Source organism: Spinacia oleracea, chromosome 5 (genome assembly GCF_020520425.1).
Source record: "Spinacia oleracea cultivar Varoflay chromosome 5, BTI_SOV_V1, whole genome shotgun sequence".
In the NCBI taxonomy this organism is placed as follows: Eukaryota; Viridiplantae; Streptophyta; class Magnoliopsida; order Caryophyllales; family Amaranthaceae; genus Spinacia; species Spinacia oleracea.
In genome coordinates, this window is record NC_079491.1 from 64156104 (window position 1) to 64228192 (window position 72089).

The 72089-nt window shown below is 35.3% G+C and overlaps 1 protein-coding gene and 2 long non-coding RNA genes across 14 annotated transcripts; all 3 read right to left on the reverse strand.

The window, feature by feature from the left end:
• Nucleotides 1-4084: 4084 nt before the first annotated feature.
• Nucleotides 4085-7893, reverse strand: LOC110785790 (uncharacterized). 6 transcript variants are annotated; one of them, XR_008921719.1, is made up of 6 exons: nt 7182-7893; nt 6914-7005; nt 6691-6789; nt 6319-6405; nt 4780-6196; nt 4085-4335 (listed from the first exon to the last, which is right to left on the reverse strand). It is a non-coding gene; the product is annotated as an uncharacterized lncRNA (long non-coding RNA). The 6 variants fall into 6 exon arrangements; XR_008921723.1 differs by having other exon boundaries at nt 4085-6196; nt 7182-7245; nt 7435-7885; XR_008921722.1 differs by having other exon boundaries at nt 4085-6196; nt 7182-7245; nt 7411-7885.
• Nucleotides 7894-12779: 4886 nt separating this feature from the next.
• On the reverse strand, nt 12780-29232 carry LOC130461191 (uncharacterized). Of its 4 annotated transcripts, none has more exons than XR_008921590.1 (4): nt 28903-29220; nt 19864-20318; nt 19400-19642; nt 18259-18614 (listed from the first exon to the last, which is right to left on the reverse strand). It is a non-coding gene; the product is annotated as an uncharacterized lncRNA (long non-coding RNA). The 4 variants fall into 4 exon arrangements; XR_008921589.1 differs by having other exon boundaries at nt 19400-19632; nt 28903-29216; XR_008921588.1 differs by lacking the exon at nt 18259-18614 and adding an exon at nt 12780-13263 and having other exon boundaries at nt 19400-20318; nt 28903-29232.
• A 2171-nt stretch (nt 29233-31403) lies between these two features.
• On the reverse strand, nt 31404-40053 carry LOC110785792 (agamous-like MADS-box protein MADS1). 4 transcript variants are annotated; one of them, XM_021990307.2, is made up of 9 exons: nt 39836-40053; nt 39615-39667; nt 39019-39268; nt 32716-32803; nt 32503-32564; nt 32312-32423; nt 32193-32234; nt 31923-31964; nt 31404-31842 (listed from the first exon to the last, which is right to left on the reverse strand). In XM_021990307.2, the coding sequence occupies exons 3-9, from the start codon at nt 39252-39254 to the stop codon at nt 31669-31671; spliced, it is 756 nt and encodes a 251-aa protein (XP_021845999.1). In that variant the 5' UTR covers nt 39255-39268; nt 39615-39667; nt 39836-40053; the 3' UTR covers nt 31404-31668. The 4 variants fall into 4 exon arrangements, with proteins under 4 accessions (XP_021845999.1, XP_056685167.1, XP_021846001.1 ...); XM_056829189.1 differs by having other exon boundaries at nt 39538-39667; nt 39836-40052; XM_021990309.2 differs by having other exon boundaries at nt 32716-32797; nt 39538-39667; nt 39836-40051.
• Between the last annotated feature and the right edge of the window lie 32036 nt (nt 40054-72089).

Sequence of the window (72089 nt, forward strand, 5' to 3'; positions counted from 1 at the left end):
CCTTTTAACATGGAAATGTCTAATCTTTAAGAATCAAACCTCTAAATTTCAAAATTCAAGATCTGTATTCAAGTTCAAATTTTCATTTCAAGTTCTAGTTGGATATTCAAATCAATGATGCTTCAAGATGAGCAACTCATCTAAAGTTAAAATTTTCTAGAGAATTGAATCCGTGTCGGGAACACTTATTATTAAGAAGTTTCTTGGCGTTCGGATCTCAAATACAATAGTACAATTTCAATACCGCAATTTCAATATCGTAATTTCAATATCGCACTCTTTACTCGGCTTTCCAAGGCGATGTGGTTTTGTACGCATTTCAATAATTCCTTTTCTATTTGTGACGATTCTTTATGTGTTTATTGATTTCATCACCCAACATGCTAAATACAAAAATATACAAAAGGTTACATAACGCTTAACAAAGATAATTTTTGGACAAACCAACACTAGGTTCCTTGAACTAACTTTAAAGCAAAGTGACCACGTACAAGTAGAAATTTCAATGTTTCTAAATGCATGACTCAAACAGCCTAGTGCCATGATTAGGATTTTGCAAAACAATCCTTGTCATGTGTTTGAATGTGTTTATAAAGCCTACCCAAATAAGCGGTTTGTTCCCGTACCCGAATCTCACACATTCCATTTCATGATTCAACGCCTTGTCCAAAAAGAGTCAACTTTGGTCCTTCCAGACGGGACCCTTAAAATGTTTGGTGGCGACTCAGTTGAAGTTCAATATTTGAAAGCCGTAGGGGTATTTTGCGCACTTTCTTATATTTTGAGCTTTGATTTTCTATGTTCAAATTCAATTAAATCATTTGTGTGAACCTAGGATTTGGCTCCCCTTTTGGGGTGGGATTGAAAAGCTCCATTCAAACCTAGTTGATCACACACTTGACAAATTGGACGAGTGAAAGACTTTGGTGAGTCTTAAACAAGATTCTTCAAGCTACCATATCTTACATACAAAATTCAATGTACAAGCTATACAAAATACAAAAATTACCACTGCAAGAGAAAATGCAATTCAACATAAAAAACAAACCATACAATCTAGCGACTCCACTGGGGAGTCCTAAACTTCAAATTCGAACGACGAGCATTTTTTAAGCAATTTGCCACTGCTACGCTCAAGCGCTGGGAGCCAGCAGTAGCGTTGGGCGCTGCTGTCTGCGTCTGGCACTGCTGCCTGCTCTTAGCGCAATGGCTTCCAGTGGTCGGTTGCCCATTCTGCCCAAAGTTCGAATGGGAGCTTAACTTAAATATTGAACTTCGAAAGAGCGCTCCCAAACTTCGAGAACGAATGGCGAAAGGTAGGCTTTTGAAATACAAAATTCAAATACAATTGTGATTCTAGGCATCTCATGCATGTTTTCGAAAAAACTATTTGTGAAAAATGAATTTCTATTTTCGCCCACGAATTGAATGTGTTCTACATTAGGGCTAGCCCCCGGGAGTAAAGGAGTGGTCACTCTCCATACGGTTCCTGACCAAAGTGTTTGACCATTTCTGAGCCACCAAACCTTGGCATTTTCTTGATGTTCCTGATATCTTGCATGGAGGTCGTCTGCCAACAAACACATCCCTTAGGTCGAGGTGAAACTTGTTCTCGGATCCGCCTCTTAGTCAAGAACCTTTTGCTTCCTAAGCCGACCACTTGCATCATAAAAAATTTAGACCGACCTTAGGTTGATAACTTTGCATATCGCATTCATATTCATGCTAGTGTGACAAAGTGCTATTTTTTCATTGTGTGGGCGTCTTGCACACGTGAATGGCTAACCCCGAGTTCTAGCTTGGCCAAAACCATTATCCTCCAACTAGGAAACCTAACCCCTAGGAGCATCATTCAAACCTCATGCATCTAAAATTGCCAATTTAGGGTCTTCTAGGAGTGCCACTCCATTTGATTCAAAACCCCTTAACACGCCTCACACAGAAATGCCAAATTCAAAAACCCAATCCAACGGCGTTATAATGTCGGATTTCCGAGTCAAATTTCCAAATCCATGTTTCAAAAATCCAACATCGTTATAACGCCGGATTTCAGAGTTAAATTTCCAAATCCAAGTTTAAAAAATTCAACAGCGTTATAATGCCGAATTTCCAAGTCAAATTTCCAAAACCAAGTGTCAAAAACCCAAACGTCGTCACCAGATTTTCAAGTCAATCTTTTAAATCCAAGTTCTATGTTCAAAATCCTAAGTTCAAATATCCAAATCCATGATGGTGTAATGCCGGATTTTCAAGTCCCAAATTCCTTCAAAAATCAAGTTCTAATCCCAACTTCAAATGCCTGAAACCCATTGTGATGTAATGCCAGGTTTTCAAGTTCAAAAAATTCCAAAGCCTTCGAATTCCAAATCCTTAGTCTCATCTTCTACACAAACTTCCCTTTTCGAATTCCAAGTTCAAAGTTGAAATCAAACTCAAGTTTCAAATTCAATTTCAAGTTATAAAGATCCTTTCCCCCCATTCTATCAAATACTAATTCAAAAACAATTCCAATGAGTTGAAAATATATCCCTTGAAATAATAGAAATTCAATTTCCGAGCAGGTTGAAAATCCCTTGAAATAATAAAAGTCAAATTCCAATTGCAATGGGTTGAAATACCCCTAAAATATTTCAAATTTTATCTTGGGTTGAAATCCCCATAAAATATTTCAAGTTCTATTGCCGGGTTGAAATTCCCCTACAAATATTCCAAATTCTAATGGGTTGAAATTCCCCCAAAATATTTCATGTTCTACCTTGGGTTGAAATCCCCCTAAAATATCTCAAGTCTATTGACGGGTTGAGATTCCCCTAAAATATTCCAAATTCCAAGAGGTTGAAATTCCCCAAAAATATTTAAAGTCTAATGTCAGGTTGAAATTCCCCTGAAATATTTCAAATTCTTATTCAAAGGAAGGTAGCCTCCACAAAAGAATGAAGCTCTTTTACAAATATTTCCAACGGGTTGTAAACCCTAATACAAGTACAGATTCAAATACAAATTCCAATAGGTTGAAATTCCTCTGAAATACTTCCAATGGGTTGCAAATCCCAATACAAGTACAATATCCAAAATCTCGAATCTTTGGAGTGGCACTTAGAGTCAATCTAGGTCACATTCATCTGCATGCATATCATATCATTTGTCGGGAAGTCTATGTTCTAAATTCAAAGTCATATGTCTCATAGGTGCTCGAACTCATTCCCTCAGAATAAAATTCAAGATGACCTCACTAGCAGCGGCTATTGCTGAGCTCTATGACCATGTTGATGAAGCTGAAGCTCGCATAAGGGCTCTTAAAGACAATCAAGAAACTCTTTTCAATGTTGCAGGCCCTGTTAAGGTTGTGGAAATCTCTCAAGATTACTGCTCCAAATGGCAAGATGTTCAAAATTACTATGGGCAAAGGACCTATGGTGAGCGAGTTTGAGTGCGAGGATGAATCAGAATTTGAGTCTAGTGATGAGTCAAAGGGTCTAGGGTTAGATTCTTGCATCAATCAAGTGCCCTTAGAGGCCGAATTTCAAGTCAAAGTTGTCGATGTAATGATTGATAATTTCAATAATACTTCAATTTCATCCTACTGTTCAAATCCAAATTCAAAACACATTCCTAATACGTGTACACACCCTATGTTGCGTACGCACTCAGTGATACGAGTAGATACTAGTCAGACCCAGGAGAGGCGCATAGGACTGCTGCCAAGAACATTCTGAAGTACCTGATAACACTACTACATTTCAGACCTAATGCAACGCCCAAATCCGTTGCAATAGGGCCAAAATACCGTTGCATTAGACCTAATGGAACGGCTGGCTACCGTTGCATCCGCTGGAGTCGCATCAGGTCTAATGCAACGGCTTTTAGCCCTATTGCAACGGCCTCTTATAATTTACTAGTACCGTTGCATTAGTGTTTAATCTAATGCTACGGTCTATCCTGCAACATTAATCAATGGATATTGCAACGCCTTTACTCTATTGCAACGGTATATTAGACTGTTCACTAGTGAAGCTTCAATCAGCTAATGCAACGGCATATACACATTTAAATAAATCATATAATAAATGCAAATAGAAATTCATTGATATGAAATCAATAATAAAATATATTTGTTCCCCATAGGGTATATATGTATAATACAAAATACTCAAAATAAAATACTCAAATCAACAAGTCTTTGTAACAGGATATAATATTCTCAAAATAAAAAGTTTTAACATTGTTTAAACTATCAAAAGCTAGCAGCTATAAGCTAAAATGATGCTGCCACGAAGTCCATATATATCACTTGATAATTGACTATATTTCTTCTCCACTTAGCTCACCTTGCACCTGCAAGTAAAAATTTTGAGATTAATCACAAGTTAAAAGTTAGTATACTAGCTAAAATGTCAGATAAAATAACGAAAAAAGCATTAGGGTGAGTTTTGTTCTCCCCAAATCTATTATTTGTTCAATGGAAGAATGTTGGTTACATGTAAATAAACCAAAAAATAGAGCATGTAACACATGTTGATCGTGTAGTGGACAAAATCAAACTTCATCACAACTCTAATTAATCAAGTGACAAGCAATGATCAAAGAAGTAAGCAAGTTGACAAAAATGGAAAAGAGTGACAGATGAAAATAAAACAATGGCAAACCTTTGCTATTTTCATTCAAACTTAATTCTTGTTTACTTCAACTATCTTGCTTTCACTGAATTAGCTAATTGTTTCCCCATGGTTTGGAGTTAATTACACTAATCCCTTGTTTAATTAAAAGAAAAATTAGAACCTGGGTGCACTGCCGCATCTTGATTGTCTTGTGCCATGCCCCGTTTCATGATTGTCCTGCCGTTAAATGTGTCATGCCCTGTTTTATTTCATACTTTTCCTGGCACCTTCAGTTCTGAACTTTAAATATGTGATGTTTGGCACTTTCAGTTCTGAACTGCAAATCAGTTCTACTCTCAAGGTTTCCACTCTCAAATGAATAAAGAGCCATTGTGAAACATGAACTTTCCCAAAACATGAACTTCAAGATATTAGTTTGTATCTTTTGCAATTTAGCTTGGTCTGTTGTAAAAAGGTAAGTGAAATATAGTGTTAGAGGCCCATATAAGCTTGCAACTGCAGCAAGGGTGTAGGTTTAACTTCTTTGTTTGTTGGTTGCCAACAAAAAATCTTCAAAGCCTTTAAACAATACTTAAAACTCTCATGCCTACACATCCTACAGAAAACAAAAATACTCTAACAAACCTCAGATGACTCAAGTGTGAAACTAGATGGTTATCATGACTAGATATGCGGCTTGTTTTAAATGATTAATCAAGAGCACCACCTCCAAGAACAATTTCTTGATCAAGAGCAATAAAAAAATAAGGACTTTAATCGAAATTAACTTAACATAAAATCTTGAAGAAAATTATTTACACAATAACTCCAAACGTAAGTACTCTGAATTTAATACAAAATTTGAGCATCTAAAGGACATTCATCGAAATTAATTTAACATAAAATCTTGAGGGAACATATAAATGAATATTCTAATATCAATCAACAACAAATATATCCCTATAGCAGAAAAGATATATCACACTGCATACAATGCCAAAGTATCCTAACCCAAGGAATCACTTATACAGTGATTTGTTTCACCCGGAAAGTCGGCGACCCTTAAGCTAGAAATTATAAGATACCCCTTAATCAATATAATAGCAGTGCTAGACCAAAGAAAGTATGTCCAAATCTTAAATTCTATTAGCATGTGGTGATTGAGGAAATGAAAAAATCAAGGCGACCACTCCAACCCATGAACTACAAGTCAGCAAAAACACCAATCAATATTTCCAAAAAACCAGCTTTATAGTAAGAGAAATATTCAAAGATTTGTTGTTCTCTAACAGATTGAGTTTTGATGCATACGGTATGGGCAACTATTAGTTCTCCTATCTGAAAGACTTCTAGTTTCATCATAGTTTACAACAAAAATTAGCATTGTCATAATTCTCCCATCTGCGAAAGTTTATAGAACATAGATCTGATTTTTGGGAGATTGATTGACTTATTTGGGTAGAAGGGGGTTGAGAGAAGTTGAGCAGAAGTAAACCTGGAATTCTGGAGGAGTATTAACACTTTTGTTTGATAGAGAATCGACCTATATCCCGAGGTCATGAATAGATCAGTATTTCTCATTTTTATTCAGCAAGATTCTGAAAAGTTCAGCACTCAGGAAGTCAATAGACCGGCCAGTAGACTATTGAGACAATCATAAAGTTACATATCGAGAACAAATGACACACATAACAAATGCAATCTGGGATGTGAGATATACCTTATGAAGTAGGCGAACTCGTTCATATTCTAAATGAAGTGGCCTCAAAATATTCTAGAAGCAATAACATCTATTGTAGTTCAGGGCCTGAAATAACCAATCACCTATATGAGTTCATGTAACTTGAAAGTATGGGTGGATCCTTGTATACACATTTGCAATAAAAAAGATCATTCCAATTTTTAAGAAACTGTTCAATATTCTAGAAGCAAAAACAATTGAAACCTATGTAGCTAATGTAACTATGTAAGCATATGATTGCTAAGGCAAACAAATAAAAGTATAGTGTAGCTCTCAAAGACAATGGCTGCGAAAGCTTATAACTTCAAAGATAAAATAATGATAAATTCCAGAGTAATATAAACACCAAACCTGTGTAATTTTGTAGATGATCTGCATCGAAGGCATATCTTTCATGCTCTAGAGCTCTCTTTAACCCCAAAGCAAGATGATCATATTTTAACTCCTCGTCTACCATAAAATGACGATGATATAATAAGATAGTTTGAAAAGTCCTTGAACATCAGAAAGTAACATAAAATGTATCTTATGTAAGCTAAAAAGAAATCGCATCAAGAGTGAAGAGATAACACACCATCATGACCCCAATGCATCCAAAGATACTCCCGTCCTCATAGAGTCAAGGAGAGTCTATGTGATGGCCTTACATCCAATTGAACCATGAACCTATAAGAAATAACCATACATTATTTCATAAAGTCAAATTCTCCTTATCTAAATTTCTTGAGCTACCAATTTACCCAAATGAAAACCTAAACCCCAAATAACATAAATATAAACCCATAATATGAAGAAATTGAAAAAAAAAAAAAGTGTGACGGATAAAAGAGAATAGATCAGACCTCCGTGAAGATAGAAACCATATGGTGGAAGATGCAAATTCCAATAATAATGGAAGAACAAGATCTGCGAGTGAGAAAAAAAAATTGAAACATATGGGAGGAGAGAGGAATAATTACAAACGAAAGGGGAACCGAATGAGAAGGTGAGCACTGAACGATAATTGGCAAGCACTGAACCTAGAAATTGTCAAATAAAATCAACATAACACAAAGACAGGAGAAAGAGTACAGGTTGAGGAAACTCAAGCAGAACCTTGATATTGCAACAATCAACAAACCCCGTGTGAATTATCAAACAAACATCATATATTAAATCAAAACCTAAAAACAACAATTAAAAACTACCCAGATGAAAAAAACCAACAAGATTAAGTTCATGACTGATACAGGAACACAGGAGAACCATCCCCAAAAGCTAGCTCAAGGGGAGGAGAGCCCATGATCCTATATAAACCCCACATCAGCCACCCATATGACCAATGTGGGACTTAAGTCCCATACCTTACAATGGACCGTAACATACCACCCCTCTTCGCAGCCACATGCCCTCATGTGGCAGGCTTTGCGCTAGGCAAAGAGAGAAGGTTCCTAGCCCCGGACGAGCACCGGCGTCACCTCCATCGGTCACATGTGGTGCTAGGAGCGGTGGTCGGCTCTGATAGCATTGATACAGGACCACAGGAGAACCATCCCCAAAAGCTAGCTCAAGGGGAGGAGAGCCCATGATCCTATATAAACCCCACATCAGCCACCCATATGACCGATGTGGGACTTAAGTCCCATACCTTACAATGGACCGTAACAATGACACTCATTACAATGCAATTTTGGCAAATTGGACATGAAATTGAACCAAAATAGCAAACCCTGAGTAGATCTAAAGTTCATAAGGTTACCGTTTGTGTGATGTCCCGTCTCCTTCCTTCACCGCCTTGTTTCCTATATGTCGCCTTCGATTGGAGAGTGGAGAGCTGAGAGTTGAGAGCTGAGAGTGACCTAATAGAATTGGGGTTGTGGTGAAATTGGGGTTTTTTGTTCTTTTTTAATTCTAATGTTCTAGAAGGAACTAATTTAATGTATATCGCGGTGTTTTAAAATTTTGGGGGAAAATAAGGAGGGAAATTATAGAATTCTTTGCGCAAACAGTTTCAATGTGTATTATTTTAGTGGCCATTGCAGAGACCGTCGCATTAGCTACATCATATCTAATGCAACGGTTTTAGGGTAGCCGTTGCATTAGATACGGCCAGTTAAAAGCCGTTGCATTAGCCCTATCTATTGCAATGGTAATGAGGTAGGTGTTGCATTAGCCCCTATTCTACCGTTGCATTAGTTCAAAAATGTAGTAGTGAAAGGCACAAAGATGATTTCTTGGTCTATGGTGGAGATGATGAATTAATTGTTAATAGCTATACGGACGCAAGTTTCCAAACCGACAAAGATGATTTCAGATCACAGTCTAGGTTTGTCTTCTGCCTCAACGGAGGTGCAGTAAGCTGGAAAAGTGCTAAACATAGCACCATTGCAGATTCTACAACTGAAGCGGAGTAATTGCTGCACATGAAGCAGCAAAGGAAACTATTTGCCTAAGGAATTTCATAGGTTAACTTGGTGTAGTCCCCTCCATTAAAGGATCGAGCTCTATATTGTGATAATAACGGAGCTATTGCACAGGCAAAGAGGCCTAGACACCACCAGAGAGTCAAACATGTACTTCGTAGATTTCACCTTCTACGAGAGTTCGTGGAAAGAAAAGAAGTCGAGATAAGGAAGATTGAAACTGGCGAAAACATCTCAGATCCATTAACTAAACCTCTGCCGCAAGCGAAGCACAACTCACGTTGCAGCTATGGGAATCAAGCATGTTGGACATTGCTTTGATATCCTTAATGAATTTTTTAAAGTTTTAGAGTTTAATACTTTGTAAAACATTTTGGTTAACCATTCATAGAAATGAATAAAAATTCATTTTTCATTTAATTTTGTTGTTTATTAAATGATGAGTCCTTTCAATTTGACAATATATTCAAGATAGATTGTCAAGACCAGTCCAGTGACTAAGAAATGTCTATCAAGTGAACTTGAATGTCGAAAGTTGAAAATGGTACCTGGTCGGAAGTTTTCTATAAAGGTGGACGCATAGAAAACGCTAGACGACTAGAATGCAACAAGAGTAGTAGTTTTGTTTCTTGAACTATGTGGACATGGCAATGTCGCAATCATTTGCATAGATACTTACTTGATAAGATTAGTATCGGACAGACCTATTAAACTTTACTGTAAGAGATGGAAATCAGTCATAAGTAAATTTCATTACATTATTAGACACTAATCCTCAGTACCTGAGTGATTTGAGATTACTTGTTTAAGAACTGGTTACTTTGACGTTGTCAAGCGTCGCACCGTAAAATGAGACTATAACGGCAACGCTCAGGTAATCACCTATCAAACGAAGTCTAACCTCAAAATCACAAGATTGGGACTGTCCTCCCATAAATCGGGATGAGATGCCGAAAGTTGTACAAGGCCACTAGGAGAGCTAGAAACTGTAAAATGCATGGTCGTGCTCAGATGAATCATAGGCTATGATTATTTGTTTATTTGATCAGCTGAACTCTAACACCGATAAATACCTATGGACATAATAAGGATGATTGCTCTTACCTTATGTTCATGAGCAGGCATCGAGCGACAAAGGAATTAGGAACTGCACACTTGTCCCTAAGGACAAGTGGGAGACCGAAGGAAATAATGTACATGGTCCAAGTTTACATTTATGCATTTAATGCTAAGTCTAATAAATGTGGTTCAGTATTTATTAAACAAGTTAAAATTCAGTGAGATCAAGTGAACTGAATGCCTAGCTAGAGGCCGCTTCAATTCAAGTGGAATTAATAATATTAATCCACAACTTACTCTTGATGGAACCCGTAGGATCACACAAATAGTAAGTGAACGGATCAAGTATTTAAGTGAATATCTTATTCACTAAATTACTCTATTTATGATCATTCGGAAATGACGAATCTCGGTTCCAGAGGGAGCTGAAATCGACAAAAAGAAAAGTAAAGAATATTCCGGAAATGAAGATGTTGCCGGAAAAGAAAATATGGTTCATGACGGAAATATAAATATTATCCAAGTCGTAGATGTTGCCGAAAACGGAAACATGGTTCGTATCCAAAATATTATCGGAAAAAGAAATATTGTCGGAATCGGAAATATTGCTGAAAACGGAAATATTACCAGAATCGAAAATATTGTCGAAATAGGAAATTATTACCGGAATCGGAAATACTAACGGGAATTTAAATATTGTTCGGAACAAAAATAAATTCCGGAATCAAAAAATGAATCGGAAGCACGACGAGCGACAAGCTGGCAAGGGAGCCAACCCATCACTCGACGAGCAAGGGTCGTACGCACAGCTCTAGGCACAATGTCCAGCTCCAACGCCAGCATTGGACCGTGCGCCCAGCTGGTGCTGGCATTGTGCGATGGGCTAGTAACAAGCAATGGGGCAGCATTGACCGGCAAGGCACAAGCAGCACAGTAGAGGCTCGCTTGGGCCTGGCCAGGCGCGCGCCAGCGTGGGACTTCGTGGCTGCATTGGTGGTGTACATCTTGTGCACCAAGACTTTTACGATTACTTAGGTTTCAAGTAATTTGGACCTTAAGTATATTTTTCCTACTTTCTAGAATTAGATAGTTAGGATTAGATTCAAACACTAGGTTTTTAATTAATCCTATGATTCTAATTAATTATAATCCTTATAAGATTAGTAATTGGTTTCCTAGTAGAACTCTAATTTTCTATTTCCTACTCTATAAATATGTGATTAGCATTCACAATTTACACAACTCATAACATATACTTTACATAGGTTGTGTTCAAGGGAGAACATAATTCATATCCTAACCCGAGTGCATAAAACCTTAGTGAATATTCTAGTTGGTTGAATCTAAGGTGGATTCGAACGTGTTGTCGACTATCTACGGTGGGGAGACACTTGGAGCTCTAAAGACTAGTTCTTTTTTGGTTCGGGAGCAGCCAGGGCATTGTATGTACCCTAAATTATTCTAATTGACAATGTGGCAATTAATTTGGATTCCAAGATTTATGGTTTTTCCGCATGAATTATATTTTTTATATTGTTCATAACCTAGCAGCTAATGCTGATATTGTCACTCAAGCATCACAAACAAGCATTGCAAGCTGTTCACTACAACCACAAGGCATCCCTAACCATTATATGTTTGAGTAAACCTAGGGTAGTTAGTTTAGGCATGTTCATTTAACAGAACCTTGCTTATTTAAGGTAGCTTTTGTTGGTGAAAACCTGGGATGTAATATTTTAAGTCAGACTTTTCTGTTACTTGTGTGAATTATGCTAAAACCTTGCTTATTATGCAAGGTTAATTTATGCAAACACTTTTAGACTTTTACTTTGTTGTTGTAGTTGACTTTACGGGTTGCAGTTGGTTATGATCTGAACTTGTTTTGTTGTGATATGTACTTGTTTTGTTGTGATCTGTATTAGTTCTGTTGTGATCTATAATAGTTCTCCTGAGATCTGTAATATTTCTTCTATGATCTGTACTTGTTTCTGTTATGATCTGCACTTTTTCTGATGTGATCAGCTCTTTATCTGCTATGATAAGCTCTTGTTCGGCTGTCATCAGCTCTATTTGATCTGCATTGTCTGATTTGGTGGTGTAAAGCAGTTACAATGGTGGAATTGGTAATGGCATGTAATTTGTAGCCTTATGCATATATGGCAGATAATCTATTGACTTGACTTTTGCAAAGATTTTACCATTGTTGACTCTTGTGTCATATCGGTCATATCGTGTAGGCCTAGGGTATATACTATGGGTTGCAACTGATTGTGCAGAGTCTTAGGGGTCCGGTTAATGTTGGGGACAAGCCGGAGTATGTGTCAAATCGTGTATAAATTGTGTAACTTGTGTCATATTGTGTATAAATTTTGTCATATTCTGCTGAATTGGTGTTCCTTATCTGCTCTCTCTGCACTTCTTCTTAGACTTTGCACTGTTGTGTTTACTTCTTTACTTGTTCTGCTTAGATCTTCTCATGCTGAATTTTCGTGCAGTAAAGTGATCTGGTCTACACTTGTTCTGCATAATTGATCACCTTACTACAGATCAATTTCAACAGAAGATGAATGTAATAATAGAAATTTTGAGTGCACATTGAATGTAAGACATACGAATAGTCCATATCTGCATATTTCTAACCTCCAACAAGACAAAATAGACAGCTGTATAAGATGTTGCTATCTTTGCAGCAACACAAGAATTCAGATCATTGGCTTTGATATCCAAGTCAAGGCCATCATACAGTCCTACAATGTATGCAAGTGCAGATAGTCATAAAGATACTGAAGCTTGAGTGCAGAGGAGATAATCTGCTAACATTTGCTGATATATTTGCCACGGTTGACTTTTTATTGTTGGTCAAAGTTGACCATAATTGACTCAAAATCAAAACCATACTAAAGCAAGTAAATTAACACAACCACAAATAAATAAACAACAAACTTCATTTCATTTCATCCATGGTAATACAATTTACAAAATGCAAAAAATTTGTCCACACAACTCGGGTTTATGTAACCACTACGAACACTAAACCAATAGTACCTGAGTTACAACCTACTACCCTAGGTTAAGCCAAAATCTAACATCATCATCATCAACACCAACTAACATCATAATAAACAACAACACCTAACATCTACATCATCACTATCACGACTACTTCTCCATCATCAACAGCAAGGCAAAAACAACACATACATTGAAAAGAACCCAAAATCAACAACCAATCCCACCACTGAAACTATGCAACATCAACAAAACATATTTTCTTCTACACCCTCCTAACTGTGTTGTTTGATTCACCAACATTCCTCTTCAACATTGAAACTTTATGAGACAGGTGTCCCTTGTCAGCCATCAAACCAAGAATCACTTCAGTTTTCCATGGTGTTGCGTCTTCTTCATCTACCCGTCAAAAGTAGATGCAAATCACATGTTAATTGCCTTCTTGTAACTTACCCTGTACACAAACATCCAACAAAACACATTACACTCCCTTGTAAATCTTGTCTAAAGCTCCACATTTTAAAGGAAACAAATTAATCCACGACTCATAATTTGCAGATCAAATCACTAGTAGAAAAAAGGTTATTTGCAGCGCGCGTTAAAGGGGCTTTTGGCAGCATTTTTGTGCGCTGCAATTGTGAGTGCGGAAAATAATGTTCTTTTATTCGCAACGAACAAAAACGCTACAAAAAATCATTATTTTGCAGCGCGCCAAGATAGCGCGGGCTACGAAATGTCCCTTATTTGCAACCTTTTGATGTATGCATGCGTTGTAAATAGAAGTTTCACAAGTTAAAATTTTGACACTACTTATAGGGTTTCTGAACAGAGTACAAATAGTCCATTTATTTTTCAAAGAAAAATTAAATTACAGCAGTTACAATGAATTTGTATTAGCATCCCTAATATTATCATCTAGAACCTGTATTATACATATTTACATTATCCTCAAACAAAATTAATATCAACCGCTTACACTACAAAACATCTTTTTATTCTCAACATATCATCGCAATAATTTCTATAAAAAAAATCTCGATGTTTAAAATTCATGAAGCCGACATTGATAGCGGACCAAATGCACCTGCACCTCCACTCTTCGTTGAGAGATAGAATACATCCTCTACTAAGTAACCAGAAGATGATGTGTTTGCTTGGACATAAGCAACTCCATAGGGGCAGTTGATCGATTTCCTTAGGATCGTAGCTTCCATTAGAGGAAAAATCCTTATAGGTTGCTCATCAAAGGTTGCCCTTATTAAACAAGTACAACCTTTAAGAACAAAAAAAAATTAAAAAAAAATAAAATCTGAACTTTTCCCTCCAAACAAACGCAACCTTTGACCTAGGAACTAAAAATAAAACCAACACTGCCTCTCCTCCCTGCAGCCAACATACGTCTCTCACCCTGCAAACCATCTCCCTGCTCCCTCTCTCTCTCTTCGCCGCAGCCACCGCAGGCCGCAGCCACCAGCGATCCGAGCAGTCGAGCAGTCGAGTTCGAGGAAGAGAAAGCGAGTCACCGATGATTCGCGAGCAGTCGAGTTCTTGCTCGCAGACGAATCTTTACGAGGTACGAAATTGTTCTGTAATTTTACCATTTTCGGTATATTAAGGTTTTAATATTCCATTTATGATGTCGGGATTGACTGATTGATTGAGAAATGGAAGGCAAAACTGGATTGGAAACCCAAATTGTATATTGATTTTAGAGTTTAATTTTTGTTGAGGACCAAATATGCAATTTTATTTTGAAACTTATTTCCGAGAATGGGGTTTATGGTCTTTTTTATTGTCGCTTGTGCAAATTGTGAAATTTTTCACCAAACCTGATTGCTTTTGTAATTAATGCTTATATTTATGATTACTCCTTCTCGATTGAGAACTAAAATTTGATCATACCCAGATACCCTAAGATTTTTCTACTCAGGTGATATACGAGTAGTATTAATCTCAACTCTTTGAGTTGAAATGCTTCTTTTTGCATTATTTGCAATGCTTGTGAACTGTAGTTATAGACATATGTTCTTTCTCTAATCTATAATATGTATGTTTGTGTATTTGTAGGGCCTTGCTTACAACGCGAAAAGAAATGTAGTTAATGTTGCAGATACTGAAAATGATGCTTTGAGGTTTGTTGGAACACCCTTTAAAAACTATTCTTGGTTGCTTTCCTCTTCCAGTGTTGTAGCTAAGTGGCCTGATCATAACCATTCTTGTCCATTTTTTGACATCAGATTGAATTATTTGAGTACAAAACTGCTTGTTGTTTGTGAAATTGGCCTTGCACGGGATTTATAATTGCTTTTTCACGTATTATAATAATGGGAAAGATCATTTTCCTTTTGACATTCGACAAAGCTTAAATTAGGTACTCTATGCTCATATCATGTACTCAGATCATTTTCCTGCTAATCTATTGTTATTTGGACACGAAGTTTGTCTTAAATTCTTAGGTTTTGCAAGGAACTTTTTACAGTGGAAACAGTCTTGAGTTGTATTTACACTTTTGTTAATTATAGATCAGAGATACACTTACACACTCTTTTTCTTCATCAATCTAATACTTGAACGCCTGAAACACTTTCTTTTCTTCCAGGTTCAAGAGATAGACAAACAATATGAGAAGATCAACGAGCTTCTAAGAAAGCTTCAGGTAAGCATACAATTTTTTAGCTACTGTATGGCAAAATTTCAGGACACTTTTTTTGTGAAAGGAATAGAAATTTTCGATGCCTTTCTTCTAAATGGTGTATTAAACTTCCATGCAGAATGCTCATGAGGAGTCAAAAGCTGTGACAAAGGATTCTGCAATGAAAGGTAAACTCGTATCAAGTTCTCTGTATTTGTGTAATTGAATGTTCTTCATTTCTTTTCCTTTTGTGGTTCTATCAAGTCCTACTGATTGGCTAAAAGTGATTGTTCACTCCTTTTAAGTTTAATTAAGGAAGAAAACTAAATAGCTGTTATCCAAATATGTAGTATGAAGTTAGGTTTCTGATCAGATTATCAGTATCCTGTAATTCTCTTTTAGTTCTTGTATTTATGGTTCAGAATTTTTGCTTACTTGTGCAACATTCATGTTTGTTTGCTAGTATATTTATAATATAAATTGATAGTATAATCGAGTCGATTATACATCCAATGCATTGTACAAGGCAGAAAATCGCAGTATAACTCGTTGAAAATCCCGGTGTAAATTAGCAGCAGATCTGATCAGCTTCCGATATGATCAGCAACAGATCAGCAGCAGCAGATCAGTACCTGATTAGATCAAAAGATGATCAGATCGATCAGCAGCAGATCAGCAGCTGATCAGATCGATCAGCAGTAGATCAGCAGCTGATCTGAGCAGTCTCTGATCTGATCAGCTGATGATCTACTGTTGTTGATCTGCTGCTGATCAGATCAGCAATAGTAGATCAGCAACTGATCTGCTCAAAACATCGAATGTTAGTTATGATGATTTATGTGATAGTAGAATTAACAATTAATGTGGTCTTGACTTGTTCTATTGTACTTGAATGAAGAAATAAAGTGCTCCATGCTCCATACTCTTAACTCTTAACTCATCGAAAATTCCATTTTTGGACATAAATGACCTATATCGACCCAAATGAACCATAGGCATGCATAACGAACTTGAAATGAGTCTTATAAACATATAACTAATCATATGAATCATTAAAAAGGTTTAGAATTTGAATATAAGTTCGTTTGTTGATAGTTGGTATCGGAAATGCCATTTTTGGCCATAAATGATCTATATCGAACCAAATGAACCATGGGCATGCATAACAAACTTGAAATGAGTTTCATAAACATATAAATAATCATATGAATCATTAAAAAGGTTTAGATAGTGGAAATAGGTTCGCTTGTTGGTAGTTGGGATCGAAAATGCCATTTTTGGCCATAAATGACCTATATCGACCCAAATAACTCATAGGCGTGCATAACGAACTTGAAATGAGTTTCATAAACATATAACTAATCATATGAATCATGAAAAATGGTTAGAATGTGGAAATAATTTCGTTTGTTGGTAGTTGGGATCGAAAATGCCATTTTTGGCCATAAATGACCTATATCGACCCAAATGACCCATAGGCGTGCATAACGAACTTGAAATGAGTCTTATAAACATATAACAAATCATATGAATCATGAAAAATGTGTAGAATTTGAATATAAGTTCGTTTGTTGATAGTTGGGATCGAAAATGCCATTTTGGGCCAAATATGACCTATATCGTTCCAAATGAGCCTTATGTGTGTATAAAGAACTTGAAATGAATCTTAGTAACCTCTAACTAAGCATATGAGACATAAAAAAGATTTAGAAAGTATCTTTAGGTTCGTTCGAAAATGCCATTTTTTGCCATAAATGACCTATATCGACCAAAATGACCCATATGCGTGCATAACTAACTTGAAATGAGTCTTATAAACATATAACTAATCATATAAATCATGAAAAATATTTAGAAAGTGTCCTTAGGTTCAGTTGTTGATATTTGGGATCGAAAATGCCATTTTGGGCCAAATATGACTTATATCGTGCCAAATAAGCCTTATGTGTGCATAAAGAACTTGAAATGAATCTTAGTAACCTCTAACTAAGCGTGTGAGACATGAAAAAGATTTAGAAAGTTTTCTTAGGTTCGTTTCTCTATAGTTGGGATGGAAAATGCCATTTTTGGCCATAAATGACCTATATCGACCCAAATGATCCATAGGCGTGCATAACGAACTTGAAATGAGTCTTATAATCATATAACTAATCAATTGAATCATGAAAAACGTTTAGAATATGGAAATAGGTTCGTTTGTTGGTAGTTGGGATCGAAAATGCCATTTTTGGTCATAAATGACCTATATCGACCCAAATGACCCATATGCGTGCATAACGAACTTGAAATGAGTATTATAAACATATAACTAATCATATGAATCATGAAAAATATTTAGAAAGTGTCCTTAGGTTCATTTGTTTATATTTGGGATCAAAAATATCATTTTTGGCCAAATATGTTCTATATCGAGCTAAATGAGCCTTAGATGTGCATAAAGAACTTGAAATGAATCTTAGTAAACTCAGAAAGTTGTTTTCGCTGCCAATATAATTTATGTTTTCGCATATGAAACTTATTTCAATTTATTAGTTTGCATGTACGTTGTTCTTTTAAAGGTTTTCAAAACTCCAAGGGAGGGGCCCTTTATCAAAGAGGAGTTTGATGAAGTTCGAGACAAGTGGGCTACTTACTTCAACGTGTGAACTACCCTCAATGTAATAAATAGAGCAGGCTTGTAGTTATCCGTGACTCTTACATTACTTTGTTATTTATTGATTTAATTAATTACATTTGAATTAATTCGGTAATATTATTGGAAATTTGAAATTTATATCATTTTTGAGGAATGTCAAGCTAATGTTTGGTGAAACAGTATTCTATAAATTATAATGCAGAATTTTATATTGCAAAATCAGAAATTGTGTTGCAGAATATCAGGAACTATATTGCAGATTTTTGTAAAAAAAATAAAAACTGAAAAGTTGCCCTTGTTTGCAACAAGAGCAACTTATGTGAAGCTTATAAGTTGCCCTTGTTAAGGACAACTTTTGATAATTTTACAAAAGTGTCCCAGCCATCTGTTGCTCTTATAAAGGGCAACTTATAAGCCTATTTTAAGGGCAACTTATGATGTTTTTTCCTCTAGTGTTCTGTTGTTTTGACAGTAAGGGCTAGAGCATCTGAGTTGGGATCATGTGAATGAAGTACGCAAGCTGGTTGAAGACTAAAGCCTGAATCCAAAAAGAAAGGGGGAAAGGAAAAAGGTGGTTAGAGTGTAATACAGGAAAGACTTGAAGAGAAAGAGTGATGCCTTTGGTTTGTGGTCAAAAATGGAAAACTATCACCAAAATTGACACAAGAACATTGAACAAAATAATGGTTTGTTAACTATCTAAATTGCTAGAAATTTACATGCCAATCACACACATTACACGCAAATAGATTCTGACAGCAAAAGGATGTAAATTAGAATTATGTAGCTTACCTCATTATAACTAAACTGTAATCTCGTTACACAATTAGGAACACAGTCACAAGGTAACCAGTAAAGGTGACTGCCCGTATCCAGAGCCACTAGAAACCATGACACTGGTGTACCGACAGACACATTCGCGTAACATAAACTGAAAATAAAAATTAAATTAAAACCGAAAACGTAATTGCTTCCGATTTTTGTTTAATTAATAATATAAGCTAATGGCCATGGTCGTTCCCCTAAAAAATAAACATATATGACAACAAAGAACTAGACTACATTCTTCAAGATAGATATGGATCACTGATATAACTTCATGACAGGTCTGAATATACTCTGCTCAAGCCTCTTGTCATTCACAATTAGTGTGAGATAGATATAAGCATGGGAAAATACAATACAAGAATTTACAGAAGCAAAAAAATATGCTAATGAAATGGAGATGTTTCCCATCCAAACAACTAACCCAAACAAAAATGCATATACGAGGCTATAGAATAACTAGTACTACGTATATGTAAAAGGAGGAGTTCAAGTTACCTCACTATTCAATTTCTGTTGATGCAAAGTTCACCATCTACGAAGTCTTTCTTAAAAAATTGGAAGAGTTTTCCAGAGAAGTCAATCTGGCAGCTTAGTGAACTCCTTGGAAGCATAAACAATTTCTTACAGAACTCGAATTCCCTCATCCTCAATTTCTTTTCAATTTTATCAGAATGAAAACGAACCCACACATTAAGATCCTCCAAAACATTTGCATTAGTAAGAACCTCCTGCAGCAACCTTATCACATCATCATCATTATCATATAGCTTCAGATTCAATATCTCAATGCTCCTGAGTTTACTTAACAAACAACTCAAAATAAACTTATTCCCCCTCATGCGGGCACATCAGGTGAATTGCAGGTGAAACGGGTATGACAAATATGATAGTATGATAGTATAAGAATGGTGTTTAATAGTTCTTGCACTCTTATTATGGTATGACAAAAATTACCTCACCTTTTTCCATTTTCATAAACTTCATATTTTGCCACAAATTCCACAAAAGGAGGGAGGTCTAAAGACAAGTGATACCTACACAGTAGCAGAAACTGTCCTCAGCTTTCAAACATCGTAGCCACTCACTCTTAAAGCAATACAGAAACAGGTTGAAACATCTTAATTTCGTTAAATTCACTTTACATCAGGATAAGTTCACCTGAGTTTAGGAACTTGGAATCTTTTCTTATCAACAACCAAGACTCTTATTTTAAGCCCTAAACTAAAACTTAGCTTGAACGAAATTCTAAAACAATCAAAATCCTTCGCAAAAGTTGTGCAATTATGTGAAAAGGAAGAATGTTGTACTAGACTTCCCTTCTTTGGATCCTTCAAGAGTGGAATGTTTTTTAAAATCTCTGTCAGGGCGATGTACACCAAACACCCTCAATGTTTTGTTGTACCCAGCAAATATCCTGCGAAGAAATTGGGTAAGATGAGAAAAGATGAGAATAAGAAAAACCGCTCAATTATTTCTGCCAAATCATGTAAACATTGCACACAATTCAGGTATAGTCCTCGAATTAGATGGTGTTCAACACATGAATTTGACAAGATACAAATACATGAAAGTAAAAACTAGAAAAGCAAGACAACAAAGAATTCTCCAAGCATATATATGATGGTATATACTTGGTTCCAGTAGGGTTGAAATCAATTGTAAAGGTTGTAGTAATATCATCCATAGCATCAAAAGCTCGATATGTACATCGTAGCTGAAAAACTAATCCAAATAAAAAAACTATGCTGACCAGAGGAAGGCAGAAACCATAAATTCCAAGGTTTGAAATATGGTGAATATAAGAATAAAGGAAGGACAATTTTGGTGGTTTTTGTAATACCCCATGTTTCTAGGCATATTATTAATCATTTTATGCATTTTTTTTAATATATAATTGATATTAAATTATTTTGGAAGGAAAAATATTCAAATACTTTGGAATGAAAATATTCAAATGTCTTTGAGGAATATTATTTATAAACAAATAAGTTTAACATATTATTTTCGTATTTTATTAAATTAATTAAATTGGATATAGATTCCTAATTCTATTAGGAATCAATTTTGGAGAAAAAGAGTTTTAATCAACTTAAAATTATTTTATAAATCCTAAAATTATGTTTAGTATTTTATTAAATCAGTTTTATAAAATAATATATTTATGAGAATATATTTCGGATTTATTTTTAAAAAATAAGATAATTCTATTTAAAATTGGATTTTAAGAGTTTTACCAATTCAAAATTCCCTAAAAATCCGAATTCTTTGAGATAAATTCTGAAAATTTCAGGATAAATCTTAAATAATTATTCAAGACTCTGTATAAAATTTCGTGATTTTATCTTTCGTATTTCTATTTAAAATCAATTTTACTCTAAACCGAAAACCACCACAATTATGACTAGATTCAGAATCCTACCCTAACTTAAACACCAACTCCGAATCTACCTATAAGGGTTTAATTATGACCCTAACTCTAATCTTACAACTATAAATACCCCTCCCTCATTCATTATTAATCACATCAAAAGTTGAGAGTTTTCCCAAGCTCGCTCTTAAACTAGCTTCTTCTCCCTCTTTGGCTCTAAACCTTCTTACCTAAAACCCCTATACCACCACCACGACACTCCCATCGTGCACTCTTGCCGCCGACGTCTACACCTTGGTGTCGTGACTTCCACACCCCAATTGGTTTCAAAGCCTTCTCTTTTTACGGCCAGTTTTTACTATTTAAACTCTTCTAAATTAATGCTGTAATTTTTAAAAGTTTATTTTTAAACCATAGTTCGAAATTTTGATTTATATTAATGTTATTATGCATGCATAACTAATGAATTAAATTTAAGTCCATTAGATTTATTTTTATTAATTTAATTGTTTAATCAGGAATTAATTAGGGTTTTGTTTATCAATAGTTAGGAACTCGTGAGTGATCCGTAGCATGATCAAATTAATCTTTGTGTGAGGTGTTATTTAATCAAGGTACGTGTATGTGGCTTTATAATTATGTGTTAATGAAGGAAATATGTCCTTCACCAAAGGTGCATTAAGTCTAATACCAAGGTTCAGATTAATTGCGAACAATTAATTCAGTGAGATCAAGTGATCGGAACAGCTAGCTGGAGCAATGCTTCCGATCAGTGAGTTCTAATGGATGTTGAACTCACAACTTACTCTTGACTGAACCTACAAGGTCACACCAATGACACGTAACAGATCACCGGATTAAATGAATCGGAAATTCATTTAATAGCTTTTCGGGAATTAGTTGGAAACGTATTATACGACACGACCTTTGTCGGAATCGTATATCGTATCGCGGATATTCGTAAGCTGGGCGACACGAATAAATCGTATCGTACGACGGTGATTCGTCGAATACGAAACGATAAATAATATATCGGAAATATATTAAATCGCGAATACGAAGGGCATCGGAGTTGTCGGCCCGTCGAGCCAAGCACGTAAGCGTGCAAGGCCCAACGAGCCAGCAAGCTCGCGAGCAAAGGCGAGCAAGGCCAGCCCATTGGGCGCGAGCACACAACAGCACGCACAGCAAGGAACGCAGCGCGAGCGAGCAGGCCCATGGCCCAGCTGCTCGGCGCGCGCGCGCTGTGGGCTTCGGCCTGCAGTGTGTGTCGTTGGGCGGGGCTGTGCGTTCCGTGGCTTGCGTGATGTGGCCGGTCAAGGCCTTTGGTTCTTGGCCGGTTACATCATTAATACAATAGGTCAATTGTAATTTCCAACACACAATTCATATTACTCAAACCCTAGAGACACAGAGAACCCTAATTCTCTCTGTGCCTCCAAAGTGAGTTCTTCCCAAAAGCAAAGTATCTTGATCGATTGTCTAAGCTACGATAATCAAGACGGATCTGAACGTGTCGGTGAACCAAGTAGAGGAATGACAAGTGGAGTTCTTTGTTCGTGTTCGTTGACATATTATTGTGGAAAACACGCTTCGAATGTAAGTTTGCTTAATCTGTGCTTTATACATGTTTCCTGGCTTTGGGGATTATTCCGCACATGTTATTATGTTTAACTGTATTCCCCTACGGTGGTATCATGAGCCTTATGTATTCAAAGCATGAATTAGCATAATTATTATTGTTTTTGCATATGGCGAAAAATTTGGGATTTTTGTTGATTTATCGGAATTTTTACGAATTATTGGATGAATTGCGTAATAATCAGGTCCGAAATCAAAAATGTTCGTTGTTTCGAGTTTTAAAACCCTAATTTGATTTAAAAATATTTTCTAAGATCAACTCATGAGAACGGAATTGAAAAAACAGGCCTCGAAGTATCGTTTTTTGGGCGTTTTTGTTAATTTTTCATTAAAAATTAAAAGTGTCGAACAGTAATTCAATTAAAATGTAGACCTAAACTACTCGGAATTTCTTGAAATTTTGACACAATCTTTCTGGGTATATTCTTGATCTATGATATAATTTTCAGATTTTTCCAATAAGTGTAAACCCTAATTTTGCCTTTCCCCAATTCATAAAATTTGAAACACTAATTGAATTTTAATTAATTTTGGTTTAATAATTCGGTTAATTTGGAAATGGGGTATAATTTCATGGGTCAGTGGCTAATTTTAAAAATTATTGGATTAAAATTTTTAATGGTTTCATTAATTTTAATCGCACTTAAACCAAATTATTAAAATCTGAAATTTAATTGTTTATGAACGATTTAAAGCTTCGGATTTTGTTAATTAAAAGTTCAAACTTTAATGTTGATTCGTTCGTTCATAAAAGTTTGAATATTGTTAGCCCTTGATTTAATAATTTTACGAAATTGGATTGTCGTTGGAATTTATAAATCGTTAAAAATCGTTGTTTTTCGAAAATAAAAATCGTAACTTTTTGAAAAATAAAATTAATGCAAGTTCGTGAAATTAAATTTAATTTTAATTAAGTTGGTCCGTATCACGAACCAAGCACGAACACAAGTATGGTGGACGTATGGCTCGTCGAGCCATACGGGCTGCTGTGCTTAGGCCGAGCCGCATGCGACACGGGCAGCAGCAAGTAGGGGTGTGCACGGTCCGGTCCGGACCGGAAATTGGACCGAACCGGACCGGAATTGGACCAAACCGGTGTAATACCCCATATTTTTAGGCATTTTATTAATCATTTTATGTACTTTATTAATCATTTTATGCATTTTTTTAATATATATTTAATATTCAAATATTTTAGAGGGAAAATATTCAAATTTCTTAGAGGAATATTATTTTCAAAACTGAATTTAAATTATTTTTTTTCGGATTTTATTAATTCCTAATTCTATTAGGAATCAATTTTGGAGAAAAAGAGTTTTAATCAACTTAAAACTATTTTATAAATCCGAAAATTATGTTTAGTATTTTATAAAATCAGTCTTATATGATAAGATATTTATGAGAATATATTTCGGATTTATTTTGAAAAAATAAGATAATTCTATTTAAAATTGGATTTAAAGAGTTTTACCAATTCAAAATTCCCTAAAAATCCGAATTCTTTGAGATAAATCCTGAAAATTTCAGGATAAATCTTAATTAATTATCAAGCATATGTTTAAAATTTCGTGATTTTATCTTTTGTATTTCTATTTTAAAGAATTTTACTCTAAACCGAATATCACCAAAATCATGACTAGATTCAGAATCCTATCATAACTTGAACACCAACCACGGCCATACCCCTTAGGGTTCCATTCTAACCCTAACCCTAATCCTACACCTATAAATAATTAAATACCCCCTACTTCATTCATCATTCCTCACATCAAAAGTTGAGAGTTTTCCCAAGCCCGCTCTTAAACTTCTTCTCCCTCTTTGGCTCTAAACCTTCTTACCTAAAACCCTTATACCACCACCACGACACCCCCGTCGTGCACTCTTTGCCGCCGACGTCTACCTCTTGGTGTCGTGACTTCCACACCCCAATTGTTTTCAAAGCCTTCTCTTTTACGATCAGTTTTTACTATTTAAACTCTCCTAAATTAATGCCGTAATTTTTAAAAGTGTATTTTTAAACCATAAGTTCGAAATTTTGATTTATAATACTGTTATTATGCATTCATAAATCATGAATTAAATTTAAGTCCATTAGATTTATTTTTATTAATTTAATTGTTTAACATGAATTAATTAGGATTTTATTTATTAATTGTTAGGAACTCGTGAGTGATCTGTAGCAGGATCAAACTAATCTTTGTGTGAGGTGTTATTTAATCAAGTTACGTGTATGTGGCTAGATTGTTATAGATTGAAATCTATGTATGGTTTGATTATTAACTATTAATTGTTTTCAAATTGAAAATTGTGAATTAGTGATTTTGAATTGTTTCTTGATTTATGAAAATTGTTTGAGGATTTTTGAAAGGTTAAATATTTTTATTGATTTTAATATGATGATGGATTTGTTCAAGTGGTGTTTGAAGTAGTTTGGTTAATTTTGATGAGTTATAAATATTTATTTCAAAATACGTTGTTTTCTTTAAAAATAAATTTGATTAAATAAAAGGAGGATTGTTGGTTTATCATATGGTTGGAATTGGATGGTCTTTCATGACATTATTATACTTTTATAAAGTCTCAAGGTGGAATGGATTTCATGGAACTTTTATGTTCATACGCATCACTTGTTGTGTAAGTCGAGGGTCACTTGTTGACTATTATTTGGTTAGTACCCCAATGTATAGATTTGTGATGGAATACTAGCTTGGGGGTGTGCACATTTAGGAAGGAAGGGGAGATAAGAAGAGGTGTTCGATTTCCATATTCTAATTGGAATCTATTTTTGGAAAGTTTCTACTTTTGGAATATTGTTATATTTGGAAAATTTATATATTGGGAATATTTCTTTTCATGGAATGTTTCTACTTTTGGAAAATTTCTATTTTGAAAATTTTAATTCTGGAAATGTTTATACTTTTGAAAAGTTACTATATTTGGAAAGTTACTATTTATGGAAAGTTTCTACATGTGGAAAATGAATCTTCTGTGATTTCAATTAAGAAAGTTTGAATTAAATGGTTTGTGAAAGTATGTTCAACTATATATAAATGTTTTACATGTCTTGCACATATTCGTACTTAGCTTTTGCTAACCCGTATTTCCTATTTGTTTTGGCTTGGCCCCGTTCACCTTTTGGTGAGCAGTTTTCAGGAATTTGATGTGATGATGTGATATTCTTGCATACGGGATTAATGGAAAGTTGACTAGTTAGGATTTATTTTCTAAGTTGGTTTCATTTGTGAGTTTAGATTTTAGTATTTTAATTTCAAGGGTTTATCGAACATACATTATTAATATTTCCATTATTATTACTCAATAAAGAAAAGTATTTGAGTTATTCCGCTGCATTAGTTGAGTTGATTAGCCTTTAACGTAATCACGTGGCGGTAATACTCCAAAGTTTCTCTCCATTTTGGTTTATTCAAATAAATAATAGTTATAAAAAAAAGAGAAATTTGGGGGTGTTACAGTTTTTATCATGCACTTCTGGCCTTCTGGGTCCTGAGACTCTTGAAGAACCTTTTCCATTATTCAGTTATGTGTGGAATGATAGAAATAAAAAATTAATTTTGAGCATTCACTTATTTTTGTTCGGTATACTCACATTTGATATCTACAGCAGATTCTTATTATTAAGAACCAGAAAGAGAGAGACACACTGATTTACCAAAAGGTACAACACCTCACCAGTAGTTGAATCCCAAAGATGAATAGGATGGTCACGAGTTGTTGCAAAAATACAGCTAGTCGTATCGGAAAAGAAAAACACAAGGGCGATGATATTATTTATCCAGAATTGAAGGGTGTAATGGAATAGCATCTTTGCAATCATGCCAATCACAAGGTTATTTACATGTTATTGCTTTAAGTAGGCACCTCGTGAGAGGGACTGCGATAATAGCAAGATACAGAAGAGATTCAATAACCCAACATCATCAAGCATGTTAAATCTTTCATTTAGGAGTATCAGAGATTAATGAGATACCTCACCTCCCCAAAACTAAAAATAAAATAAAATTCTTGTATCAATCAAGCATTGAAGGCTGAAGTACAGAGAAGGAGAAATCTAAACAGTTATATATATGTGAACACAAAAGAAGGTTAAAGGCCTGTAGTACATGCCTGAAGCAGACATGTAAGGGTACCAACAATAGTCATACACAGACTCTCCCTCGTTTATTACAAGGTTAGCGTTATATGAATCTGTAAGAAGATAATAAGCTTCAAAAATCTATGTCCTATATCAAACAGGGAAAAATTGTACTATGTTTAGGATGATAGTAGAGTAATTCACTCTCAAAAATGTTAAAACCATGTAAAAAAATATTTTCTGTATTTTTTTAAGTTCTATGATTCCAATAGATTTGTTAGGTATAGCCCCATATTACGAAGAGAAAAAATAAGCAGCTTAATTGGTCACTTTTAGATTCAGAGAAGCATATATTTCATATTTGTATATACACGATATCAGAAAATTCATACTCTGTATATCCAGGTCAACGTCATCAGCAAATTACAGTTGGCACAGATCATATATACATACAACATTCTGCTCAAGAATATGACACAAAGATAACTATATTTGGCATTTATGGTACTCAATTACTCATCATGTTCTCCTATTTTTGACGCAAGAGATGTCAGCAAGAAAAGGGGATTCCAAATCATCAATTTCTTTGCAAACCGTCTATCAGAGATTGATGAAAACCATTTGAACGGAACTTCACAATAAAAATAAGATACAGATCTCAGAGAACCAAAACTTTGAGAACGAAATAACCCAATTGCACAGGTCAAAGAAAATCTCATCGCAGGTGATTCGAATATACGAAAATCAAACAAAAACGAATTGTGTGAATTCCAAATAACCAGACACAATTTGGCCCTAAAATCAACAAAATTAACCGAAATAACTTTAAAAACCTAAAAAATTAACCCTAAATGATTAGTCGCTCGATTGATAAAACCCCAAAATTGTAAATTAAATAAACAAGTCAAACGAATAACAAAAAATCAAACCTATAAACAATCATATCAAAGAAACATAATAAATAAATAAAAATCAAAGAATAACTAATAGAGTTTAGGCATCGAATCCCTGCCGCAATCACGAAGTAATAGTAGAACGTTGAGCATAGCAAAAGGCCAGCGTCTTTCTCTTTCTTCCTCCCTTTGTTTCTCTCTATGACCGAGGTGGAAAGACTTGACACAAAATCGAAGAAGATGAATCCATTAAAGATTTGGAGGAAGATGTCAATGAGAGATTCGGGGAGGGAGGAAGCTAAGAAGAATGCAACCTAGGGTTTGAGAGAGAATTACAAAATAGACGGAGAGTTCGAGAGGTTGGTTGAGAAGATGGGCTTGTTTTTTTAGACCTGAAAAGGGATTAAAACGCACAACGCGCGAATCGAAGTGCATGAGTGGTAATTAAGTGACATTTCGCAGCGTGGAGATACATAGCGCAAGCTGCGAATATTTTTTTGATTTTTTATCTCTTTTTCGCAGCGTTCATCGGTAAAAAAACGCTAATAATAATTCATTAATGTCTGACCCGCGTTGACCAAAGAGATTTTGCAACTTCTATTCATTAGCTGAGTTGAAAATAAGGGGTTGCAAATGAAGTTTTTTCTACTAGTGAATCGACTATCCCTAATTCACAATTAAATTTAAATAAAATCAGCATCTTTGTTGATTATACCCCAATCGACGATGATTTCTCCAAATTATACTCCATTAAACACAATTTTTGAAAACCCCAAGGAACCCTAATTTTTGAAAACCCCCAATTCGAAAAACCCTAATTTTTGAAAACCCCAAATTGAAGAACCCTAATTTCTGGAAACCCCCCAATCAATAAAACCTTATCAACGAACCCTAATTTTTTAAAATAAAAACCCCAATTTCACAACAATTCTACGTCAATTTTTAGTTTTGACATTATTTCAACGACGATAAGGGAAAAAATGGAAACTGAGACAAGGATTACCTGTCATCTTTGAAGCTTCCAAACTTGGACCTTTACTTCAACTTCCAACCATGACATATCGAGAAAGCAGAGTGAAAGAGATTGAGGGAGGAGTTGGGGATGGAAGAACAATTTATCAATGAGGCCGGGTAATTGATGATGGAGTTTGGTAGTTCAGAAGGAGTAATTAAAGTTGGGAATTGAGAGAGATGTTGGGAAAAGGTATAACGAGTTGATCGAGTAATACTGGAGTAGTTGGAAATGATCTACTAAAGGCTGGGGGCAATAAATTCGACGCATGTTTCTTTCATTTACTGATTTTTGAAAGTCAGTTTATTTATCTATTTTTTATAATTGTTAATTTAATTATTGAAAAATTAATTAAAATTGTTGGACAATGTATTAATGACATCATTTTGCGATAGTTTTCGCTGGAAAGTGAGTAGGATATAAAGTTTAAGTTTGTAATTGAGAAAACTGAAAGTTTAAGGTTGTAACTCTTAAAGTGTAAAGTTTTTTAGGTTGTATTTGGCAAATTTTCCTATTTTTAAAGCACTAAATACTGCAGCGACGACTTAGATAGTCGCAGAAATAATATAAGTCGTAGCAATTTTTTAAAATTTTATTATGTAAAAGGCTTTATAGCGGTAATGCAGACGCAAATTTTTAGAGGTAGTCGCAAATTAGCGACCACGTTGCGACTACCAGGCCATTATTTGCAGTCGCAAATATTTATTTTCCGGATTAATTATTTTCCTTTTGCTATTTTCTTTAGTTTTTTTATTGCTTGTGTATAATTATTCGATGTGAAAAAAAAATACAATCCCAAGTGTGTCATCTTTATTTGAGAGATATCTCTCTCATTTCTTCCCCTTATTAAGACAGTTCTCATAATAATGTAGAAAGAAATCACGACCCCGTTGGTACCATGTCAACCAAAAAGTAAAATGGACAATCTTTTAAAGACGCCTAGAAAGAAATGGGACTTTCTCCCAGGGACATAGGAGGTAGGTATGACTTTTAAGCTAAATTACCCTATTTCCCTACATTATGCAGACTACACCTACAAAGTTCCTGTACAATATAATACATATTGTCAATAAAGATAATAAAAATAATAAAATATATTAATTTTTTAAAAAGTAGAGTAAAAGGAAAATAAACACATGGGTAAACTACAAAGAAAAAAAGAATCAATTGCTTGTTAGTTCAGTGGTGATTGGCGCTGAATTTGGTAGGAAAAACACGTGTTCGATCCCCCACAATAACAATTGGGAGGGGATTGGAACCTAACCATCCAGAACTCGCCCCAAATTCGGTTTAGCCCTAAGAATGAACCGGGTGTTAACTCCAAAAAAAAGAAACAAAGAAGGAATAGAGGGGAGAACAGAAATCGAAAAAATAGAAAAAGGTGGCAAAAAGCCAGAAAAGGTGATGGAAATGGTGGTCCAAGAGAGAAAAAATTGGTACAGCAACAAGTGCAATTGGTATGCTAACGAACTCAATTAGTTTACGAACAAAATGCACTTGGTATAACGACTAACAGATGTATGAACGAGTGTTTAATTGGTATTATAAAGTATTGATTATGCAATTGGTAGTATCGACGAGTTTAAATCACGAAATTCAATTGGTACCAAATACTTCCATAATGGTACCATAAAATATATTGATTTCTCTCTTCTCTGCACCCTTTCCCTCTCTCTTTCTCCTCTTTTCCTGTCAATTTATTCCTGTCTTTTTCCCCTCATTTTTTTGTTAAATGTCTAAAATACCCCTGATATTGTCTTCAATGACAATATGGAATGTAGATAAGGGAAGCTCTTCTGCACCAAAGGTGTTTCTGAATCTAATAGGCAACCTAGGTCATAGAGGAGGTTGTAACTTTCAAACCCTCCTTCAACCCTATTTAATGTAAGTCGACCTCCTATTCAATCAATCTAAGATAATGTCCCGGTGACAGCATCTGAATTTTGTACCCGATTCTCTAAGTAACATCGACAACAGCAAAGTGGCAGTTCAAGAACCACCACCAGGCACCAGGCACCAGTAGACCTGGTTATTGGGCGGGGCGGGTCAGGGTCGGTGCGGGTCAAAAGAGGGTCGGGTATTGAAAGGGTCATTTTTAGCGGGTCGATAATGGGCGGGTCAAAAACGGGTCGCGGGTCAATAGCGGGTCATTAGTGGGCGGGTCAATAAACGAGCAATGAAAAATGAAAAACAAAAGAGCCATGTGCAAGTACAAGTAAATACGAAGCTATACACGTAATTTTTTGTATAATTACGATTTTAATTTTCAAAATAATTGTAGTATAAGTTTGACCCTATAATGACCCTGTCCAATAAAGGCCCTGTCCAATAAGAGCCCTACCCAATAAAAGCCCTATTAACTTGACCCTAACCCTATATCCATTGGATTACCCTGTCCAATAACCAGGTCTAGGCACTAGGCACCAGCCACTACTTGATCTCCTGTCGCGAATGAAGGCTTATGTTTCCTCCTCCATGCACAAGTGCTCAAATTTGATACAGTAGCTAATAATGTTATAATATCACAATATATGTAAAGCAAAGTTCTACTAGTCCATCACATAGGATGCGACAAAATGAGTTAAAAGTTTAGGTTGCATCTAATGTCATGCAAATCACACTGCACACAAAAACATACACTAACCAGATAAAAGGACTAGATTTCATGCATACATTAGCCAATCCACTAGGTCACTTTCAGCTCCGTCCCACTCATATATATATCACTCACTTCACCCTGCATTATGCTCCACACAGTTACACTAACTGGAGCGGAGTCTGGTCTTGCCGGGCATACTGACTATTTGGTTGGAGAGCGTTTACTTGGAAGTAATTCCGTGAATCAAATGACTGAGAGGGGACAAGATCATAATCACTGCCACCCGGTGGCATCAAACTCATGCTTTGCTGAGCTCTTTCATTTTCAGATATCTGCATTCAACCCGCCCCATTTTATTCCTCTTTCTTTATAAATTCAACTTTAATCAAACATGCAAGAGAGAAAAGCATACCCTTGCTCGGAGAAATTGGTTATTGTTATGCAGTTCAATCTCCTGCACAAGTTAAACTTATCCTAAGTTAGTCTCATTATATTATGTGAAATTTCAATGAAAATAACCTATGTACTGCAAATCATGTATCTAATGTATTACGTATCAGTATCAACCGGTGAAGGGGAACAAGATGGAATTGGTAACACTTATACTAAACAAACTAATCAAATGGAAACAAGATTGATTTCCGAGTTCAGTTTAGTAAGAGATATAGACAGATGAACTTACCCTTTTCTGCATGAACTCGATCTCAGCAAAGAGCAGCTCATTCTGTCCAATTTAAAGTAATTAGAACTAGTCAATTAATATCTACCAAATTTCATAACATCCCTTTTTTAAATCCTTACCTTTTTGGACCGAATTCGGCTAATACCTTTCTCGAGTTTAGTCTCGAGGTTCTTCAGCTCCTTCATACTTAAACTGCTCAGCCCTTCACCCATCATGTGCCTGGAAAGCAGCCTGTTGTTCCATTTCAGATAATTTGTTCTATATATTAATCATTTATTTAATTATTTTACATCTATCCATTGAGAGTTACCTGTTGTTTTCTGTTGCAGTGCGAATTTGGTTTCTCAGCTTGGCAGCCTCTTGCTGATAGTACTGCAAATTTCAATAAAAAAATTGTCAGAAGGTTTTGATACTTATTTATGGTGTTACCCTAGTTGAATACCAACCTGTAAGTTTCATAGCTTCACTATTTTCTTACAAAAAGAATTGAAAATAATCATGTGAGATTTCTCATTTACATTACCTGAGCATTAGCTTCAGCAACAGACCCAGCACCGGTCTGATCAGAGCACGCCTTCTTGTACCTGTCAATCGTCCCTTTGACACTGCAGCTAAAGAGTAATAATTAGTTCACTGTCCTAAATATGGGGTGCATATTTAACTTACGTAATTAGCTCTTATACATTCAACTAAACAATGATAACTCTATCTCAACCAAACCTTCAAAAAATAATGCTAAAAGCACTGCTTAGGTATCGAATTGCTTCTTCATAAAAGAGATGAGAATCATTTTTGAGAATAAAGAATCATTTACTTCTAGGCTCCGTTTGGTAAGGCGTAAAACATTTTCATTGTAAAATGATTTTCCATGGAAATTAGTTTTCAAGGGAAAACACAATTCCAAACTAGTTTTCCTTTGTTTGGTAACTTAAAGGAAAATGGGAGAAAATGGTGAAGATTGAGGGGAAGAAAGGAGAGGGAGGTAAAGAGGAAAGAAGGAAAAGTGGTTTCCCTCCCTTTCAAATGGAAAAGAGTTTTCCATCTTTGAGAGAGTAATGGAAAATTGTTTTACATCCCTTACCCAACCAAACAACGTAAAATGATTAAAAAAAGAAAATTCGTTTTCCATAAAAACGTTTTACGCCCTACCAAACGGAGCCCTAATAATTAGTAGGATTTGAGATTGAATTCTACCTCAAGACCCGGACATTCTTTCATAGGATCATCGAGCTAAGCAGTAAGCATTTTCCATCTCATACCCCAATTTTTCGTCTAACAAGAAGTTTAAAGGTGTCGTTTTGAGTACAACTAAATTTCAATGTTGAATGTAACATACATTAATAGTAACTAAAATTTGGGACTTACGTCAAATTGTATTAATCATCATTATATCTAAAATGCATGCTCACTATGTATTACTCTACTATTAGGGCCGGTTTAAAGTAGAATTAGGATATAACTAGCTTCTAAGCCTACATCTTCACACTATTGACTTCAATTAGTACGTAGTAGTTTACAAGGAGAAATACAGATCTTACCTACTACTCATAACGGTCTTAGAAGGTAAAGTGCACTCATAACAACTAATGAAATGAATAACTACTTTGACCATATAGACAACTTGTAAAAAGACTTCTAAAGAGGTTACTTTGAGTACTTAAACACCCGGCTATCTTCATGATGAGACTAGCATTGTGCATCAAATTTAAACCATTGTACCAAAATCAAATATTCAAACTCTTGTTCGTGATGAGAGGTCGAGATTTTGATTCTTGTTAGGTATTTGTACCATCACTTCAAACAAAGAAGAAAAGAAACACAATCGACTTCAAGGCCATTTCTTCTCTAAAGATAAAAGAGGGTATAAGCTTCCGAAAGCAATTTCGAAGTTCCTATGGCATCAAGTCCAACCGACCCAAATAATTTCTCGAGTTACAATTACACAGCCAATATGACGTTACCTTAAAACGTTTTCATTGTAAAACGATTTTCCATGGAAAACACAATTCTAAACTAGTTTTCCTTTGTTTGGTACCTTAAAGGAAAATGAAAGAACATGGTGAAGATTGAGGGGAAGAAATGAGAGGGAGGTAAGGAGGAAAAAAGGAAAATTGATTTCCCTCCATTTCAAATGGAAAAGGGTTTTCCACCTTTGAGGGAGTCTATGGAAATTTGTTTTTCATCCCTTACCCAACCAAATAACGTAAAATGATTAAAAATGGGAAAATCGTTTTCCATAAAAACGTTTTACGCCCTACCAAACGAAGCTTTAACCTTTGAATAATTCTCCCTTGTTCAAAAGCATTTTAGAACGTAAATAGGCCTTCCTTCCCACAATATATATAAAACAAAAATCGATATATGGTAGTAATTAAGGAACTATGCTCTACTTCCATAACTATCCTTTACCAAGTGAATGTGGCTAAAACAAACCAGTGACTTTTTAAAAATTAGGGATTTTCTTCTTTTTTTTCTTTCTTTAAAGAGAGCGAACTAACAAGCTAGCTATAAAGAAAAATCAACTCAAACCAAAGATACTGCATGCACAACATTAATAAAAGAAATGTTAACGAAATTATTGATCATGCAAACTTTAACAACAAAGAGTAGAATGGGAAAATCAGTACTAAAATATGTGAGCACGCGTGTGCAAAATAAGCAAAGACTTACATGAACAAGAAAGGAAATTTACTTTGTTGCTTACTGCGCTCTCACAAAAGTGGACCAAAATCAATATTTTTTAGAGGAGAAATTACTTATTGTATGTACATACTCCCTCCGTCCCGAAATTATAGTAACTCTTTTACTAAAAATACATATTTTAAGAAAAATTGAATACATTACTCCTTATATGGGAAAGTGGATAAGTGTATGGAAAAGGGGAAAAATGTATGGGAGTAAAAAAGTGGAATATAACGTATGGGAAAGTTTTAAAAGTAGAATATAGTGTATGAAAGATTAAGAAAGTTGAATATAATGTTTGAGAAAATGGAAAAAAGTAATGTCCAAATAAGAAAACAGGATTATAAATTAGGAACGTCTGAAATAGAAAAAAGACTATAATTTTGGTACTAATGAAGCAGCAAGTCTGGGTTGGGATGCCAAAGGAGTAGACACTAGTGAAATTACGTACTTAAACGTCTTATGTAATTCAAGATTTCAAGTAGACCAATTCTTCCCTTTATAACACATCTTGTCAATTGTCATCACTCTGACATCTAGAAGAGAGTATCTCCACTAATGGACTGATTCAAGTATATTCTCAATCTTTCTAGATAAGATTAGTCAAATTATTACTCCTTAGTAAGCATTGACCCAGTTTGATTATATAAGAAAAGGCGTTTTACATTTTCCTAATATAGACTAATGAAAACAATTTTTATTTGTAAGGATGACAAGTGCATCAAATATATTCTCTTTGACCCGGAATACTCGTACCAGTTTGACCGGTACATAATTTAATGCAATTTAATTGACTTATTATTTAACTAGGTGGTAGTTCATATTGGGTATGTTTTAAATATAGTTAGTGGGAATGTGTCAACTTTTTTAGAGTGGTGGGGTTTGAGTGTGATTTTTTAATGTTTTTTACATATTAGAAATATAGTGGGACCTTAAGTAAGTGAGAAAAACAATTTAAAATTAGAAAACATATGTCATTTATAGAAACGGTGCAAATATTCCGGAACGACTTTATAAGAAAAGCGGAGCGAATATTCCGGGTCTTCAGTTGCTTGAAAATTAGTTTTATTTTTGGCCAAACCAGAAAAGTTAGAAAATGACTGGAGGGTTGGGAGGCAGAACAAAACTTATGGATTTTCATAAACGAGTCGTAAATTATTAAACAAAATATTTAGGCTTTCCCGATTGTGGGTAAATAATTATTCTGAAAAACCAACAAAAAGACATGTAAATTAACTATACTCCCTATGATTCATCCGACTGAAATTAACAATCATAAGAAAGTTGTGATTTAAATTATAATTGTTGGTTAATCATATAATTTGAGAGTGAAAAAAGTTCAAAAACAAAACCACATTTCGAAAAAAGAAGAAAGAGTCACAATCGAAACCAATGATTACAAATAACTAATATGAGTTTGAGTACAAGTATGAGCAAACAATATGAATATTTTCGTGCTATGATTATAATGTGAATTTCAGTAATTATTTTAGTCAAATCAATTTCAGGTTATTATTTTAGTCAAATCAATCTATTAATTCAGTCTAACACGAAAAGCCAAAGTAAACAGTAATTTGAATGAAAAAGAAAACTTAACTTCACAGGTCAGAATATATACTGTATGACAAGATGTAATTTAGTATGATATGACTCAAAAATATACTCCGTAATTATTTTATTATTTAAATCAACTATTCAATTAAAAAAAATTGACTGAGCTTTCTCGATTTTGGTGATACCTTAATTTCCCCGAGCAATTGATTGGCTAAGTCCTGCCACGATGTCACGTGGTCCAAGTTATGATTGGCCAGACTAAAACTAATAGGTGGAGAACTCTTCCTCGTGTCAGATTCTCATTATCCAATGGATAATAACCCACCCAATTACCCTAATATACAAGGGTTTTGGAATTTTGAATATTTTTTAATTATTAAACTAGTCATTTCTTAATTTCCATCATTAAATTAATACTTTGAGTCGGACTACATCTTAGATATAGGGCTCTATCTTTCTTCTTCCATGCATGGATAAAAAAGGTCAAGAATTTCCGTACGCTTCTTTTCTCATCTTTCTTTCCTTTTTTTATTTGTTTTTTTTTCTTTCTTATTTCAGCCAAATTTATTTGAACTTAATTATAGACATACATATATGAACAACTTTATCATGTAAAGGAAATGTTAAAGAAGTTGTAGAAGTAAAACAAATAACAAAATAGGGCGAAAAATAACAAGAAATATAGACATTGTAAAGTGGATGGCGAAAGTACTCAACAAAATATGGAGTTCTATTTTGGGTAATGTATTTAACTCTCTGCAAAACTCATCTTTTATCCTATTTACAAAAATAAACTGCTTGAATGGTGACAATAAGTCATGAACGATTAGATAAGTGTAAAAGTAGACTAATAACCTAATCCATATTATTACTAAATATCGACTTAATTAGAAGAATATTGGAGTGGTCACCGTTAACAGATTTCATTCCTCTAGTAAAACTAACGACCTTAAATTTTTCACAATTTTTTTGGGTAACGTTTGTAAGAGTACATAAATTTCTTAGAAAAGAAAAGAACTGTACAAAAATATCTAAGCAGGATCTACGCTCAATACACCCTAATTTTCCCTAATAAAGTGAAAGTTTGAGAAGAAAAAAAAGATGATGCAATTTGATTGGTTCAACAAAATCTGAAAGAAAACAGCAGGGATTTTGTTGTTTTTGCTGTTTCAGACTCAACAGTGGTGAGATCATCAAAGAGTGAGGTGGTTCTTTTTTTGTTGAAAATTAACAGTAAAAATTATTTACCCAAAATAAATATAAATTTAAAACTCAGAGAAGAAAGTGAGATCCTTTCACAATCTATGAGAGTATTGTACAAATATCAAAATTAATTCAAGTATTATTTTGAACTTTTTAAGTTCTTTCACCATTCAAGATAAAGAGTTACTCCTTGTATAGGAAATTAAGTCATTACACTTCCCCCTCTTTCTCAATTTCTGTCAGAATTTACCCAAAACATAATTAAATTTAAATAAATAAAAATCGCATTAGATTCCTATTTTGAATGCTCCTGATCTATTGTAGATGGCCGGTTGCCGGTTATATTAGACGATCTCAAGTTTTGTAACCCTAATTATAAAAAGAATTAATGCATAGAATTAGATAAACCAAATCTAGAAAGCTCAATCAAGTTTGTTTTATGTTTTTTAACTACTAGTCTTTGTTTTGTTACAAATTTAGACTCAATTGCCAAAACACTAGTTATGTGCAATAAATTAAAACCCTAAAACTTTTTTCCAAGCCCTAATTTTGGCTAATTTGTTGACTTTAACAAATACCCATCACGTGTTACCAGCATTTCTTCACACTTTATCTAATTATAGTCAGCGAAATTTAGTGTTCTGATAGATTATGTAAAATCCCTAATTTAGTTACCCACGATACGTGTTTGACGAAATGCCCTATATCTTATCTACAACTAGTACTAATTTGATTTTATGAATTGGGGTTCTTTGAACACAAACTTTTCTGGGTGTCCTTTTGTTTTAGCTTTATGGGTAAACTGACATGGTATTAAGGAAGTGTCAAGAGATGGGGTGTGAGCCTGTGAGGGCAAGGACCAATCAGAATGTGACAACTTTGGTTGTAGTAGGCCTTACCCCTCCTCTAGCATCACAGATCATGGGCATATTTGTACTTTCACTTAGAGAGAGAAAGGAAGGAAAGAATGTAGAGAGAGAAAGTACAAAGTTAGCAACAATGGAGAAGAGGGTAGTATGGAAAGGTGATCTCATAGTCCTGCAAACTTTCCCAAATTTTCTCACTTTTTTTATAATATATAGTTTTTAAATATTAGGTCTGATTTTTGATGCAAAAAAATTTGCCAATTTCTGTTATTTCCTTGAATTACAACCAGATCTATGTTTCTATCAATCAAAGAAGTAAAAAAATGCCTCATTTAAAGAAAGTAAAGGGTCTCTCCTTAAAACTCTTTAACAGAGAAAAAAAACAAAACTGAGAGAAAGAAAGACAAGTTTAATTTCTCTAAAATTAAACCCATGTTATTATAATCTTGAAATTTGTACAAGAAGTTAGAAAAATTGCAAAGTAAAATAAGGGGAATGGAGGAATTATGTGGAACATATACCTTTGATTAGCATACTCGTACAGCCGGCCTCGGCTCGAAAACACGATAAGGGCAATTTCAGCATCACAAAGGACTGATAATTCATAGGCTTTCTTCAGCAATCCATTCCTTCTCTTGCAGAAGGTCACTTGGCGGTTTGTAGTGTTTTCGATCCGCTTGATCTCGATCTTTCCCCTTCCCATCTTTCTTTGGCTTGAGGGTGACCCTTCTTCCATTGCTTGGCTTGGGAAGTCCATGATTCTTAGCTTTTCTGAAATTCCAAACAAAAAATTAAAATAAATAAAATTTGTTTAACTTAAACATCACCCACCAACAAAAAATTAGACGTGTCAGTAACACAACACAAAAACTTATACCCATGTAATAAAATTAATCAATACACCCCCAATATAACCATCTTAATCTTTATTACATTATCTACTTAGTAATCTATTACTACAATTGACTAAGCTAAATATAATCCAACCAATCGAAGAATTCTGGTGTTCGATTGTTGGAAAAATAAAATAAAAGAAGTACCTTAAGAAGCGAAACTAGAAGTAATTAAGAACTGGTTTTGAAAGGACCCTAATTTGATATTTCAAGTTTAAGTTCACCTGAGGAAAATGGATATTAGTTTTGTCTCTCTTTCTTCTTCCCTAATAATATTCTGCAACAACAAAGGGAAAAGAAGAAAGAAAACAAAATGGAAGTGAGTTTGCCCTTCTTGTTGGGTATTTATAAAAGTAGAAACTCATTTAATTTTACAACTTGCTGTTTATTTCTTACAAATTTTTTAATTTTTTTTTCATAAAACAAAAAATCCCATTTTTCTTACCCTTTTCTCTGAAAATTGGACGGTTTGGGTTGAAAAGAAGAGGCTAAAAATGGAAATTCACATAGCATATATAGACTCCATTAACAGATGAAGTTTTAACTTTCTGGAAAATTAAAAAGAAAGGGGGTGAAATTAGAGAGAGAGAAAAAGAGAAAAGGACTTGTGAAAGATGTATTATTAATGGGCTGAATGAGACGTTGGTTCAGATGAAGAGGGTTGCGCACTCTTCCTACTATACTTTGCTTATATACAAACAAAAAAAAAGGAAAAATTCATATAAATAAAAAAATGAATAAAAATGAATTTAAAATAATAAAAGAACGAGTGGTGAATAAAAGATGACACTGTGATAGGACTTCTCATCTAATAATAATTTCATTTCTGGTTTTATACTTATTTTTGTGTTTTACTACTATGGGCTATTTCATCATTACATAGATACGGAGGAGTATAAATTCGTTTCGTGTTTTACTGTTTGGCAGAGAATGAAAGAAAGGAGTGTGAGTAACCATGGGTCGGACTATATGCAAACATGGATCTAACTTCTAAGCTAATGTATCCCCCATCTGTTGCGAAATTCATATTCATCTATAACTAGCTTTTGAGCCCGTTCTTTGAACGAACAGTTATATAGTGGTTGTTCAGCTGTCTGTTAAACTTTTCATTAGTGGGGACTTGTGATTTTTGGTAACATATAAATTAAATAGAGTTGTAATTTAAACGTTGAAAAATTATTAAAATTATATGTTGAATTAATATTGAATGTTGGGTAAAGTGGAAGAGGCTAATGTTAATATTGCAATCCATGGACTATGGACCATTGTCCACCTTTTAAATTGCGTGAATATTGGAGTATTGGTAACTTGATGTTGAATAAGGAAGATGAAATGAAATTCCTCTTAAAAAAGAAAAAGGAAGATGAAATGGAAGATAAGTTCAAGTTGTATAACATAGAAACAATAAAAAAAAAAAAAAAAAAAAACTATTGAATTGATGAATGAAATGAGATATATAACACATGTGTTCTAATAGTCTATAATTTTCCTTTTTAAATACTAAGTATAGATAGATAGATTGTGAAATGTGTCTTTTAAATTTTGAAAATAGATTTTGTTAATGTTTAAAATAATATAAACCCTCGTCTCACTTTAAATGGATTAATGAATTTAATTGTCTTGAGGTGTATTTAAAAACTGGATTGTGGAATGGAATTTAAAATGAAAACAACCATGAGTATACTATAATGTGAGTTAGAAATTTAGGCTCTATTCTGTTCACGTTATTTTCACTTATTTCAGAAATAATAAATTCAAATAAGTTTAGATAAGATCAATTCAAGAAAAATAAGGGTTGACCAAGTATAATATATAACTAAAATAAGTTTTGACAAGTTCTAATAAGATCAGATAAGTTCCAGGAAAAATAAGTGTTAGTCAAGTAAATAGAATGCGCCGTTAGAATACTTTTTTTTAAAAAAAAGAAATTTAGAATACTTGGCTTACGCAGTTACGCGGAATGAAATCATGTGGCTATCCGTAGTGTATATACTACCTCCATTTCATAAAGATCTTTATAGTTACTATTTGCACAAATATGAAGACAAAAGTAAAAAAGTTGGTTGAATATAATAAAATATGGATAAAGTAAGAAAAATATGTAAAAAGAGGGGTAGATGTAAGAAAAAAAAATGAATAAAATAAGAGAAAGTGAGTGGAAAATTGTAAATATTGTAGGGTAAGAAAGATAAGGTATTAAATTTTCATGTCCAAAAATAGAATAAAGCAAAGAGTAAAGAACATAACGAAACGGACTAAAGAGGAAAGTGTACAAATCATTTTGAAACGAATATAGTATGTCGCTATTATTAACGGAACTCTAAAACTTTTATTTCATATTTTAGGGAGAATAGAATAGTCATTTACACTATATTTGGATAGGAAGATTTAGAGGGGGATATCAAGTGAAGGATTCATTTCCTCTTATTTGAATAACAAATGAGAATGGGAAACAAATTAGAGGGAGTTTATTTTATTTTCCCTTTTAATAAATCATATCCCTTAATTGTTGGAAACATCTATACCTAGTATTTAAAAACTAAAATTAGATAATAATGAGATATGTGTCATCAACTCATCACCTCATCAATCTCTTCTTTTTTTTGTTAATTAAAATAGAGAAAACTCAAAAGACATCATTATTAATGTTTACTTGTATAAAAAGAGGAAAACCCCAAAAGACTTCCCATCAAAAGAAGAAAAAATAAATAATCAAAACTTAATGAGCTAACTTAAATTGTTATTAGTACCATAACCATAACAATAAACATAGTACTTATGAGTTAATAGTCTTTCTAAATTGTTAACTAAAAATAAATCATAAGAAACTAAACATCTTCTTCATCAACCTCTCATGTACCGTGCACTCCTTATAAATTGATTAACAATCATTTTTAGTTATATCACTTACACAATCAACTCTAAATCATTTACATTTTCAGAGGTATGTTCATTTTACTTTATGTGTCTATTCTCTTTTTCTATTGTTAAGTTTGATTTTTCGTCAATTTATTATAATTATTTTATTAACGGTTTTTTTTGCTATTGACATTATATTATATGTTACGTTATCATCATCGTTAATTGTTCCTTCTATATGTTGTTAGATTAATTTAGTAATAATCTTAACATATACAAAATATGGTTATATGTATTTATATATTCGTGTCTTACACTAAGCAAAAATTTACGGATGCGTATAAGTAATTTAAAAGATCATAATACCTAAAGTTATTGTATATTGACTAATGCAAGTTCGTATAACTTTACAAATGTTCTCGTGTATTGCACGGGTCCAAATACGAGTTTGGAAGTAAAGAGGAAGCTCCTCCTCCCATCCCCTCACCTCACTTTCTTTTCCCTCTTTTCCCTCCTCTCCCTTTCATCCCACAGATGCCAACCAAACGAATTTATATTAAAAAATTATATACTCCCTCTGTCCAAAATTAGTTGTTACAATTACCTTTGCACAAAGTTTTAGGTGATAAGTGGTTGTTTGGTTATCAATTGTTATTTTATTGAAAAAGTAGATGTGATAGGAGTAAGTGTGGTATTTTTTTAATTGAATGAGAGAGGGTGTGGGGACAAAAAAAACTTTAGTGGGAAGAGAGAGACAATATAATAATCGTGGGGTCATTCCTAATTTAGAAGTGTAACAACTAATCTGGGACGGCCGGAAAAGGAAAGTGTAACAACTAATCTGGGACGGAGGGAGTACTGCGTATTACCTATGTTTTAAAATGACATTTACACTTTCCGTTTTAACCCGTTTAATAATGTTCTTTACACTTTGCTTTATCCTACTTTTGGACATGAAAATTTATTATCTCACCCCTCTGCTTTCCCCACAATATTTATAACTTTTCACTCACTTTCTCTTACTTTATTCATTTTTTTTCTTACATCCACTCACACTTTTACCCATATTTTACTATATCCGTCCATCTTTTTACACACTTTTTTTTATTTTGTCTTAATATTTGTGAAAATTGTAACTCATCGAAAATATCATTTTTAAAAAGGAAGTAATAATATACTATTATGTGTTAAATCATCTAGATAAAACAATTTAATTTGTTGCTGAAATTATTTGTACTTGCATTTTCAAATCCCAACTCTTATATATATATATATATATATATATATATATATATATATATATACATGATCAGGTTCTGGTGAGAACCTCTCTTAAGATGAGAACCTCCTTATAATGAGAACCTCTAGGAACCGTAGGATTTAGATGGAATTGACGGGTGGGATTTAATCTTAGAAATTCAGATTTCGATGGTTCGCTAATTGCCCTATCAGAATTTTAAACAAACGGATTACTTTCTCTCTCTACTCCCAAAACATATAGTTTGATGGTTTCTCTCTCTTCACAACTCTATACTCGTCCATTTTCTTTGAGGTTCCGACTTCTTTACCCAAAATTAGGTTTAGTTTTCAATATCAAGCTGCAATTACACTCAAATATTTCCCCAAGTTGAATTACTGATGATTTGTAGTAATTTCTTGTTAGGTTATGATACATATGATATTACATAAATCATGCGGAAACAACCATTAACCCAGGAATACATATTATTTACACATAATCATATAGCATAATTTAGATGCATACTCTTTGTTGCGTGCCCTCCCTAGCTGCGCCCGAACCGAGCAAGAACAAGTCTTTAGGACTCCAAGTGTCGTCCCTCCGTAGATAGTCCACAGCACGTCCGAATCCGCCTTAAGATTGACCAACTAGAATCGCCATTAAGGTACTAGAATTTTCGGCACTTTTGAGCAAGATGTGTGGCTGAATTTTTCTCTCAAAAACTCACTTTGAATACTTTGAAACTCGTTATAAATTGTGAACCCAGGCCACATATTTATAGGGTTATGGAAAGGGAATTGGAATCCTATTCAGATACAAATTAATTAAACCTAGAATCCTACAAGAACTCTAATTTAATTAATTTATCAAATAGAATTAGGAATTTAATCATTAACCGAACTCTGCACGTTTTAGGAAACGTGCACGAACACAAACACTTACGCACACACACACGGCAGCCTTGATGGGCCGCCCATGCGTGCGTGCGAGCAGCAGCCCACGCAGCGAGGCCTGCGTGAGCCACAAGCCCACGCAAGCATCCGCGCGCGCTGCGCGCGCTGTGCGCGCTGCCACGGCCTGCTGGGCCTGGCCTTGCGCTGGGCCTGGCGTGGATGTTTGTGTGGCGCGCTTGGCTTGCTGGGCGATGGCCTGGCTTCATGCTGGGCCCTCGTCCGGCAGGCCTCGTCCGATGCTTATTCGTACGATACGCTTCCGATTAAATTTCCGATTCCGGAATTCATTTCCGATACGAACAATATTTAACATTTCCGATTCCGGAATTAATTTCCGTTTCGAACAAATATTTAATATTTCCGTTTCCGGAATTATTTTCCGATTCCGGTAATATTTCCGATTCTGACAATATTTCCGTTTCCGGCAATATTTCCGATTCTGGTAATATTTCCATTTCCGATAATATTTTCCGATACGTACCATGTTTCCGTTTCCGGCAACATCTACGACTTGGATAATATTTATATTTCCGATACGATCCATATTTCCGTTTCCGGTAATATCATCGTTTCCGGAGTATTCATTTATTGCCTGTGACGATCTCAGCTCCCACTGAAACCAAGATCCGTCGATTCCGAATATCCATAGATAGAGTATGTAATGCCATTAAATACTTGATCCGTTTACGTACTATTTGTGTGACCCTACGGGTTCAGTCAAGAGTAAGCTGTGGATTGATATCATTAATTCCACTTGAACTGAAGCGGCCTCTAGCTAGGCATTCAGCTCACTTGATCTCACTGAATTATTAACTTGTTAATTAATACTGAACCGCATTTATTAGACTTAACATAGAATGCATACTTGGACCAAGGGCATCATTTCCTTCAGTCTCCCACTTGTCCTTAGGGACAAGTGTGCATTTCCTAATTCCTTTGTTGCTCGATGCTTGCTCTTGAACATAAGGTAAGAGTTGTCATCCTTATTATGTCCAGAGGTGTTCCTCGGTTTCAGAGTTCAACTGATCAAATAAACAGATAATCATAGCCTATGATTCATCCGAGCACGGCCATGCATTTCACAGTTTCTAGCTCTCCGAGTGGCCTTGTACAACTTTTAAGCATCTCATCCCGATTTATGGGAGGACAATCCCAATCTTGCGATCTTGAGATTAGACTTCGTTTGATAGGTGATTACCTGAGCGTTGCCTTTATAGCCTCCTTTTACGGTGCGACGGTTGGTCAACGTCAAAGCAACCAGTTCTCAAACAAGTAATCTCAAATCACTCAGGTATTGAGGATTTAGTGTCTAATAATTTAATGAAATTTACTTATGACAGATTTTCATCTCTTACAGTAAAGTTTCATAGGTCTTGTCCGATACTAGTCTTCCCAAAGTAAGTATCTATGCAAATGATTATAACATTGCCATGTCCACATAGTTCAAGAAACAGAATTACTAGTCATCTTGCATTCTAATCGTCTAACGTTTTCTATGCGTCCAATTTTATAGAAAACTCCGACTAGGGACCATTTTCAACCTTTGACATTCAAGTTCACTTGATAGACATTTCTTAGTCACAGGACTGGTCCTGACAGTCTATCTTGAATATATCGTTAAATTGAAGGGACTCATCATTTAATAAACCACAAATTAAATGGAAAAATGAATTCTTTTCATTTATTGTGAATGATTAACCAATAATGTTTTACAAAGATTTAAACTCTAAAACTTTAAAACATTAAACAGAGACATCAAAGCCATTCTCCAATATGCTTGATTCCCATAGCTGCAGTGTGCGAGTTGTGCTTCGCCTGCGGCAGAGGTTTAGTTAATGGATCTGATATGTTGTCATCAGTTCCAATTTTGCTTATCTCGACTTCTTTTCTTTCAACGAACTCTCGTAGAAGGTGAAATCTACGAAGTACATGCTTGACTCTCTGGTGGTGTCTAGGCTCTTTTGCCTGTGCAATAGCTCCGTTATTGTCACAATACAGGGCTATTGGTCCTTTAATGGAGGGGACTACACCAAGTTCACCTATGAACTTCCTTAGCCATATAGCTTCCTTTGCTGCTTCATGTGCAGCAATGTACTCCGCTTCAGTTGTAGAATCCGCAATGGTGCTTTGCTTAGCACTTTTCCAGCTTACTGCTCCTCCGTTGAGGCAGAAGACAAACCCAGACTGTGATCTGAAATCATCTTTGTCGGTTTGGAAACTTGCGTCCGTATAGCCTTTAACAATTAATTCATCATCTCCACCATAGACCAGGAAGTCATCTTTGTGCCTTTTCAGGTACTTCAGAATGTTCTTGGCAGCAGTCCAATGCGCCTCTCCTGGGTCTGACTGGTATCTGCTCGTAGCACTGAGTGCGTACGCAACATCCGGGCGTGTACATATCATAGCATACATTATTGAACCAATCAATGATGAATATGGAATCCCATTCATTCGTCTACGCTCATCAAGTGTTTTTGGGCACTGAGTCTTGCTTAGAGTCATTCCATGAGACATGGGTAGGTAGCCTCGCTTGGAGTCCGCCATCTTGAACCTATCAAGCACCTTATTGATATAAGTGCTTTGACTAAGTCCAATCATCTTTTTAGATCTATCTCTGTAAATCTTGATGCCCAATATGTATTGTGCTTCTCCTAGATCCTTCATCGAAAAACATTTCCCAAGCCAAATCTTGACAGAGTTCAACATAGGAATGTCATTTCCGATAAGTAATATGTCGTCGACATATAATACTAGGAAAGCAATTTTGCTCCCACTGACCTTCTTGTATACACAAGATTCGTCTGCGTTCTTGATGAAACCAAAGTCACTGACTGCTTCATCAAAACGTATATTCCAGCTCCTGGATGCCTGCTTCAATCCGTAGATTGACTTCTTTAGCTTGCATACCTTTTTAGCATTCTTTGGATCCTCAAAACCTTCAGGCTGTGTCATAAACACAGTTTCTGTTAAAATGCCGTTTAAGAAAGCAGTTTTGACATGCATCTGCCATATTTCGTAATCGTAATATGCAGCGATTGCTAACATTATCCGAATAGACTTTAGCATTGCAACTGGTGAAAAGGTTTCATCGTAATCCACACCGTGGACTTGCCTGTAACCTTTTGCAACCAATCTAGCTTTGAAAACTTCAAGTTTCCCATCCTTGTCCTTTTTCAGTTTGAAAACCCATTTGCTTCCAATGGCTTGGTAGCCATCTGGCAAATCGACCGAATCCCATACTTGGTTTTCAGACATGGAGTCCAATTCAGATTGCATGGCTTCTTGCCATTGCTTGGAGCTAGGGCTCGTCATAGCTTGTTTGTAAGTCGCAGGTTCATCACTTTCAAGTAATAGAACGTCATAGCTCTCGTTCGTCAAAATACCTAAGTACCTTTCCGGTTGAGATCTATATCTTTGCGATCTACGCGGGGTAACATTTCTAGATTGACCATGATTCTCACCAGATTCTTCTAAAGATCTCTGAGTTTCATCCTGAATGTCATCTTGAGCATTCTCTAGAGTTTGTTGTTCGACTCGAATTTCTTCGAGGTCTACTTTTCTCCCACTTGTCATTTTGGAAATGTGATCCTTCTCCAAAAAGACACCATCTCGAGCAACAAACACCTTGTTCTCAGATGTATTGTAGAAGTAATACCCCTTTGTTTCCTTTGGATAGCCCACAAGGATACATTTGTCAGATTTTGGATGAAGTTTGTCTGAAATTAATCGTTTGACGTATACTTCACATCCCCAAATCTTAAGAAAAGACACATTTGGAGGCTTTCCAAACCATAATTCGTATGGAGTCTTTTCGACAGCTTTAGACGGAGCTCTATTTATAGTGAGTGCAGCTGTATTTAGTGCATGTCCCCAAAATTCTAATGGAAGTTCGGCCTGACCCATCATTGACCTGACCATGTCTGGCAAGGTTCTGTTCCTCCGTTCCGACACACCGTTCCATTGTGGTGTTCCAGGAGGTGTCAACTCTGATAGAATTCCACATTCTTTCAGATGGTCATCAAATTCATAGCTCAGATATTCACCGCCTCTATCAGACCGCAGTGCCTTAATCTTCTTGCCTAATTGATTCTCTACTTCACTCTGAAATTCCTTGAATTTGTCAAAGGATTCAGACTTATGCTTCATTAGGTAGACATAACCATACCTACTAAAGTCATCAGTGAAAGTGATAAAGTAGCTGAAACCACCTCTAGCATTTGTACTCATTGGTCCACATACATCTGTATGGATTAAACCCAATAGTTCATTTGCTCTTTCTCCAACTTTAGAGAAAGGTTGCTTTGTCATTTTGCCAAGTAAACATGATTTGCATTTACCATAATCCTCTAAGTCAAATGGTTCTAGAATTCCTTCCTTTTGAAGTCTTTCTAAGCGTTTCAAGTTTATATGGCCTAATCGACAATGCCACAGATAGGTGAGATCTGAATCATTCTTTTTGGCCTTTTTGGTATTTATGTTATATACTTGTTTGTCGTGATCTAATAAATAAAGTCCATTGACTAATCTAGCAGATCCATAAAACATTTCTTTAAAATAAAACGAACAACTATTGTCTTTTATTAAAAAGGAAAATCCCTTAGCATCTAAGCAAGAAACTGAAATGATGTTTTTAGTAAGACTTGGAACATGGAAACATTCTTCCAGTTCCAAAACTAGCCCGGAGGGCAACGACAAATAGTAAGTTCCTACAGCTAATGCAGCAATCCGTGCTCCATTTCCCACTCGTAGGTCGACTTCACCCTTGCTTAACTTTCTACTTCTTCTTAGTCCCTGTGGATTGGAACATAAGTGTGAGCCACAACCTGTATCTAATACCCAAGAAGTTGAATTAGCAAGTATACAGTCTATAACGAAAATACCTGAAGATGGAACGACTGTTCCGTTCTTCTGATCTTCCTTTAGCTTCAAGCAATCTCTCTTCCAATGCCCCTTCTTCTTGCAGTAGAAGCATTCGGATTCAGAAGTGGGTTGACTGACCTTCCTCTTTGCAGATTTGGCGCCAGTTTGCTTAGTTGGGCTGGCCTTGTTGCCACCTTTCTTAGCATTCCTCTTCTTTCCAGATTTCTTGAACTTGCCCCCACGCACCATAAGCACATCCTGCTTATCACTTTTGAGCGTCTTTTCAGCGGTCTTTAGCATACCGTGAAGCTCAGTGAGCGTTTTGTCCAGACTATTCATACTGTAGTTCAGTTTGAACTGATCATACCCGCTATGAAGAGAATGGAGGATGGTGTCTATAGCCATTTCCTGAGAAAATTGCTGATCCAGCCGACTCATATTCTCAATGAGTCCAATCATTTTGAGAACATGTGGACTTACGGGCTCGCCTTTCTTAAGTTTGGTCTCAAGAATTTGCCTATGAGTCTCAAATCTTTCGACTCGAGCCAGATCTTGGAACATGTTCTTCAACTCACTGATGATTGTGAAAGCATCTGAGTTGATGAACGTTTTCTGCAGATCCGCACTCATGGTGGCGAGCATTAGACATTTCACATCCTTGTTGGCATCAATCCAACGATTGAGGGCTGCCTGAGTGACCCCGTCGCCTGCAACTTCGGGCATCGCCTCATCTATGACATACTCCTTTTCTTCCTGCATAAGAACTATTTGCAAGTTCCTTTGCCAGTCAAGGAAGTTTTTCCCGTTCAACTTCTCCTTTTCGAGAATTGATCGAATGTTGAATGAATTGTTGTTTGCCATATTAAAAACTACAATTGAAAAGAATAAACAAATAAATAACCATTCACAGTTTCTCTTAATAAACTTAAATTCTAGCATACATGCATAATTCAATGTTTATTAAGCATTTTATTCAAGTTATGTGTTCCGGCAGGTGTGAATAAAATGATTCCAAGATCCTAAAATCATTGAAGAACTAAGCACAGTTTGTCGACTTAATCCTAGAACATCTTAGGTAAGCAAAAGCCTTTTGCTAATAGTCTAGAAACTATTCTTGGTTGATAGGTACGTCTAAGAACTTATTAGGTAAACCTATCGAATTTGCCACGACATAAAAGGACTCCTTACTTATATCGTTGAGTTTCACCAAAACTAACATGTACTCACAATTATTTGTGTACCTTGCCCCTTTAGGACCAATAAGTAACACCTCGCTGAGCGAAAACTATTACTAGATTGATGTAAAGGATATCCAAGCAAGTGTATATTTTGGCATGGCACCTTTTAACTCAATTTTTAAGTTTGGAACTTAAGGCTCTTACTATGTTGGTTAGATTTTAAGTGAACTAAAATCCTTAATCATGCAACATAATCAAGCTTTTGATCTCATGCATTTTAAGACATATTTAAAAGCAATAAATAACTTAAAACATGCATAAGATATTTGTGATCTAGTATGGCCCGACTTCATCTTGAAGCTTTGACTTCAAAGTCCGTCTTGAAAATCTCCGTGGGAGGCACCATTTTCTTCAAATAGGATAAGCTATAACTAATTACAACTATTTGATGGTACGCAGACCATATTTGAATTGAAAAATAACTTTGGTTCTTTAGACCAATTACATTCAAATTAATGGTACGCAGACCATATTTTCTATCCTATTTGGGCCATACTAGTCACTTCATAACCTGCAAAACAGTACATATACAATATATACCATTCACCCATTCATTATCATGAATGGCCCACATAGCTGGTTAGTAAAACACATTATGCATCACGTAAACATTTGCAGCAATTAATCAAGGGCACCAATAATCTACCAATTATTCAGTCCTTATTAATTCTAATTAAGTTGTTTTAACCTTAAGGATTTGTAGACCTAATCAAGAGTTTATGACTAAAATACGCTCCCACTTAAACCAATAAATTCATATGCTTTACTAATTTTAAACATAAAAATGTATTTCTAGTCTAACCGGAAACATACAAATTTAATTAAAATTTAAAGCTCATATAAATTTATAATTGAATCCAAAAAGTTTAATTTAATTTCAGTCGTTATTTAAATTAATTCATGATTTTAATTTTAGTAAAATAATTAGAATAAATAACATTTATTATAATTACAATATTCAAAATTAAAATCCAAGAAAATAATTTAAATTATTAATTTTAAAATTAATTAAAATTACGTGAACTGAAATTTTCAAATTAAACATTCAAAACGATCTAATCGTAACGCAAACACCCTACACATTGCACGCCCATGGGCCGCACGCACACAGCCATCGCTGGCCATGTGCGCGCAGCCCATGCGCTTGTCGCATAGCTGCTGCATCTTCCATCGCAAGCCATCGCACGCTGTGGTGCTTGCTGCGCGCGCGCCAGTGCTCGACGCACGCGAGCCATCGCTCGCTGTGCGCGCTCGCCAGCGCTCGCTGCGCGCGAGCCATCGCTCGCTGTGCGCGCGAGTCATTGCTCGCTGTGCGCGCGAGATCGCTCGCTGGGCGCGCGACATCGCTCGCTGCTGCACGCGAGCAACGTTGGGCGCAGCGCTCGTGGCACGCGAGCTTGCGCTCGCTGCGCGCGAGGCTGCGCGCTCATGCGCGAGGCAGTGCGCGTTGTGGCGCAGCTCGCTTGCTGCCCACACGCGACTGCCTTGGCTCGCCCTTCGCCCATGCCCATTTGTTCATAGCTCGTGGCCCACGACACAAGGCAGGGTTGCTGCCTTGTGCTCGTGCACTACGCCCTTGCTCATTGCATTCGTGCCGCACGGGCGACGAGCTCCCTTGCTCGTCGTCGCATGCCCGCATTATACAACACCCCTTAAGGGTAACACGAAGCGTCCATTGCTTTGTGCGTGCAAGTTATATGAACGAATCGCATAAAAAATTTAAAATTTATAAAATTAATGACAAATTAATAAATATTATTAATTTCATAATTTTAGGGCGAAAAATCGAAAATTTATTATCCAATTGATTTCCGATTGTTATGGATTCAAGTCTAGGTCATAAAAATTTAAAATTTATCATAAATTTACAATTTTTATGGTGGTTTTTAATCATAGGTTTCTAATTAAATTACAATTAATTATGAAAATCAAATTAATTCTAAATTATTCTAATTTTCAACAAATTAATCATAATTACAAATTAGATTGCATAATTAACAAGACTAGGCATTCAAACTTGTTAAAAATATGCAGTAGGTCAATCAAAAATTCAAGATTTATCAACAAGAATCGCAAATATTTAATTTAACATCTTAAATTTACGAAATTTTGCATTCGAAAAACTAAAACCTTCGAAAAGTCATAGTTAGGCTTCGAATTTGAGAATTCTGGGTTCGGCAGAAAAATATTTTTTTTGTCAAAATTTTAGAATGCCTTTTACATGCGGAATTGACACAAAAATCACTCGATTTGGATGAGTAACGAAGAAACTGCCGAAAAACTGCGTACGTATAATTAAATAAACGCAATTTGCAATTAATTAACAATTACGAAAATTAATCACCCCTTTTAATTCTTGCAAATTTGTAATATTTAACCATGTTCATGCAATTTAGATTATGAAAATAATAAGGGGCTCGTGATACCACTGTTAGGTTATGATACATATGATATTACATAAATCATGCGGAAACAACCATTAACCCAGGAATACATATTATTTACACATAATCATATAGCATAATTTAGATGCATACTCTTTGTTGCGTGCCCTCCCTAGCTGCGCCCGAACCGAGCAAGAACAAGTCTTTAGGACTCCAAGTGTCGTCCCTCCGTAGATAGTCCACAGCACGTCCGGATCCGCCTTAAGATTGACCAACTAGAATCGCCCTTAAGGTACTAGAATTTTCGGCACTTTTGAGCAAGATGTGTGGCTGAATTTTTCTCTCAAAAACTCACTTTGAATACTTTGAAACTCGTTATAAATTGTGAACCCAGGCCACATATTTATAGGGTTATGGAAAGGGAATTGGAATCCTATTCAGATACAAATTAATTAAACCTAGAATCCTACAAGAACTCTAATTTAATTAATTTATCAAATAGAATTAGGAATTTAATCATTAACCGAACTCTGCACGTTTTAGGAAACGTGCACGAACACAAACACTTACGCACACACACACGGCAGCCTTGATGGGCCGCCCATGCGTGCGTGCGAGCAGCAGCCCACGCAGCGAGGCCTGCGCGAGCCACAAGCCCACGCAAGCATCCGCGCGCGCTGCGCGCGCTGCCACGGCCTGCTGGGCCTGGCCTTGCGCATGGCCTGGCGTGGCTGTTTGTGTGGCGCGCTTGGCTTGCTGGGCGATGGCCTGGCTTCGTGCTGGGCCCTCGTCCGGCAGGCCTCGTCCGATGCTTATTCGTACGATACGCTTCCGATTAAATTTCCGATTCCGGAATTCATTTCCGATACGAACAATATTTAACATTTCCGATTCCGGAATTAATTTCCGTTTCGAACAAATATTTAATATTTCCGTTTCCGGAATTATTTTCCGATTCCGGTAATATTTCCGATTCTGACAATATTTCCGTTTCCGGCAATATTTCCGATTCTGGTAATATTTCCATTTCCGATAATATTTTCCGATACGTACCATGTTTCCGTTTCCGGCAACATCTACGACTTGGATAATATTTATATTTCCGATACGATCCATATGTCCGTTTCCGGTAATATCATCGTTTCCGGAGTATTCATTTCTTGCCTGTGACGATCTCAGCTCCCACTGAAACCAAGATCCGTCGATTCCGAATATCCATAGATAGAGTATTTAATGCCATTAAATACTTGATCCGTTTACGTACTATTTGTGTGACCCTACGGGTTCAGTCAAGAGTAAGCTGTGGATTGATATCATTAATTCCACTTGAACTGAAGCGGCCTCTAGCTAGACATTCAGCTCACTTGATCTCACTGAATTATTAACTTGTTAATTAATACTGAACCGCATTTATTAGACTTAACATAGAATGCATACTTGGACCAAGGGCATCATTTCCTTCATTTCTAAACGTAATTTTGGAGTTCGCCAAAGATTTCAAGCAAATTCAATGGTGCTTATCCGATGCTCAAAATTCACACACTGCAAAATCAATATGTAAATCAGGTATAAGTCACATTTTCTTAACTTTTCCAATAGTTTAGCTTAAATTAGGTATAAATTCAACAAAATGCGTAAATCGAATTGATAAATTTGATTGGAATTTTTATCGATTTGTTGCAAATTTCTCATACACAAAGGTAGGATTTTTGATTTTTGATCGATTGGGTTTTTCATACACAAAGGTAGGATTTTCGATTTTTGATCGATTGGATTTTTCATAGAAAAAATTAGTTTGATCTCCGAATTCTTGAAAAAAACTACCTGATTAAGTTTCTATGACGCTCGAATCAGGTTTCCGATAGCAACTATGCAGATTTCTTCAACAACCAGAGATTTGAAAGGTATAATTAAGATAAACTTCAAAATTTTGGGCTTAACTAAATTTTACGTATCGTCCATTTTTCTGATGTTTGGTGGAAGCTACACTCACTGCTGGAAATCCATAAATGAGGATTATAAGGCATATACATATGCCAAAAATATGCAAGGATGTCATCTAACCTTAGCTTTGTTTATTGCAAGCTTTATTTAGGATCGACTGATGACACAAAATGATTCAAGTATTAAAACTGCGGAAAAGTAAACTAAATATCTCTAAGAGTAAACCAAATATCTACAAAAGTAAACCTGGTATATGTGGCCATAGATTTGTTTTCTGCTAGTTTTTGCCTTGTGGCTTGAAGAAATCTATTGCTTACTGATGCCACTCAGATAGAATGGAAAGTTTGGATGCTACTTGATTGATTGTTTCAGAGTCAACGACGAACTCACCGATGCATAAAATCAACCAGGTTGTGGAACCATGACTTAAAGGAAGGTGTACTCAAAATTTATGTTATAATAATTGTTCTTTCTAATTTCTTAATGGAAAATTCTCAGTTTTGGCTATTGTTTATAAATTTCAATTCCATATACAAAATGTCGTCAATTGAACACAATAAGTCTTCTTTGAGGGTGGATCCTAACAGTAGGTTCTTGGGTTGTTGTGTTGTGCTGGTGGTTCGGTTTTTCCAGCAGTTGTTGTCCATAAGTCTACTTTGGTAGGTTGGCCAAAGTTGACTTGTTTTCTGTTTTTTTTTTCAAAAGTAAATGTGTTTTAGGCGTCAAGAAACATAGAATTAAATTGGGATCAAAATTGGTTGTCAGAGCCTTTCTAGGTCCTTATTCTAGACATCATTTGTCGTCCATAAATAATTGTGGCAAGAAATTTAAAACTTAAGGTAACACAATCACGACACCATAAGGCGTCCAAAGTTTTTGTATGATTTTTTCACCTATACATACAATTATACAAATACATATATATATATATATATATATATATATATATATATATATATATATATATATATATATATATATATATATATAAAATTTATTCATATATCTACACAACTGAACCGATCAACAATTATTTTTTGGAAAATAATAAATTTTTATTAATCATCAATATATAAGTAGTTAAAATCCATAGTGCATTCATATTATTAACTAACTAGGATCTAGTTATATATTTATAGATGATGGTTCGTAGTAGCTAAATGAAACTAAAGCCTAGAAAAACTAAAATTCATAGTAAAAGGAAATAAAGCCTAGAATAACTAAATATGGTCTAGCTATATATTTATAGACGATTTTTCGTAGTAGCTAATATGAAGCTCAAGTGTCGTCCCAGGCCACTTCATTCTGTCGCTGCTCCTTTATCACGTGTTACGACCTTCAAAGAAAAATAAAAAATGTAATAAGTAAAAATAAAATGTAACAAGTGGTCAAGTACACAAGGTAAGAGTTAGAGTAATATAGTAAAAGAAAATGTAACTAGTACAAAGAGGAGTTGCAGAAGATTTTGTAGTTCATGTTATATTTGCTATGATTGGTCAGAGACTCAGAAACTTCAATTCATGCATGTTTGTTTATTAGTTAACAAATGTGATTAAGTAAACAAATGCAACTAAAATCCAAGGATGACTGAATGGATTAGGATAGAATGTAAGTTGGCAATGGTCGTGCAAGAAAATTCAGGAATGGCCTCACACTGGTTTTCATAAATCAGAAACTATGCACATTCATAAATAAGAAACTAGTGTAGATGAACAAAAACAGATGTAGATGAATGAAGATTAATGCAGATGCAGGAGAAAACTGAAGATTTCAAAGGGAAACTTCGAATAACTACTACCCATTTAACATTGAAATATCTTTTCAACAGATTTTGCAGTCTGCTGGAAATCCCCGTCCTATAAGGATATTCTTAGGTTTTTTAAGAAATTCAGATCAGATTGTATAAGTTCTCCTCCTAACATTCACCAAATCGGTTTTATGTCTAGTATTACAACTACATCCTTTCTAGCGACAAAAAAATAAACAACAAGTAACAAGGACCAGAGATCAGAATAATTTAACTTTCAGCTTTCTTTTCTACGGATTTTGCAGTCTGCTGGCCGTGCTGCTGCTTCATGACACCATTAGAAACCTAGGTTTACAACCTTGTTAACCCTTAGTTAAACACCCCCCCCATTCATGCTACCGGGACTCCTCCTCCACCAAACTAGATTAATTAGAATTTTGATGCCTCATTTAAGAAATTAGGTGAGTTTGCAGGTGTAGAATGTGTGCGTATAAGTCATGTAACGAAACATGGAAGATGGAAGTTGGGTTATCAACTGAAATGCAGATTGCAATCAGGTCTCAAGGAAATTTAGTTAGGCTTATATAATTGTCTGATTAGTGAAAAAAGCTCATCCTTGTGTGTTTCTGCAATGTTGCAAGAGGCAGCAACACAACCAGTTGTGATCTAACACTCAGATATATCAAGGACCTATCTACTGAGAACATAGAAATTCTTTTCAATGTCATAGACTACAAAATAGTTATAACCCATGGAGCAACAATGAGGCACAAAAAAGGCATGGAAAACTAAGTGGAACCCATATCAGACATACCAATATTGCTAAGGAAGTTAATACCCTTAAAAGAACCATAGTCTTAACACTTCCCAGATGAGGAAGAAGATATTTTATTGAAAACCAAGGGACTGAGAAAGCCATACAAACCATTTCATACAATATGATACGAATGGGAAAAATAAAACATTGACATCAACAATGGCTGTCACATTATGCACTATATCCAAGGAATGAAGGAGGCTCATGCAGTCCCGCAATTTGAGTGACAGATAAGAAACTACTAATCATATAAGAAACTACTAATCAGACAATGACATATAAGAAACTACAAGGAAATGAGGAGACTCCAACAGTCCCGTAGGTTCAAATGAATGATAAGAAACTACTAATAAGACAATGACAGACAAGAAACTACTAATCATATAACAACATGCAAAAAGAGTTCAATTCATAAGAAAATAGAATAATTACCCTTTTGTGTGCCATGCCCAAGACTTTGTTGTGCTAAACTTAGAGCTTCCATTAAAGCAGTTCCTGTACGAACTTGACCTACAAGTTGAGAAAATTGTCCAATAAGATTTGTAAGCAGAAAATTATTCTCTTTAACTTGGGCTTGCAGCTTTTACTTTTCCCTCTCAAGTGTTTCATTTTTCTTGCTGAGAGTTGACACTTCTTCTTTCACACTTTCCATCACAGCGGTCCTCTCTCGAACTTTCCCATACCCTTGCTTCCTTAGTACACCATGCGCCCCATAAACGTCACTCTTTAAAACTCCAAGTCCGTACCCTACAGGGCGCTCGAGAATCTGTCCACCATGCATAGTGTCTTCAAAAGCTGCATTATTTTTAAATTCTTCTTCAGATTTAGAAGGTTCTACAGTCCTCAACATTTCCATATTAGCCTTTGCATCATCCTACACAACAATTTAAGATAATCGTATGAATTTCATAAACAAATTAAGAAGGAAACCCATACTAGTTTATCAATCACCTAGCTTTTTCATTACAAAAATAGCTTCTAAGTCTGTTAAATTTGACAACATACAACAAAATCTTCAGTGACTGTGCCTCGAAGAAAGGTCTCGTCCTTGCCCGAATAAGACTTTATCCAAAGGCCTAATAAGCTCATTTTTTTTCCATGCTCGTCTTGAAGGAAATAATGCCCTTGGTCCAAGTATGCATTCTATGTTAAGTCTAATAAATGCGGTTCAGTATTAATTAACAAGTTAATAATTCAGTGAGATCAAGTGAGCTGAATGCCTAGCTAGAGGCCGCTTCAGTTCAAGTGGAATTAATGATATTAATCCACAGCTTACTCTTGACTGAACCCGTAGGGTCACACAAATAGTACGTAAACGGATCAAGTATTTAATGGCATTAAATACTCCATCTATGAATATTCGGAACCGACGGATCTTGGTTTCAGTGGGAGCTAAGATCGTCACAGGCAAGAAATGAATACTCCGGAAACGATGATATTGCCGGAAACGGAAATATGGATCGTATCGGAAATATGAATATTATCCAAGTCGTAGATGTTGCCGGAAACGGAAACATGGTACGTATCGGAAAATATTATTGGAAATGGAAATATTACCAGAATCGGAAATATTGCCGGAAACGGAAATATTGTCAGAATCGGAAATATTACCGGAATCGGAAAATAATTCCGGAAACGGAAATATTAAAAATTTGTTCGAAACGGAAATTAATTCCGGAATCGGAAATATTAAATATTGTTCGTATCGGAAATAGATTCCGGAAATGGAAATTTAATCGGAAGCGTATCGTACGAATTAGCATCGGACGAGGCCTGCCGGACGAAGGCCCAGCACGAAGCCAGGCCGTCGCCCAGCAAGCACGCACGCCACAAGCCCAGCGCGCGCCAAGGCCACGGATGCGTGGGCCTTGCTGCGTGGGCTGCAGCTCGCACGCATGGGCAGTCCTTGTGGCTGCCGTGTGTGTGTGAGTTTGTGCTCATGCATGATTCCTGAATCTGCAAGAGTCAGTGTATGATTAAATGTCTATTCCTAATTGGATAAATTAATTAAATAGAATTCATGTAGGATTCTAATTCCAATTAATTCGTATCCTACTAGGATTACGATTCCTTTTCCATAACTCTATAAATAAAGGCCTAGGGGTCATAATTTATACAGAAGTTTCAAAGTATTCAAAAGTGAGTTTTTTGAGAGAAAATTAAAACACATCTTGCTCATAAAAGTGCCGAATTTTCTAGTACCTTAAGGGCGATTCTAGTTGGTCAATCTTAAGGCGGATCCGGACGTGCTGTGGACTATCTACGGAGGGACGACACTTGGAGTCCTAAAAGACTTGTTCTTGTTCGGTTCGGGCGCAGCTAGGGAGGGCACGCAACAAAGAGTATGCATCTAATTATGCTATATGATTATGTGTAAATAATATGTTTCCTGGGTTAATGGTTGTTTCCGCATGATTTATGTAAATGTCATATGTATCATAACCTAACAGTGGTATCACGAGCCCCTTATTATTTTCATAATCTAAATTGCATGAACATGGTTAAATATTACAAATTTGCAAGAATTAAAAGGGGTGATTAATTTTCGTAATTGTTAATTAATTGCAAATTGCGTTTATTTAATTATATGTACGCAGTTTTTCGGCAGTTTCTTCATTACTCATCCGAATTGAGTGATTTTTGTGTCAATTCCGCATGTAAAAGGCATTCTAAAATTTTGACAAAAAATAGTAATTTTCTGCCGAACCCAGAATTCTCAAATTCGAAGCCTAACTATGTCTTTTCGAAGGTTTTAGTTTTTCGAATGCAAAATTTCGTAAATTTAAGATGTTAAATTAAATATTTGCGATTCTTGTTGATAAATCTTAAATTTTTGATTGACCTACTGCATATGTTTAACAAGTTTGAATGCCTAGTCTTGTTAATTATGCAATCTAATTTGTAATTATGATTAATTTGTTGAAAATTAGAATAATTTAGAATTAATTTGATTTTCATAATTAATTGTAATTTAATTAGAAACCTATGATTAAAAACCACCATAAAAATTGTAAATTTACGATAAATTTTAAATTTTTATGACCTAGACTTGAATCCATATCAATCGGAAATCAATTGGATAATAAATTTTCGATTTTTCGCCCTAAAATTATGAAATTAATAATATTTATTAATTTGTCATTAATTTTAAATATAAATTTTAAATTTTCTTGCGATTCGTTCAAATAACTTGCACGCACGAAGCAATGGACGCTTCGTGTTACCCTTAAGGGGTGTTGTATAATGCGGGCATGCGACGACGAGCAAGGGAGCTCGTCGCCCGTGCGGCACGAATGCAATGAGCAAGGGCGTAGTGCACTAGCGCAAGGCAGCAGCCCTGCCTTGTGTCGTGTGCCACGAGCAATGAACGTATGGGCATGGGCGAGGGGCGAGCCAAGGCAGTCGCGTGTGGGCAGCAAGCGAGCTGCGCCACAACGCGCGCTGCCTCGCACAAGTGCGCGCAGCCTCGCGCGCAGCGAGCGCAAGCTCGCGTGCCACGAGCGCTGCGCACAGCATCACTCGCGCGCACAGCGCGCGATGTCGCCCGCCCAGCGAGCGATGTCGCGCACCAGCGAGCGATGGCTCGCGCGCGCGCAGCGAGCGATCTCGCGCGCCAGCGAGCGATCTCGCGCCCCAGCGAGCGATGGCTCGCGCGCGCAGCGAGCGAGCTTGCGCGCCCAGCGAGCGATGTCGCGCGCGCGCGCTGCGAGCGATAGCTCGCGTGCGATGGGCGCTATGCGGAGGCTTGCGTTGGGACAGCAGCAGCTATGCTACGAGCGCATGGGCTGCGCGCACATGGCCAGCAATGGCTGTGTGCGTACGGCCCATGGGCGTGCAACGCGTAGGGTGTTTGCGTTACGATTAGATCGTTTTGAATGTTTAATTTGAAAATTTCAGTTCACGTAATTTTAATTAATTTTAAAATTAACAATTTGAATTAATTTCTTGGATTTTAATTTTGAATATTATAATTATAATAAATGGAATTTATTCTAATTATTTTACTAAAATTAAAATCATGAATTAATTTAAATGCGACTGAAATTAAATTAAATTTTTGGATTCAATTATAAATTTATATGAGCTTTAAATTTTAATTAAATTTGTATGTTTCCGGTTAGACTAGAAATACAATTTTATGTTTAAAATTAGTAAAGCATATGAATTTATTGGTTTGAGTGGGAGCGTTTTTAGTCATAAACTCTTGATTAGGTCTACAAATCCTTAAGGTTAAAACAACTCGATTAGAATTAATAAGGACTGAATAATTGGTAGATTATTGGTGACCTTGATTAATTGCTGCAAATGTTTACGTGATGCATAATGTGTTTTACTAACCAGCTATGTGGGCCATTCATGATAATGAATGGGTGAATGGTATATATTGTATATGTACTGTTTTGCAGGTTATGAAGTGACTAGTATGGCCCAAATAGGATAGAAAATATGGTCTGCGTACCATTAATTTGAATGTAATTGGTCTAAAGTACCAAAGTTATTTTTCAATTCAAATATGGTCTGCGAACCATCAAATAGTTGTAATTAGTTATAGCTTATCCTATTTGAAGAAAATGGTGCCTCCCACGGAGATTTTCAAGACGGACTTTGAAGTCAAAGCTTCAAGATGAAGTCGGGCCATACTAGATCACAAATATCTTATGCATGTTTTAAGTTATTTATTGATTTTAAATATGTCTTAAAATGCATGAGATCAAAAGCTTGATTATGTTGCATGATTAAGGATTTTAGTTCACTTAAAATCTAACCAACATAGTAAGAGCCTTAAGTTCCAAACTTAAAAATTGAGTTAAAAGGTGCCATGCCAAAATATACACTTGCTTGGATATCCTTTACATCAATCTAGTAATAGTTTTCGCTCAGCGAGGTGTTACTTATTGGTCCTAAAGGGGCAAGGTACACAAATAATTGTGAGTACATGTTAGTTTTGGTGAAACTCAACGATATAAGTAAGGAGTCCTTTTATGTCGTGGCAAAATCGATAGGTTTACCTAACAAGTTCTTAGACGTACCTATCAACCAAGAGTAGTTTCTAGACTATTAGCAAAAGGCTTTTGCTTACCTAAGATGTTTTAGGATTAAGTCGACAAACTGTGCTTAGTTCTTCAATGATTTTAGGATCTTGGAATCATTTTATTCACACCTGCCGGAACAATAAAATCGAATAAAATGCTAATAACTTGTTTGAATTGCATGGTTGCTTTAATTTCAAGTTATTATTCATGATAAATGTTTAGACTTTGCATGCTTCAATGTATGTTTTAATTATTGTTTATAATTAAATATCGTGCACTGCAATAAATCCTTTTAGAAAGGTAACAGTAAATTTCCTCGATTGGTAGTGAATCCAAGAACGATTCACGGAAATGAGAGAAAGTGAGCAATTTATAATGTACGTTTCTTTTAGCGACTTTTATGGTTGTTTTCGAATATCAAAATCGAATGGCAAACCAATTAGTGCTTGTGAATTCAAAATACAATGTAGTTTTGAGATCATAAAGCATTGAGTTTAATACGCTCAGCTTTACCAATGGTTAACAACCTAATATCTTTGTCCATTTAATTCTCGAATGAGTCTAGTCCCTAGACATTCGAATAGATCGATGCTTAGAGAACTTTAGAAGCTTCTGGTAAGATCATCTAGTTGAAACAAAATATTCAACATAAATTAAAATGGTAAAGAACCTTGTTGGTGACATTGGACATGTCTAACAAAGTATAAAAGTCAACACTAAAGAATTCAATTCTTAAGACTATAAGAAAGGGTACAAGAAATAGGAAAACGAGGAACAAATGAAAGGAATTTACGATTCCGTTTCTACCTATAAGTTTATGTTTAAAGAGAAGTGACCTAGCAATCAAACTTCCTTGGTATCATATACCGCTTGAGGTTCTTACTTCGGTAATAACTCAAACAATGGAAGCTAGGATACACTAATGACCTACAAGTGGGAAATGAAGCATGGCAATGCTACATTAGTTGTAGGGTCATCTAGTTTGTTTTAAGTCCTTTCAAAGGCTGGAACTTAATGGCTATTTTGTTCCATAATCAGCATACCTAAATTTCTGCTTCAAACACAGAAAGACTCACATTCAAGAAAAACAAAAACAATGTTTGTTTGTTTATTTGAATGAAATGGTCAATTACAGGTTGAGTCAATATGCTTGATTAAAACAAACAACTCTTTAAAGAACTTTACTAGGTTCAAATCAACCCCTTGATTTGAGTTCCACTAAATCTTTGGCATTGTTGCTTAGACCATATCAACAAGTTAACATTCAAAAGCTCTATTTTAATGGACTTTTGAAAGTTGATTGATTTCTAGATCATTTTAAGACAACCAGTCTTACTTGTTGAAAGTAACAAAAGATATGAACTATTGTTAGAACGTCTAGACAATAGAGTTCAAAGCTAAAGAAAAATTTTATGACTTTATTATTTCACATGGATTTGAGTGAATATAGGTTTATTTACTCAAAAGTGATATAAGTTGAATCTGTTTGGCTAGTTCAAAGATTCAGAAGTATAAAATCCACTTGGTAAGAAATCATAAAGATCTAGGTTAGATCATGTTAATGATTACTTGAGACCAAATATGATCATCAATGATTGTGTGTTGTAATTTCACAATCTAGCTCCATAAGATATGGCATATCTTAGTTGGAATAATCGAAGTCAATTAGTACTTGATTCGATCAATGATGAATCATAAAGACTTTTCCTATAATTTCTAAAACAAAATGCTCAACTACCACCAAACTAAACCAAATTCGTCAAAGCTATTGAAAAGTAATTTCAGAATATCTTTTCATAATATATCTAAAGAGTTGCTAAACTCAGTGGGAGCTTAGTGTTTGTTATTCAACAAACTAAGGCCCAAGTCTAGATATATGTTTCATTGTGATTTATTCAAATGAGACACAAGGGTATTGTTTCTACCACGAATTTTTGAGAACATAATGTTTGTTTGCTCGAAATAATGTCCTTTTGGAGATTCGTTTCCAAAATGACAAGTGGGAGAAAATAGACCTCGAAAGTTTTCGAGGCGAACAACAAACATAAACGGACATTCCGGAGACTTTTCGAAGTGCTTTAGAAAATCCGAACTTATTTTTTAAGGACTTTAGAAGGCTTTAGAGAATAGACATCTCTTAGAAGACTTTACAAGTGCTTCAAGGAGAACAGAATATTCAAAGGACTTTCAAGTGGCTATTGATATTCTATTGTTTGATGTTCTATACCCAAGTAGGCATAGAATTCAAGTCACTGAAACTATGAGATTCTTCTATTAGATAGTGAAGAAACATAGAGATCAGGTCAATGAAACTATGAGATTCTTCTATTAAATAGTGAAGAAACCTACAACTTGCAGTCAAACTATTATCATTAATGAGTTTGTGACTTGTAAGAAAGCTATGACGAAATCCAGATTCCCTAAAATGGTTAGAGGCCATATATAGACTCAAATGTTTTTAATGGTTAGAGGCCATAAAACATACTCAATGTTTTGATGACAAAATTGAAATTTTGTTGATTTGCAAGAATAGTTTCACACCTATTGGTTGCAAGTTTGTTTTAAGGATAAAAACCATCAAACATGGAATTGTGTTCACACACAAAGCTAGATTAGTTGCTAAAAGTTACAAGCAAATTCACAATGTGGATTGTGTTGAAACCTCATGCAAAATCGTAATGCTTCAAGTCTATAATTCAAGCAATGATTGCATATTGGTAAATATGGCAATGGATGACAAAAGTATTCCTCAATCAAATGTTGGAATAAACTATGTACATGGCATGTCATAGGATTTGTGGATCCAAATAGATGCTTGAAAAGGAAAGCTAGCTTATAAAATCTAAGTACAGATTTAAGCAAGCAATTGGGAATTGGAACTGTATTTTAAGTGAAGCTAATAAGCATTTTAGTTTCATAAAATATACATGATTCTTATAGATGTGTAAGAGGTTTAGTGGGAGTACATAAAACTTAATTGGTCCTATGTGTATCACACACATATCTCTCTATTGTGAAATAACATTCAAATGCTAATGACTTAGATTTGAAATTATTCATCAATGATGGACCATGGCGAAACTTAGTACATACTGGGTATTAAGATCTATTTACAAAGATCTTATGATATTGTTTTGGATTAAGTAATGGCATTTACTAAATCAAACACGAAAATCTCCATTGGAGATATTCGACCCATGTGAATAAATCTAAGTAAAGGATGTTTGAACTATGTATAAGCATTTACTAAGTTAAACATCAAAGGATCTAAATAAGATTCTTAACCTATATTATATGTCAAAGAATTTAGCTGAATTTAGTATCTACTGAAACTAGATAAGCTAAAGTTACATGAATAGAATTCAATTGGGAATTATTCTGCAAAAGAATTTATCATGTATGATATAATATGAGGATCGCCAAAAACGTATCGTATGACTTTAGCCATGACGAACATATACCAATCTCTATTGATCTAAGTAAAGATCAACTAGATTGAGATCAAGAATACTTATGGTACTTGAAAAGGTACATAGGAATAGTTCTTGATTCAAGGAAATAAAGATATGCTAAATATTGATGCTACACGCATAAACACTGGCAAAGGATCAAGCAAGACCCTTTGGAGTTAACCATTGATAAGGACGAGCTATAGAGCATCGTGTTTTGAAATGGCAACATGGATTGGAGACCATGAGTTGTTGCGTGGGAAATTAAAATAATAATTTCTATGTTCTAAGATATAGTTGGAGAGTCTTCCACATATCTATGAACTGCTTGGATAGGTAAATCCAAACAAAGCATCACTAGCAACCTATACAGTTGAAGTAAAAGTAATTATTGCCTAAGAAGCAATAAAACAGGGTTGTTTAAAGTTCTTCACTGAACTTGGGTAGATCACCTATCTGCTGGCTTGATGGTTCTTCATTGAAAAATGCGTAGAACCACTCTTGAAGCAAGGAAAACGTCTGCTAACTTGATGGTTCTTCATTACAAAGTGAGTAAAACCACCATCGGAGTAAGAAAGACTAGATCACATAATAAACAAACTCGAAAAGATCTTATCATCATATCTCGAAGAACATTCGATTAAAAGGATATTAAGATTGGCAAAGCATGATAACTAAACCTATGCAACAAGTGAGAAGCAACACTCACATTGTAGCACTGGAAATCAAGCATAGCTTTGAATTCCATGAATTGTTTTAGAAGATGGGTTTGAGGCCCATGGTTATAAAACATTGGGGTTGAACATTTATCATATATGAAATGTATTTTCATATTCCATTTAATCTTGGTTTAGTATTAAATGATGAGTCCCTTCAAATTTGACGATATATTCAAGATAGACTGTCAGGACCAGTCCTGTGACTAAGAAATGTCTATCAAGTGAACTTGAATGTCAAAGGTTGAAAATGGTCCCTAATCGGAGTTTTCTATAAAATTGGACGCATAGAAAACGTTAGACGATTAGAATGCAAGATGACTAGTAGTTCTGTTTCTTGAACTATGTGGACATGGCAATGTCATAATCATTTGCATAGATACTTACTTTGGGAAGACTAGTATCGGACAAGACCTATGAAACTTTACTGTAAGAGATGAAAGTCTGTCATAAGTAAATTTCATTAAATTATTAGACACTAAATCCTCAATACCTGAGTGATTTGAGATTACTTGTTTGAGAACTGGTTGCTTTGACGTTGACCAACCGTCGCACCGTAAAAGGAGGCTATAAAGGCAACGCTCAGGTAATCACCTATCAAACGAAGTCTAATCTCAAGATCGCAAGATTGGGATTGTCCTCCCATAAATCGGGATGAGATGCTTAAAAGTTGTACAAGGCCACTCGGAGAGCTAGAAACTGTGAAATGCATGGCCGTGCTCAGATGAATCATAGGCTATGATTATCTGTTTATTTGATCAGTTGAACTCTGAAACCGAGGAACACCTCTGGACATAATAAGGATGACAACTCTTACCTTATGTTCAAGAGCAAGCATCGAGCGACAAAGGAATTAGGAAATGCACACTTGTCCCTAAGGACAAGTGGGAGACTGAAGGAAATAATGCCCTTGGTCCAAGTATGCATTCTATGTTAAGTCTAATAAATGCGGTTCAGTATTAATTAACAAGTTAATAATTCAGTGAGATCAAGTGAGCTGAATGCCTAGCTAGAGGCCGCTTCAGTTCAAGTGGAATTAATGATATTAATCCACAGCTTACTCTTGACTGAACCCGTAGGGTCACACAAATAGTACGTAAACGGATCAAGTATTTAATGGCATTAAATACTCCATCTATGAATATTCGGAACCGACGGATCTTGGTTTCAGTGGGAGCTAAGATCGTCACAGGCAAGAAATGAATACTCCGGAAACGATGATATTGCCGGAAACGGAAATATGGATCGTATCGGAAATATGAATATTATCCAAGTCGTAGATGTTGCCGGAAACGGAAACATGGTACGTATCGGAAAATATTATTGGAAATGGAAATATTACCAGAATCGGAAATATTGCCGGAAACGGAAATATTGTCAGAATCGGAAATATTACCGGAATCGGAAAATAATTCCGGAAACGGAAATATTAAAAATTTGTTCGAAACGGAAATTAATTCCGGAATCGGAAATATTAAATATTGTTCGTATCGGAAATAGATTCCGGAAATGGAAATTTAATCGGAAGCGTATCGTACGAATTAGCATCGGACGAGGCCTGCCGGACGAAGGCCCAGCACGAAGCCAGGCCGTCGCCCAGCAAGCACGCACGCCACAAGCCCAGCGCGCGCCAAGGCCACGGATGCGTGGGCCTTGCTGCGTGGGCTGCAGCTCGCACGCATGGGCAGTCCTTGTGGCTGCCGTGTGTGTGTGAGTTTGTGCTCATGCATGATTCCTGAATCTGCAAGAGTCAGTGTATGATTAAATGTCTATTCCTAATTGGATAAATTAATTAAATAGAATTCATGTAGGATTCTAATTCCAATTAATTCGTATCCTACTAGGATTACGATTCCTTTTCCATAACTCTATAAATAAAGGCCTAGGGGTCATAATTTATACAGAAGTTTCAAAGTATTCAAAAGTGAGTTTTTTGAGAGAAAATTAAAACACATCTTGCTCATAAAAGTGCCGAATTTTCTAGTACCTTAAGGGCGATTCTAGTTGGTCAATCTTAAGGCGGATCCGGACGTGCTGTGGACTATCTACGGAGGGACGACACTTGGAGTCCTAAAAGACTTGTTCTTGTTCGGTTCGGGCGCAGCTAGGGAGGGCACGCAACAAAGAGTATGCATCTAATTATGCTATATGATTATGTGTAAATAATATGTTTCCTGGGTTAATGGTTGTTTCCGCATGATTTATGTAAATGTCATATGTATCATAACCTAACACGTCTTCCTATATATGAATAGCAATGTAAGAAGTACCGAAGAAAAAAAGATAAAATGTGATGCATATATTTAGCCAACACAAAATATATGAGTAAAAGAAAGCATATAAATCCATTCGTACTCCTTCACTCAATATTTATAGTGCACAGTTGTAAATAGCGTTATAACATAAAATAAATTCATGATTCATACATAATCAACTTGTTGGTTCGCATAACTATCAGAACTAGATCTATGAAACTGATTTTGAGAGGCTTGTGCTACCTTTCCAGATTCTGAAGCTTTCTACACTCATATTTAAAGAGATTTATAAAGAAAAAAATTAGTCTTTATTAAATAAAATAACCAAGATCAATCGATGTAATGTGTGAAGTATCGGTTAAAATGGGAATGTACAATGCTATAATGAGATTTATAGAAGAGGTAAGTTGGGCAACAAAGAAATGTAGAAGCACCTCGGTTACATATAAGGTATGCAACAAGCTTTTCCTTTTTATGATTAGATGTTAAGTCATTTTGGTGTTTGTATTCTTAGAGAGTCATACTTGGTATTTAATATGAGCGTTTCTGTTAAGTCTATTAAATAAAAAAGAAAAATAAAATAAAAACACTAAAAGACAATTTTATGTAAGTTAGATTTTGATACTTAGCTTATTTCCAGAAGAATTATATTGACTTAGATTTTTGACGAAAATAATATATTTTCTCAGACATTATTAACCATTAATTAACTTCTATAATCCTATTTAACCATAAAATCCTAATTAACCCTAATAATTTTTGACGTAAATAATTGAATTTTCCTTCTAAACTTCTAACAAAACATCTACAAAATCCTTAGCTTCATTCTCATTCTCGCCATCATTATTTCCTATCCGATTAAGCCGACTAGAGTGATATTTAAGTATTTCTTCCAGCAACAAGTCAATGTTAAGTTTTTGGCGACTCTCCCAAACTTGGCATTCAAACCATTAAATCCGTTCAACCAAGGTATAAAATCCCCAACATTAAAAGTCAGAACTATCCCAAAAACTCCTTTAAGACAACCTTAATATCAATACCACCTTGATAATTTTCAATGTATTTTCTTTGAAATGCAACCCTGCATGTAACATTGTTTGTCAACACCAAATATAATCAGCTCGCTCATTCATAGCTGATAAATCATTTTGCTGAATATCTTCCATTAGTAGAGATGTTTCTTCTTCCCTTATACTCCTATAAGATAAAACTCTTCAATTAATTAAAAGCTGAAGCATAAATATACTCTTCATCTGCCTCCAATATTCTCCATCAGAGCAAGCAACAACATCCCTTTTATTGTAAAACAGATTATCATTTACGCTATACCAATCTTTGTTGAAGATAAGAGCATTATGTGTTTTCATGATCTCTTTAGCTACCTTTGCAGACGAGACTACAAGTGCATCTTTGCTACCTCTTGAACTTGATAAGTGGTAGTTTTGTCAACTATCTAGTGTCTTTTTCCTTCCATTTTTATCATTTTTCCATCCTCATTGTGCAATTTCTAGCTTATTTTGCTTCATTTTGGATAATTGTTATAGTTGTATGTCTTTTGTAAAGTTTAGTTAATTTTGTCACTTTTCTAGGATTTGGTACTGCTCCCTTGTGTTTAATGTTGTAGGTCTGGATCTTGCACGTCTACATGCCACGCACAAAGAATGGAAGAGCGCAAAGAAGCGAAATAAAACCATTTGGAAGAGTTTTGCAAGACTTGTGCACAATAGCCACACTAAAACGACCATAACTACTTTTTTACTAAATATTTTCTTGTGATTCAAATTGAAAATGAAATCTTATTCCAAGAGATTTAGAACGAGTGGTCACACACCTTATTTGGAAGACTAACGAAGAAGTTATGGCCATTTGAAGCAGGGTATATACGATTCTCCGCGAGAAAGTTCATCCCGGCCGCGACAAGGCATCCCGCCCACGACGAAATTCACCCCGGCCGGAATTTTGCTACTGGAACTTTTTGCAATTGTTGCCCGACTCTCTCATCCCGCCCGAGACACCCCGTCCCGCCCGGGACAACCTGTTCAGCGAACACTTTCTTTTGACGGATATTACCATGTTGCTTGGCCGGTATAAACAGTCATTGTACGACATTTTTTAAAGGGGGGGGGGGGCATGTATAGCATATTTTAGCTTAGGTTAGGGTTTTTAGAGAGATAAACTCTATTTTTCTAGAGAGAGAAAGTGATAAAAACTTGTTTAATGATTGGATTTTGAAGAATCTAAGAAGGAAACTTGAAGATTTGGAGGCTCCTTGCAATTTCAATGAGAATTTCTTACTATATCTCTTGTTTTATTGTTTATTTTACTTAGTTTTGTATTTTTTCACTTTTAATTAATTGTTTGTCTTAAATTAGTGTTGGATTTCATGTTATTAGTTGTGATATCTTTATTCTTGCTATTTAGAATGATTTGTGAGTAGTTGTTTTACTTGGGAATTGGTTGAAGCCATTGATAAGATTATGAACCTAAAAATTGAACATGAGATTTTCACTTGGGATGAATTTGGTTGATTGATTTGGTATTTCATGAATGCTTGCATGATTGGCCATCATAAAGGCATTATTTAGGTAACCTTAGTGAACGATTGAAATATGATGTTAAGGGGTTGCCTCAAATCGATCATTAGACTTGGAGGACCATGAAAATAGGGACTACATACTCTAGGAGACTTTAAATTTCTTTGATTGTTTATGTTCATCATGTATATGGATATGCTCAGTTGAATGCCTTAGCCATGAAAATAGGTCTTTGGTTGGATATTAGGCCAATCTAACTAGCAGAAAGAGTAGTTAGAGTACCCTTGGATGAACGATTCCCCTCAATTGATCACCTTTGTTTCTTTCTCATTTTGATTGCTTGGTTTGTGAATTATTTGATTGGTGGATACCCTTTCCCAAGTCCTTTTTTAATTGTTGTTCATTTTAACCCAAAAACTATCACCCCAAAAACAGACTTGGCCTAGCTTATCATAATCAATATTTTAACAGTGCTCCCCTTAGTCCTTGTGGGTCGACCCTTGCTTGCCCTTTATACCCTTAGAGAGACCAAATTAGGTTTTTATTTTTTGGTAGGCTTGACGACGGCCCTATATCAGAATTTTGGCGTCGTTACCGGGGACTTTGGTTGACATTGACTAAGTATTGGTTGATGAGTCTAGGTTTTGTGAATAATTCTCTTCATTTCTTT

Excerpts from the sequence above, each read along its gene's own strand:
- LOC110785792 (XM_021990308.2), bottom strand. The coding sequence starts at position 39,254 with ATGGACTTCCCAAGCCAAGCAATGGAAGAAGGGTCACCCTCAAGCCAA. Across the intron at positions 32,565-32,715 it reads TTGCTGAAGCTAATGCTCAG|TACTATCAGCAAGAGGCTGC; the intron begins GTAATGTAAATG and ends TGAAATTTGCAG. Across the intron at positions 31,843-31,922 it reads ACCAATTTCTCCGAGCAAGG|ATATCTGAAAATGAAAGAGC; the intron begins GTATGCTTTTCT and ends GGTTGAATGCAG.